Source organism: Cnephaeus nilssonii, assembly GCF_951640355.1.
Source record: "Cnephaeus nilssonii genome assembly, chromosome: 1".
In the NCBI taxonomy this organism is placed as follows: Eukaryota; Metazoa; Chordata; class Mammalia; order Chiroptera; family Vespertilionidae; genus Cnephaeus; species Cnephaeus nilssonii.
Window position 1 is genome coordinate 75,226,833 of NC_137072.1, and position 65,615 is coordinate 75,292,447.

Consider the following 65,615-nt stretch of genomic DNA (forward strand, 5'->3'; position numbering starts at 1 on the left):
CTGGCCGTTGTGAGGCACAGGGGGCAGGAGTCCCGCCCCCTGCGCCTCTCAACAGCAGAGTAGCCCCCCTCAGTGGCAGCAGATCCGTGCCTCTCAATGGCCGGATAGGCTACCCCAAGTCCCGCCCCCCAGCCTCCCACCGCCCAATTGTGGGCGTAGCGGAGTGATGGTAATTTATATGTTACTCTATTATTAGATAGGATGTTTATAGATGTGTGGTATGAATAAAGTTGTTGGGGAGCACATGAGACTTGGTTGGAAAGTTTGTAAGGAGGACATTCTGATAAAAGGGAAGTGTGTGGAAGTTGGCCTGTCCTGTTTATTGGAATTCCGACTTAGGGGATACCTAGGGGAGTGTCGAATGTGGCACCTCTAATTATTCCTTAACCTTTCCAAAGAAGTCTGTATGTGCAGACCCCCAGGTGTTTACTGGAATCCCTATGTTTAATCCCTGGATAGCCTTGCTTAGAGGACAATGTAAACACATGTGTCCTCCCAAGGTTACTCCCTACTGATTGTATCTAAAGATAAAAATTCCAATAAAAGCCTAACAAGGCAGGCAATCGAGGCTGCCTGGCTGCCATCCATCAGGTCATCCCTTAGCCCCCTCCAACACATAAGAGATTACGCAGAAGGTGACACCCCCTTTAAGCTCAATTCATAAGATACACACTTCAACCCACTACACAATATTCCTAGACATTTTGTTCAGACTCTGCAGATCCCAAAATAAAACTAAAATTAATATGGAAAATCGTGCCTACAAGAAGTTAATAAGAAATTTTAGAGACTGTCTCTGATCTAAGGAGAGATTCTGAAGCTACTAAATTCCAACACCACATTCCTCTCCCTTCTACATCTACTCCACTATGTCCTTTGCAGAATCTGAGCTACCTTGTCCAAACTTGTTCTCCTCCTCCCTTCTTTCTTCTCCTTCTATCTCCTCTATATATCCTCCACTACCACTCCCTACTGATTTAGGGGAAAGTGAGAATAGAAATTAAGACAAAGATAATACAGGAATTTTTGTAGCTCCCTTCAGGGAAAATCCAGTTTCAGACAGAGGGGAGCCAGCAATTGTATACGTTCCATGGACTAGAACAGAATTAAAGAATATATCTAAAGAATTCCTTGACTTTCTCTGAGACCCTGATGGTTCGTAGAGAAATGTAATCTAATTGTTAGAACATGATCCTGGCTATACTGAACTATTCCAATTAATATACCTACTAGTTTCTGGGAGAAAAACAACAGAATTACTAAATAAGGTTTGCTGAAAAACTCCTATAGGGAAATCTGTTCTTATTATAGAAAGCCAGGTCACCTTAAGAAGGATTATAGAAAACTGAAATGGGTTTTAGAAAGAAAAAAGAAATAGAAGCTGTAGAGGGCCCCCTGGGAAGGCACATGGACATTTCTTTAATTATTGTCAGCTGAACTCAGGAACTCAGGGCAACAGGCAGAGCCTAGCCCTGGGAACACACTTTGCCAAGAAGGCAAGAGTGTTATCAGCATTGATTCACCTTTGCCCAGGTGTCACTTTGATATGTAAATCCAGTCAAGCACCAGGAATGCTCAGGCCTACTCAAGAATGCAAATAAGCTCCTTTGATCCTAAGTTTTGGTGATACTTCCTGGTATTTGGGGGTGTAAAATAAGTGTGGGCTCGGGGTCCCTACTTCTCCATCAGAGAGGATGGAGTCCCATCTGGCTCCCAGCTTTGTTTCTATCTTTCTATCTCGTCTCTTTATTTCTTTTATTTCTCAATCCCTGGCTGCCTCCACTTAGAACCGGTTCATTCATCTCTCTTTCCATGCTGGATGCGGAAAAGGGAGATTCCCAGCCATGTCTGGCCCCCGCCGCATCTGGCCCCCGCAGAAGCAAGCATAAGGTTGCTCTGAGGACTAAGAGAGGGTGTTCTTCCTTGTCTTTCCTAATAGTTTAGGAGAAATTAAAATTACCATAAAAGAGGAAATTGCCCTCATAGTCTTTCCATTCCTTCAGGTCTTTCTTCCTCCTTCTTTATTTTGTAAATATAGACCTTTTCTGGCTACTTCCAGTACCCTTGTCTTATGAAAATGTAGCTGCACCTGGTTTCCTTGTGTTATGGAAATGTACCTGTTGCTGCTCCTTTGTATTATGGAAATGTACCTTCTCCCTGTCTGTAGCCCTATGTTTTGTCCACGGACCCCAATTCTAAAAATTCCCCAAACTTGCCTATGTCCCCCTAAAATTCCCATTTCACTGGGAATTGAACCCAGAACCCTTTGATCCACAGGCTATACTCTATCCACTGGGCCAAAGTGGCAAGGGCTTCCCCCTCTATTCTGACATACTATAACATAAGTGGTAAAACTACCATTTTCTAGGGCATTTTCTCAATGCATTGAGATTTTGCTTCCAGATAATTGTTGTCAGTTTGGCTCAAATAAACTCATCAAATGCAGATTTGGATTTTTCTTATATGAACAGCAGAAAAGTATTATTAGTTTCAATGAAATCAAATATTGGTGCAGTGGTATGTTTTTAATACCTATATTCGTATTATCTGAACATAAACATGAATTTTTTTGAGTAGAAATCAGACTTATTATTACCTACAGTGATAACCATACCAATTCCCCTTTGTTCTTTTGCCTTGCCTTGCTCCTTCTCAAGCAATGTGATAAGATCCAGATGGACAAACCTGCAAGCGTTTTTGCACTACAGGAGAGGAACCACAAAATATGCATTTGGGAGTTTATTTACCTCTTTCCCTCTTCTGGTCTTGAGAAAGAAAGATAAACTTAATCTCCTTACAAATATTATAAATGAGAAATAAAAGTAAGGATTTCAAGATTCTTTTCCTTTGGAATGTAAAGTTACCTCCAACTTTGCAAACCCAGGAAAATTTCTTACATTCCAGATTTTATTCCCTTTTACAATGTAAACACATACTTCTGTGGTAGACAGTTAGACAGACATGAACAGAGCAAGGACGATGGGCTAGGTACAGAAGGTCACCAGGACAGAAAGCAAAGGACACTTGTAGGGTGGGACCTTGTCCCCAGGGTGACCTTTCCTCCCTAGAGATAACATCTAGGCCTCAGTTCTATTTTAGTTCCAGACCTAGAAAAGCAACAAAACTAGACATGCAGCATCATGATCAAGGCTGATCTCAGGATCAGCGGCATTGAATAATGACACTTTGCCCTGGTGCCAACCAGCCAATCTGTGGAGACCACAACCCTGAAAGGACACACCTGGAAAGCTGCTGAATATTCTATGAGATCTTCCCCCTGGGACCTTCCCTAAAATGTCACCCTTAATACCCTTAGGACAGAGGTCCAAGATTGCTCTCCCTTCCCTCCACTACTCCCCATCCTCCCAGGTATGTCACCTTTGCCTTGCTTACTTCTGAGCTCCAAGAGCCCTTCTTTTACCTCTATAACTTGTTCCCTAAGACCACTTCTTCTATGACTTACTTTACCTCAGTGATTTTCCAAATAAGTGTTCTTTTATAGTTTGAGTCTTGGCTCTGAATTCTTTCCTAACTAGGCTCAAGTACCGAGTCTGCTGAACCCAGGTCAGGTCTGACCCCACTGGTCTAACACACCTGGTGCCATTCTCACCACCCCCAACACTTCCAGGGGAGAGTAAGTCTCAATCCAGTCATCTTTTAACTTCCAAACCATGTTTGTTAACCTAGATTCCAGATTTATTTGTTCAGAAAGCCTTAATCATACAAAAACATTTTCTCTACAGCCCTGGCATCTCTTAATCTTTTCATCTATGCTCTTTTCTTCTACTAAATATTTATATTCTTTCTTTTCTGCAAGTTGTTTTTAATATTCCAAATAATAAACACACATACACACAATTCTACACTATGACATCACCCAAGGGGTCCTGGAGTGTGAAAGGGCACTCTGCAAAGTTGCTGTTGTTCAGGGTGTGGAACGCAAAATCAAGTGTGCAGCAAACCAGATTCGGGGCGGACAGTGCCCCAGCAACAACATAACCCATGGCCAAAGGTAGAATCGCATGGCCCCATGAGGAATTGGGTTCCCTCCTCTCTGGTTTCAGGGTGCGTCACCCGAAAACTGCCGCTGCCAAGTCACTGCAGCTCGGCAGCTCCTGCATTGAGCATCTGTCCCCTGGTGGTCAGTGCGTGTCATAGCAACCAGTTGGATGGTAGGAGGGACACTTAGCATATTAGCCTTTTATATATATAGATTACAACCCAAAGATGAGGCATAGTGGTTTACATGAAATCCATTGGTGATAGATTAGGGAGGCAGGAGAAAGCAAAATGGGGTTGGGGGTACCTCTGTGATTGGATAAAAAGTAAAATGATAGATACATAATTCTTTTACAAAGGTGGGTATAGCATAGTTACAGTTAATAATTTACACCATAACAATAACAATGAGGGGGTTTGTAATTTCAGCCCTGTGTTGTGCTTTGAGGAAGTGGGTGGATAAGGAAAGAAATTACTTTGTAATTCTGAAGGCATGTTATCAGGTATGGTATCCTAGATGCAAAGAGACAACAAATAGACTCAGCTAAGGTTAAGATTGGCCTTTGTTAGGGTAACAATACTGGCCTAGGACATAACTACCGGCCATGATCTGCTTTTAGTTAAACAGTTTTAATTTCAGGCCATCCTATGTGGTTACTTTTGGTCTCTGAGTTTGTAAGGCTGCTATGCCATCCTCCTCTGATCTTGTCAAGTTTTGTATGTGGCCCCCTTTCATCCACAGGTTGAAGAACTAGTGGGAATAACATAGTCAATAAAAAATATTTTTGCTTTCCAACAAACTGGTCAACCTGGGAGAAATGGACATATTCCTAGAAAAATATGACCTTCCAAAACTCAATTAGAAAGAATAAAAAAAATCTGAATAGGCTGATAACTATGGAGGAAATTGAAGCAGTAATGAAACAGGAATTTTAGGGGTAAGTAGGACAGGTTTAGAAAATTTTAGAAATTTTGGAAATTAAGGGGACCATGGAGAAAAGCACAGGGCTGCAGAGCAGCAGAAGGTGTATTTCCATAGAATGAGGAAGGTGGGAACAGCAAAAGGTCTATATTTACAAAATAAAGAGAAGGATGCCCTTCATTCAGAAGGAGAAGAAGAAAGCCCAAAGGGAATAGGAAAATAATAAGGAAGGAGGAGGAGGGGGGGAAACCTCACATGTCCCATGTGAGGTTTAACCTTTGAGCCCAGGAGTTACTATAGTAACCAGTCTAAGGGAATAGTGACCAATCAGAGGGGATATCAAGGCACCAGGATCTGCAGCCTTTATAAGCCATAGGGAAAAGGAACCCAGTGGGACCCTTTCCCCCTCCCTACTTGGGAATCCATTCTGTGGGACCCTTTCCTCCTCCTTACTTGGGAATCCATTCTGTGGGACCCTTTCCCTCTCCCTACTTGGGAGTCCATTCTGTGGGACTCTTTCCCTCTCCCCATGTGGGAGTCTATACTTGTTCTTCAATAAATCTCCACCTTTGCTATACCACCTTCTGTCCATGGATTCATTCTTTGATTCCGGCAGACAAAAATCCGGGTTCCAGTCCAAAAATTCAGTTTCAGTAATAAAAAAAAATTCCAGCAAACAAAAGCCCTGGGCCAGATGGCTTCAGAGGGGAGTTTTACCAAACATTCAAAGAAGAACTAAAACCTATCCTCCTCAGACTATTCCAAAAAATTCAAGAGAAAGGCACACTTCCAAGCTCTTTCTATGAAGCCAGAATTACCCTAATCCCATAACCAGATAAAGACACCATAAAGAAAGAGAATTACAAGCCAATATCTCTGATGAACATAGATGCTAAAATCCTCAATAAAATCCCAGCAAATGGGAACCAGCACTACATTAGTAAGATCATACACCATGACCAAGTGGGAATTATTCTGGGGATGCAAGGATGGTACAATATCTGCAAATCAATAAATGTGATACATCACATAAACAAATTGAGAGACAAAAATCACATAATCATATCAATTGATGCAGAAAAGGCATTTGACGAAGTCCAACACCTTTTCTTGAAAAAAAACTCTTAGAAAGAAAAGTGGAAATAGAGGGATCATATCTCAACATAATCAAAGCCTTATATGACAAACCTACAGCCAACATCATACTCAATGGGCAAAATCTAAAACCATTTCCCCTAAAAACAGGAATAAGACAGGGATGCCCATTTTCACCACTCCTGTTCGATATAGTACTGGAAGTGGTAGCCACATAGCAATCAGACAAGAAGAAGAAATAAAAGGCATCCAAATTGGAAAAGAAGCAAAACTGTCATTATTCGCAGATGACATGATATTGTACATAAAAAAACTAATAGATGTAATAAATGAATTCAGCAATGTAGCAGGATACAAAATTAACACCCAGAAATCTATGGCTTTTTTATACACAAGTAATGAACTCACAGAAAGAGAAACAAACAAACAACAACAACAACAAAAAACAATCCCATTTATCATCGCACCAAAAAAATTAAGATACCTAGGAATAAACTTAACTAAGGAGGTAAAAGACCTGTACTCAGAAAACTACAGGACATTGAAAAAAGAGATAGAGGAAGACATAAACAAATGGAAGAATATATCGTGTACATGAATTAGTAGAACCAACATCTTTAAAATGTTTATACTACCCAAAGCAATCTGTAGATTTAATGCAATCCCTATTAAAATACCAACAGCATATTTCACAGACCTAGAACAAACTCTCCAAAAATTAATATGACCTCGAATAGACACGGCAATCTTGAGAAACAAGAGCAAAGTTGGAAGGATCACAATACCAGATATCGAGCTATATTACAAAGCCACTGTTCTCAGAACTGCCTGGTACTGGCACAAGAACAGACATCTAGACCAATGGAACAGAACAGAGAACCCAGAAATCGACCCAAGCCATTATGCTCAATTAATATTTGACAAAGAAGGAAAGAACATACGACTGAGTCAAGAGAGTCTCTTCAATAAATGGTGTTGGGAAAATTGGACAGACACAAAAATAAACTCAAAATGGATAAAGGACTTAAATGTAAGATGGGAAACCATAAAAATCTTACAAGAATCCATAGGCAGCACAATATCAGATATATGTCGTAGCAATATCTTTACTGATACAGCTTCTAGGGCAATGGAAAGTAAGGAGAAAAAGACAAATGGGACTACATCAAAATAAAAAGCTTCTGCACAGCAAAAGAAACCATCAACAAAACAACAAGAAAGCCAACTGCATGGGAGAACATATTTGCCAATGTTATCTCCGATAAGGGCCCAATCTCCAAAATTTATAGGGAACTCATACATCTTAACAAAAGGAAGATAAACAATCCAATCAAAAATTGGGCAAAGGACTTAATTAGACACATTTTGAAAGTGGACACACAGAAGATCAAGAGACATATGAAAACATGCTCAAAGTCACTAATCATCCGAGAGATGCAAATCAAAACCACAATGCAGTACCATCTCACACTTGTCAGAATGGCTATCATCAACAAACCAACAAATGACAAGTGCTGGTGAGGATGTGGAGAAAAAGGAACCCTCATACACTGCTGGTGAGAATGCAGACTGGTGCAGCCACTGTGGAGAACAGTATGACGTTTCCTCAAAAAGTTAAAAATGGAACTCTCATTTGGCCCAATAATCCCACTTCTAGGAATATATCCCAAAAACCAGAAACACCAATCAGAAAGGACATATGCACCCCTATGTTCATAGCAGTACAATTTACAATAGCTAAGATTTGGAAACAGCTTAAGTGCCCCTCAGCAAATGAGTGGATTCAAAAGCTGTGATACATCTACACAATGGAATACTAAGCTGCTGTAAGAAAGAAAGAACTCTTACTATTCACAACAGCATGGATGGATCTGGAGAGTATTATGCTAAGTGAAATAAGTCAGTCGGAGAAAGATAAATATCACATGATCTCACTCATTTGTGAAATATAATGAACAACATAAATTGGTGAACAAAAGTAGATCCAGAAACAGAGAAGCACAGAACAGACCGTCAAACTTCAGAGGGAAAGCGTGAGGGCAGGGGAGGGGTGTAAGAGATCAACCAAAGGACTTGTATGCATGCATATAAGCATAACCAATGGACACAGACACTGGAGGCAGGGGTGGGGGGGGCAGGTTTGGCATGTGCTGGGAGAGGTTGGGATGGCTGGAGAGAGGTCAATGAAGGAAAAAAGAGACATATGTAATACTATATGTAATACTTTAAACAATAAATAATTAAAAAAATATATATATATTTTCACTTGGCCAGTGTGTTCAATAGTTGAGCATAGACCTATGAACCAGGAGGTCACAATTCATTTTCTGGTTGGGGCACATACTTGTTTGGAGGCTTGATCCCTGGTGGGTAGGGAGGCAGATAATCAATGATTCTCTCTCATCATTGATGTTTATATATCTCTCTCCCTCTCCCTTCCTCTCTCTGAAATCATTAAAAACATATTTTAAAAATCTTTTTTTTTTTCTGATAAAATCACCCTGCATTACTCAGTTTATAATTGTGGGAGTTAAAAAAAATTAATACTTTTTCTCCCACCTTCTAAGTTCTACCTGACTAATAATCAAATTAACAGAGACAGATTAACAGGAGAAAATCAAAATCAATGTTTTTAATACATGTGCATGAGGAATTTACATACACATGAATTCCAAAGACAGTGAGGCAATATTGGGTATAATAGAGGCCCGGTGCACAAAATTTGTGCATGGTGTGTGTGTGTGTGTGTGTGTGTGTGTGTGTGTGTGTCCTTCAGCTCAGCCTGCACCCTCTCCAATCTGGGATCCCTCTCACAATTCAGGAATGCTGCTCCCAACCATTCACCTGCGTGCCTGCCTGATTGCCCCTAACCGCTTTTGCCTGCCAGCCTGATCACCCCATAACCACTCCTCTGCCAACATGATCGACACCTAACTGCTCCCTTGCTGGCCTGATCACCCTAACTGACCTCCCCTGCCGGCCTGGTCGCTCCTAACTGTCCTCCCCTGCTGGCCCAGTCACCCCTAACTGTTCTCCCCTGCCGTCCTGGTTACCCTAACTGTCCCCTGCTGGCCCGATTGCCCCCAACTGCCCTCCCCTGCAGGCTTGCCCCCCCCAACTGCCCTCCTCTGCAGGCCTAGTCCCCCCAACTGCCCTCCCCTGTAGGCCTGGTCCCCCCCAAATGCCCTCCCCTGCTGGCCTGGTCACCCCTTACTGCCCTCTACTGCAGGCCTGGTTGCCACTAACTGCCCTCCCCTGCCGGCCTGGTTCCCCCCAACTGCCCTCCCCCATAGGCCTGGTCCCCCCCAACTACCCTCCCCTGCATGCCTAAGGCCCCCCCAACTGTCCTCCCCTGCAGGCCTGGTCGCCTCCAACTGCCCTCCCCTGTAGGCCTGGTCCTCCCCCCGCAATTGCCCTCCCCTGCAGGCCTGGTCCCCCCAACTACCCTCCTCTGCAGACCTGGTCCCCCCCAAATACCCTCCCCTGCAGGCCTGGTCCCCCCCAACTGCCCTCCCCTGCAGGCCTGGTCACCCCTAACTGCCCTCCCCTGCCAACCTGATTGCCCACAACTGCCTTCCCATGGTGGCCATCTTGTGTCCACATGGGGCCAGCCATCTTGTGGGTGTTAGAGTGACAGCCAATTTGCATATCACTCTTTTATTAGATAAGATAAAACATTTTGGGCAAAGAAGAAAAGGCGGTGGAGGGAGTCTTAGATTTTGGAAATGAGAATGGGTATTTACAGCTAGTAAATGAGAGGGGAACATACCTGGGAAAAAAAAGTCTTGCTACGTGACTCAGAAACAATGGGACACAGGGGGTATCTAGCTAACAGGCTTGGAGTCTTCCTTCCTGAAACCTTCTAGTCACAATACTTAATTCAAATTAGGCCAAGGTGACATTGACATTCTAGTATGTCCTTTCTGCAGGAGGTTTCTCTGTCTGAATCACTTGGGCAGGGAAGTGGGGAGGGTCAAAAGTTCTTTCTGAGTCTTTTGTGTTTTTTAATAAACAGCTTAAAATTAATATTGTAAAAGGGCAGCTTCAGGGTAGCAAACTTTGTTTCCTTTAAAACACAGCAAACTGCCCAGCCAGTGTGACTCAGTGGTTGAGCATTGACCTGTGAACCAGGAGGCCACCGTTCGATTCCTGGTCAGGACACATGCCCAGGTTGGGCGCTTGATTCTCAGTGAGGGCATGCAGGAGGCAGTCAATCAATGATTCTTTCTCATCAGTGATGTTTTTGTCTCTTTTTCCCTTACGCTTTCTGAAATTAATAAAACACACACACACACACAAACAGTAGACTTTCTTCTTATCAACTCTATTTTCATTTACTACTCTGTGTAGAGGTTCAGAACAAGTCACACCAAAATGTAATTCTATGGTATTTGGATAATTTTGTGCTAAAGACAACAGAGTCCCTGTGGGCCCAAACAAAACTTCTGACTCCACTCAAATACCCAGAAAAAAATTAAATTAGTGTTAGTGCACATATGAAGAGATGATCAGATATAAACTTTTTTTTTTTTTTTACCTACCTATGTGGCGTGGCAAAGTACTGATTACTGAACATCTGCTCTTCTTTTTATCCTGCAGTGGTCTTCCTTCCCTTTGAAGCTCAAGGTGCCTTACTTCATCCTTAGCTCAGAATGTAATGTAGACTTTGTTTTCCCTTGTTTGTCCCTGCATCTCTAATGTATGGAGGGTCTCTGACTCTTTCATGTATGTGGGGGTTCCCATGTGAACAAAATTGAATTTGATTTTCTCTTGTCAATTTGTCTCATGTCAATTTGATTATTCAACTAGCCAAAAGAACCAGAGGAGGGAAGGGGTAATTTTTCAATTTCCTCACAATATCTAGGGAAGGCACTGTGAACTTCAAGGGGAGCAAACAACACTTGATTCCTCATCTCAATGTAGTTACAATTTTGTGACATTTCTGACAACATTGAACTTTCCCTGAAGCCTGTATTCCTGGAAAACAATAAAGATTAAAGAAATTATTTCACTATTTCGTGTACTGAAAATGAGCTTAGTGCACATAAGCACCCTTCACCATATGACTTATTAAGATTCATGGATGCCTCCTTGTTTACTGGTGACAAGGCCAGATACCGAAGCTCCAGATTCCCATCCTTTGCTATATAAATGATTAGCTGAACTGCCTGCCCCACTGATAAATGGGAACAAAGTGCTTGTTAATTACACTTTGTTTTAAAATTTTCTTTGCCTGGCAAGTGCGGCTCAGTGGTTGAGCGTCAACCTATGAACCAGGAAGTCACTGTTTGATTCCCGGTCAGGGCACATGCCTGGGTTGTGGGCTCCATCCCCAATGTGGAACGTGCAGGAGGCAGCCAATCAATGATTCTCTCTCATCATTGATGTTTCTATCTCTATCTCTCTCCCTCTCCCTTCCTTTCTCTGAAATCAATACAAATATATTTTTTAAAAATAAAGATTTTTTTTCCTACTCAAATGGCCCTGAACTTTGCTTTACCTTCAGCCTGAATCTGTAAACAACCTCTCCTTAGCATACCATCCCTGAGAACGGGCTGTCCTAAGAGTCAAATATTCTCTTACCTTTTCTTTCATCATGTCATTCTTTCAGCTCACTTCTCCAATAAGGTTCTTTCAAACCCTATTGACTTCTTTTTTTAAAAAAAAATAACACTCTTGCCTAATTTCCCCCTCCAACGCTAGCTTTATTGAAGTATAAGTGACAAATAAAAATTGTATATATTTAAGGTGTACAATGTGATAAATTGATAAAAGTATTTATTATGAAAGCTAATAAAAAATGGCTATCACGAAGGTACCTTTTGCTGTTTTTTTGTGATAAGAGCACTAAAGATATACTCTGTTAGCGAATTTTAAATATATAACATAGTATTATTAAGTATAGTCACCATGCTGTACATTAGATCCCCATAATTTACTTATAAGTAAAAGTGTGTACCCTTTGACCAACATCTCCCCCTATTTCTTACCCTATGGCCCATTCTCTGCTTCTACATGTCTGACTTTTAAAATTTTACATGTTTGTAAGATCATGCAGTATTTGTCTTGTTTAACTCTTAAGATACTTGGTGATCTTATGATCAGAATGTTCTTTCTATTGCACTACCCCTATTCTCCACCCTCATCTCCTGCCATTTTACAAATAATTCTTTCTAATAATTTTTAATAAAGTTCTTTCTTAGTAACTCTAGATTTGTCTTTGTTTTTTTGGGGATGACAATATTACAATCTGGAAGGGACATTTTCTATATCACTGCCTGTGTCAATGTTTCTTTAAACCATTAATCTGACTTTGATATTTTCATGTTTTTAGTTCTAGGTATTGGATTAATTGCTATTGCCCATTTCTCGGCAAATATCAGCTCTGAACTTTCACTTTAAGTCTGTAATAGTGTTAAAAAGAAACAACAGGCCCTCAGTGGAGTCACATTTGTTAAGCCCTCCAAGACTTAATACCTAAAAATTGCAGTTTCAAGATCTCTCAGGAATGGAATTTAAGCCAATATTCTGAATGCAGTCAGTTCCAGTCAGGATTCAGTGTCTTCTTTAGATGTGATACATCCAAGAATCTACTCCCTGGAGTTTAGCAACATAAGGTTAGTAAACAAATACCTGGGAAACATGACAGAGTATTGACTGCAGCAGGTGCCTTTAAGAGCAACACTCTTAGCAGAAATGTCATCAAGATGATTTCCTTTAGCTTCTAGAAAGTCAAGTTTAGAATGTCCTAGAATATTAATAAATAGCTAATGTATCAGGTGAAAGTATAGCATCCCAAAACTCCTGAATATATTGGCCATTTTTAATTTTATCTCCATTGGAGATTTAAAAACAAAAAATAACATGCACATTGATTCCATAATATTCCAAAGTCATGAACTACTCCAAAGTCATACCTACTGTCAGTATAAATGTTGATAGTTTTAACCTTTGCTAAATGCAAACAGGAGTTAGGGCATACAATGTAGCCTGCTGTCCTGAAGTAGCCAATGGAAAAGATGCTGCCTTGAGCACTTCAAAGGGGGTTACAATGGCATCATCAGCACAGTACTTACCATATTCATTTTTTAAGGATGAACCATCAGTAAACCATGAGCAGTCAGCTTTACCTAGAGGAGTCTCCTGCAAACTGTCACAAGGAGTCAGGATGTGACCCATCAGTGGCAAGCAGTTGTGAGGTGCTTTATCCGTTTCAGAAGAAGGAAGAATAGCTGGATTAAGGTTATTGCAATGTGAAATATTTAAGTAGGAAGTGTCTAATGGAAGAATTTCATCGGAAAATAAGGCAACTAATTGAAAATGCCAGGTGTGATGAGAATTCAGGAGAGCTTCTACTTTATGAGGTACAAAGATAGTTAGATGAGATCCTATAACAATTTTCTCTGTGACCTTAATAAACTGGGCAGGATCAGCAATGGCTCTAAGGCAGCGATTTTCAACTGATGTGCCGTGGCACATTGGTGTACTGCAAGAGGCACACTCATGTGCTGCAAGAATTTTTAAAACATACAAGACCTGTCTATGTAGTTAAGGGCACTGACTTCTTTTCCCCTATATTGTCAAATAAAAAAGTGACAACAGCAGCATAACAATAGCTGTCTGGTATAAACGAATCAAAATTATACCTATTTTTTTTTTGTTAGTGCAGCAAAAAATATAATATATTGTTTGATGTGCTGCAGAATTTTAGGAATTAGGAAATGTGTGCCATGAGATGAGAAAGTTTGAAAATCACTGCTCTAAGGGAGATATCTCAAGTCACTGGGTTCAATTACTGACTATAGTATTTTAGGGAGTCTGTGGTGATCCCCGTGTTTTTCAGTGAGTACTCCCGGGCATTTCTTTTCTTTTCATGAACAAACAAAATAAAGAGAGAAGCTGATAGTCAAGATGCCCAAGAGCAGGTAGTTTTATTAACTGTCCTTTGAGGCTTTAAAGGTTCTTCCCATCAAATTGTATCAGGACTGTCATTCTGTAGTAAAACATGAGGTTTTGTCATAAGAGAGAAATCTGAGATGCAATAGCAAACTAGCCCAGGAAAACCTTGCAGTTGACACATAGTTTAGGGCTTTGGGAAACTTGGGATACCATGAGCCCATCTGGATCCAGGTATAGTCATTATTCCAATATTAATGTACCAAATATGAAATCTGAGTTTGGACAAATCGTAATTTTTCTTTGGAGGCCTTATGTCTCTTTAAGGCAGTGGTTCTCAACCGTTCTAATGCTGCACCCTTTAATACAGTTCCTCATTTTGTGGTGACCCCAACCATAAAATTATTTTCGTTGCTACTTCATAACTGTAATTTTTCTACTGTTAATGAATCATAATGTAAATATCTGTGTTTTCCGATGGTCTTAGGCGACCCTGCTAGCTGTTCTCAACTGTCGCAACCCACAGGTTGAGAACCGCTGCTATAGAGCCTAAGACCATCGGAAAACACAGATATTTACATACATTATGTTCCATAACTGTTATAGTAATAGTAATAAGAATAATATAGAATAAGTATCAAAGTGTGGAATTACAGTGTGGAATTACAGTGTGATATTAAAAAGTATGGAATGTAATGTAAACAAATTGATAAACACCCTTGAGTGGCCTGTATGTAGAAAATAGATAAAGTGATCTGTTCCCCGTATGTAAAACCAGATTTGCAAGGCTCCTGGGACCCGCTGATAAGACACACTGAAGACGCCCATCTAGGCACATAAAAAGAGGAAGCTCTGGAGGAAGATCAGAGAGGCTTGTTCGGCTCCTCCACAGACGGTCACTCTCCACCCCCCTTCCTGCATCTGCCCAAGCTCTGCCGTGGACTGTGAGTCCGAACAGTGAGCCGGAAACCGAGGCCTCAAACAAGACGCGGAGCCGCAGCTGCAACGTCCAACGTCCAGTGTGTGTGTCTGTCAGCGCGGATCCCCGGGTGGCCTGCCGAGGTCTGGAAACCACCAGGACTCTGGTAAATAAACCGTGTGTGATTTGTGCATTGCATGTCTGTCTCCTGTGTAATTTATGCTCGGCCAATATTAAGTAAGTATCTTGGGTCGTACGTGTCAGTGTCTGTTTAGAGACTGGCTGAGGCACCCTTGGTCACCTGTGCTTACGTCCCTGAAGGAGAAATTGGGACAATAACAGTAGCAAAATTACAGTTATGAAGTAGCAATGAAAATAATTTTATGGTTGGGGGTCACCACAACATGAGGAACTGTATTAAAGGGTCGTGGCATTAGAAAGGTTGAGAACCACTGCTTTAAGGCCAAAATTTCCAACAGATGGTAGCTATATTTCTGTGAGGAGACATGAGAAGAAGAGAAAAAAATTAAATCATTCCCTAGCCAGTTTGGCTCAGTGGATAGAGTGTCGGCCTGTGGACCAGTGGGTCCTGGTTTTATCTTGGTCAAGGGCACGTACCTTGATTGCAGGCTCCTCCCAGGCCCAGGCCCCAGTCGGGGCTGGCTCGTGCAGGAGGTAACCAGTTGATGTGTTTCTCTCACATTAATGTTTCCTCTGTCTTTCCCTATCTCTTCCACTCTCCCTAAAAATCAATGGAAAAATATCCTTAGGTGAGGGTTAATAATAATAGAAAAATGTATATTGCAATAAGGTGGAGCTTTTGGAAAAAAAGTATATCATCCAAATCAGTCTTCAGAATTTGTGAGAAATAAAAACAAATCTTTCGGTAAAACCCTGAGACATTACCGTCCAGGTAAATTGTTTTCCTTCCCAAGTGAAGGAAAATGGTATTGGCTAGCTTTATTAACTGGGACACTAAAGAAGGACTACATACACCAATTACCATAAAGAATTCACTTCCAGTTGGTATAGATGCCAGCAGCATGTGAGGCTTAAGAACAACAGGGTGTCAAGGAATAACTATGTGGTTCAAAAGCTGATGGTGGGTGGCACCTTGGGAGGCCACGGGAAGCCTCAACTTGGTCTGGGTTCTTGTCATGGAACAAGAAAGAATTCAAAAGTGTGGCAGAAAAATTAAGCAAACCACAGTCAACTTATTAGAGCAGTAGAATGTACTCAAGAAATGAAAGCAGGTGACTTTGAGAACGAGATGTCCCCATGGGGTCTAAGTGGAAGGTTTTTATTAAAAGTGGGCAAGGAAGGGGGGAATAAGGTACTTCTCAGCCTTTGATGCTGGTGAGGTGACTGCTGATGTGTGTCCTTGTCTCTCCTTTCCAGATAGTGATTGTTTTGGGTCCTTTCAACTATAGGAAATTGGAGAGTTGGAAGTGGAGGAACAGGTGGTCAGTGAAGGTCACATCTGTGTTATTCCAGCCAAGACAGAAAAAGGGATGGGTAGAGCTTGAAGCCTTTGTTTCTTATTCCAACTTTCCTGCTTCAGATTCAAGGAAAAATGGCCTGAAGGTCAAACCAAAGGTAAAAAATGTGATGTTGTGGGCTAGATCGGAGCTGGAGCTTGAGGCAAAGGAGCTGAGGAGGAAACGTTTGTGCAACTAGAGAAGAATCCTGAGGTAAAGAAGAATTTATAGCAGAATAGCACAGATCTAAAGACTGATCCTGAGACAATGGAATAGAGGGCAAAGGGCAAGAGAACACTGCAGAGAGAAAACCTGTGGTTTCAGAGGCCATTTTATCTCCTTTTTTTTCAGTAGCCTCTGTTAATTTTAAGACTTTGCTTTTTAAAAGGCAACTTCAAAGTCTTTGTACCAGTTGGAAGCCTCAGTATACCATTCAAAATAGGTATTCCATTCAGTTTTACCAATTTCAGTGCTATCATTGTCCAATTCTGTTTTAGGAAAATTAAGTTTGAGAATCTCGAAAGTTCCTAGAGTGGCTACTGATTTTCTGAATTAATTTCAGTGAGACCAGTCCATTTAGTTAAATATGCACATGAAAATTACCTGTGGCTTTTAACAAAGTACTTTGCAGGAGTCCCTGGTGAAGGAGGGATGCTCTTTCAATATTTAGATAGCTGAGATCCCATTGTTTTAGAGGCTTTTCCCTAGAGCCAAAACCCAAGAATATTTACAACAGTTTGAGCAACCTACAGGTCAGATACTAGTCAGCCAGCCTCTTACTCTAGAACAATCTAATCACAGAGGATTAGGCCCAAGGCTAACAGCCAGTTCTAGGAAAATAACCACTCTTGGGGAGTCCAGTTATAGGCTGAACTGAGTGCTAAGTGGAACTTTTCTCAGTGAGACAGCACAGTCTAATACTGGGCCAAATCGACTAATTTTAGTAGAAATAAGCTCTGTCCTCAAAGGGGTCTTTAGGCAAAAGCCAACTTTGTCTTGAAAGACAACCTGTTTCCAAAGAAATCAAGCCAACTTGCAAAATCAAGTACTTATAGACAAATGAGCAAGACCTCTTAACAACAAGTTTGACCAAAAAAATTCTAAATGATTCCCGAATAAAGCCCAGAGTGCTTCAAAATGCAAAAGGCAGACGCTCAATTCCAGAAGACTCACCATAAGCTTCTGAATCAAAAGCCAAGCAGTGAGCCAAAGCAGCTCTATGTGGGCACCAGCACCTGGTTGCTCACCTACCCTGAAGCCCTCGGGTTGTTCTTATCTTGGAATCTCTCATTAGCCCCCACAATCTCAACTGAAAAATAATGTAAACTAGGTATTTCATCACCAAAAGGGGTTTATTCGGGGAAATAGAAAGGATTGCAACCCAGTGCATGCAGATACAACAAGCCTCATGTACACTCTGCCTGGTGCCAGCATGGATGAGTATTTATAATAGGGAAGGGGAAGATCAGGGAAGGGGAAGTTAGAACCACAGACCTTTATTATAAACATAAATTTCTTTCTGAGGGATTCTCACATGTAGGGTTCTTGCACTTAAGGTAAGAATGTGCAGAAGGCCTAGTTTCTCCCATAGACCCTTTTGATTTATTATATTTCCTTAAAGTTCCAGTTAGTCTTTATCAACAGAAACAATGCACAGGGCTTGCTTCTAGCAGAGATAAACCTTTTAATAAAAAAGTTCAATGCCTGGCACATGACTACTCACCATGACCTGCGCAGTTAGGTATTTATGATCAGATTACCCTGTGAGGTTACTTTCCATAGAACCCTTTTTTTCATTCATAGTTATAGACAAATCACTAATCTCCCAACAGTTTTCATTCTTTATCTCTGTTCCTGGCCTTTGAAAAGTATAGACTACACACTTTGCCTGAAATTTGAGGGTGTGGAGGAATAAATTAAGATTCAAGATGAACTCCTTTCCTAGGGCCTGGCTGTAAGGGGCTCAAGATGGATCTCTCCAAAATGTGCCACTTTATCATGTACATTATTTTGAGCTGAGGTTTATTGAGTTCAGCAGACTGATGAGAGACTTTCATATTTATTTTTTGTACAGAATTTAAATTAGAGGGTTTGTGCATAAAAACTTCTTATGACCTTTCTGCTGGACAGGACAAATGACTAATTTCTAAGCATCTGTTCTTCTTATCATCCAGCAATGACCCTTTACGGTCCCACAAAAGACCTCATTTTCAGCTCAGAATGCCATACATACTTCATCTTAACTTTCTGTCCCCTGACCTCTCATGTACGTGAGGTTTCTGACTGTCACATGTACGTAGGGTTCCAATGGATATGCGCGTATTAAATTTGGTTGTTTTGTCTTATCTATCTGTCTCATGTGTGTTTGATTATTAGACCAGACAAAGGAACCTTGAGGGTAAAGGAAAATTTCTTTCTCCCGCACAGTTGGTACTTTGAGCAGGATACATCACTGGCTGGGCACTGCAGTAGAAAGATCCTGGGACCTCTGGTATGCTGGCAAAGATAAGACTTCTTGCTAAGTTGGACAGCCAGATCTCTTCCTTGTAAGTTAAGTGAAAGCAGAGTGGTGAGAACCCTTTTTAAAATTTTCTAATTTTAGATTACCAGGAGAAAATATTTGTGAAACTAGTTTCTTGGACTTAGTGAGTCTTAGTTATTTGGTATACATATTCATGGTTTTGTTAATTCTGTTATTCTCTATCTCTGTCTGGTGTCTCTCCTTTCATCTTGTTATATGGCCTGAGAGCTTGGTCATTATGACCAGTGAGAATATTTTCTCTGGTCTCCACCATCTAGAAGGTGCACTTATAGGTATGCATCTGGTGGCCAGTTGAATAGGTTAGTTCCAAGCCTTGGCTAAGCCATAAAAGGCTTATTGGTCTTCTTCGTTCAGTCATGCCAACTCTTAGGGAAGTTTGTCATATGGGACCTCAGCCCATAAAGGGTCTTTGTAGTTTTAACCTTTTCTTACTTGACAGTACTGGGAAAATTGCATTCCAGTACTGCCTGCCCTGTGCCACGAATTAGTGGGCTGGAGATGCCCCACATTTTTGTGGGAGACCAGAATTATACCATCCTTACCACCTGTGCAAAAAAGTCTTTGCTTTCTCAGACTATTTTCTTGCTTCCTTGGTTAAGCCATAAAAGGTTAATTGCTTTGAGTAGCTATTAAGATACTAATCATCAAGGTCAGATTATGGATCCTTTTCATTCTTTATCTTTGTTTTGATATAACTTCTGAAGTAAAAAAATTTTTTCCTTATGGAGCTCTCATATTGTCATAATGGCTAGTCATTAAGATTCCCTCAATAAGAGAGAAAAACAGAAATTAGAATAAAAATCAAAATCTACTCTGATTCCTTTCTATTTGCCTTCAGACATTTGCAGATATTGTAAAAAATCAGGATACTCCAAGTACAATTGTCCTGCACTTAAAAAGAAAAAAAAAAAACAACACAAAGAATGGCAAAATCTTACTAAAAGAAAGCCTAAAATTTTTATGTCTTAAGAACTTGACTTGGTAACTATCAGGTTAGAAGCTCCAAAATATGACCAGACAGGGCTATACTCCATTTATAGCTAGGGTTCTACCAAACTGCAGCCAGCCCTCAAGGAAATTATAACCTAAAATTACAATGTCTATGATGAGGAATGTGGCAATTAGATTAGGTCATTTAAAAGTTCACTGAAAAAGCAAATCCAAATCAAATAAACAGGATGGGATACATATTTTTAAATATTGATAAGGGTGAACTGAAGAGAAGACAGGAGAGTGACAGGAATCATACCAGCAGGATGGAAATCTTTAGATGATTATTAATAATTTAGATAAGTAAAATGAACATTGAAGGGGTTAACACGAAGGCTTTAATAAAGCATTACTAAAGGCTAAATGGGCCAAAAAACAAAACAAAACAAAACAAAAAACCACACACACACAAAAACAAAACAACCCTTGTCGATCCCCCCAACATTAAAAGGCACCACAAAAGTATGTTCTACTTGTCCCAGTTTGGAAAAACTTATAAAGCTGACAGACAGAGATTTAAAAAAAAAAAAAAAGGAAACCTTCCCATCAATTGCTGGGGAAGCAGTCAGGCTGGTTAAAGTGAAATCAAGTTTAAGATTGATAATAGGACCTAATAACAGTCTAGTTTCTTTTGGCTTGACTTCTCACTGGGACCCAGAACCTTTTTACATAAAATTGGGTAAAATTGTCAGGAGATAGAAAAGAACAAAATTTCCATGATTCCTGATACAGACATTCCATGAACTGTAGTACAAAACCCATTTGTGAAGCCCTGATTCAGGTAGCAGCTAGATTTTTAAAAAGATAAAGAAATGTAAGGATTGATAAAATTATAAAAATTGATATATTTAAAGCTTTTTGTAAAGAAGTTATGTTAATTTTACATGAATGTTTTATGGGATTAGATATTATTATGTCTGCTGGGAACACTTCTCTGTCAGTTCTTTCTTTTGGCCATCAGAGGGAATAACTCTGGAAGGTCATGACCTTTGTACTCCTTTCAGTCTGTGAAATTTTTTAGTACTATCAAATACATTACTGCTTGTCCAGCTGAAACTTGATAAGATATTTGAAGGGATTTAATAACTTAATGATCCGAAATTTGACCAAATAGGAAGCTGAGATTCAGAACATGGTAGATTTTTTATTTTGAGCCTTTTCCCCAAGCTAAAATAAAACTATATACCTAGAGCACTACCTGGTTTGGCTCAGTGGATAGAGTGTCAGCCTGTGGACTGAAGGGTCCCAGGTTCGATTCCAGTCAAGGGCACATGCCATGGTTGCGGCTCCCTCCCCAGTATGGGGTGTGCAGGAGGCAGCTAATCAATGATTCTCATCATTGATGTTTCTATCTCTCTCTCCCTCTCCCTTACTCTCTGAAATCAATAAAAATATATTTAAAACAAAACAACAACAAAAGAATTTTACCTAGAGAAAATACACAAATTAGGAAGATGTAGTTAGATAGGTTAATAGCGCTTAAGTTGGGAGCAATTGTTATTTATTTGTTTTTTTTTCTTCTTTTTATTGTTTTTTAGAGAGTGCAAAAAGGAGAGGGAGAGAGAAAAAAACATCAATGAGAGAGAAACATCAACATCAATTGGCTGCCTCCTGTATGCTGGGCATGTACCCTGACCGGGAATCAACCAATGACCTCTTGGTGCATGGTCAATGCTCAACCACTGAGCGACACTGGCTGGGCAAGAGCAATTGTTCTTATATTACAAATCTTTGTGAAACCAGAAATGCAGCTTGAGAAGTAGTTCAAAGCCCTCCTGTCTTTATTATTCCCAGTTCCTAAGACTAAAGGAAAAAAAATAGGAAAGGAAACCAAGGGGTGTTATTCTGAAAGCAAAGATTTTTCTGAAAATCAAAATTTTCTAAGGCTTCCTGACTAAGGACAAATATAAATCTTAATTGTTTACTCGGCAAATACTAATAAGAAAATCTTTAGCTACCTAAGGAAAAAATTTAATTTATTCCATCTGCCAGAAACATAGCTTTAATTAAACTGTTCTTTTATTTTATCATATCCATCTTATGGAAGTTATTTTAAGGTGAAAGCTAGGAGGTCTCTGTGTCTCTCTGTATGTTCATGTGTATTGTGTGTTATTTTCTACCTAAAAATTGTGTTGTTAATTTATTTTAAAAACTCCATTTAGTTGGCTTAAATAAGCCCTTATATAAGAACTAGGGGCCCGGTGCACGAAATTCGTGCACTGGGGGGGTGTCTCCTCAGCCCAGCCTGCCCCCTCTCACATACTGGGAGCCCTCAGGGGATGTCCTACTGACGGCTTAGGCCCGCTCCCCATAAGGAGCGGGCCTAAGCCGCAGTCTGGCCTCCCTTTGTGAGAGACAACCAGGCTGATCAGGGAAAGGCACCAACCCCATCACCCCACTGCTGGAGCCACTGCAGCCACCAAGGTGTTTTCATCAACACGGACTCCAGTCCCTTCACCAAGAAAAAATGACAACTTTCTTTAGGCATTTTCAAGATGTGTCTTTCATAGAATATGACATTTCTTTCTTTTTTTTTTTTTTTATCCTCACCTGAGTATATGTTGACTTTGACTTTTAGAGCATGTGAAAGAGAAAGGGAAAGACAGAGAGAAACATCAAAGTGAGAGGAATACTTAGAATGCTTGCCTCCTTCATGAGCCCTGACCTGGGCCCCAGCCAGGGAGGAGCCTTCAACTTAGGTACATGCCCTTGATCAGAATCTAACCTGGACTCCACGATTGGCAAACCTAGGCATTATCCACTGAGCCAAACCGGCTAGGGCAGGATATGACATTTCTTAGCCCTCCAGCAGCAGACCTTCGTTTTTTTTTCTCCAGGAGTGTGGTGGAAAAGCCCTAGATCACCTTTTTGAATTCTTATACCCAAGTTACTAAGAATATTACCAGTGGCATACAGGGAGCTTACCCAATGAGCGGTCAGAAAAGGTATTTCCTCTGTAGTTCACACCTATCTCCTGTGATCTCTGGCTCCGCCCCTGCCAAGGCCTAAAGCCTCCAGCCCTTGGCAGGGGACCCCCAGCTGGCTCGATTGCCAGGCTCTGCCCCTGGCCAAGGCCTCAAGCCTCTGTTTGAGGCTCGGGCCCTGGGCAGGGACCCCCAGCTGGCTCCACCCCCAGCCAAGGCTGCAAACCTCTGGCTGAGGCTTGGGCCCTGGGCAGGGACCCCCAGCTGGCTCCAATCGCCTGCAGGGACCCCTAGCTGGCTCCGCTCACGGGCTCCACCCCCCGCCAAGGCCTAAAGCCTCTGGCAGAGGCTTGGGCTCTGGGCAGGGACCCCCAGCTGGCTCTATCGCCCAGCTCCATCCAAGGCCAAGGCCGCAAGCCTCTGGTCGAGGCTTGGGCTCTGGGCAGGGACCCCCAGCTGGCTCCGATCGCCAGCAGGGACCCCCAGCTGGCTCTATCGCCCAGCTCCATCCAAGGCCAAGGCCGCAAGCCTCTGGTCGAGGCTTGGGCTCTGGGCAGGGACCCCCAGCTGGCTCCGATCGCCCTCAGGGGACCCCAACTGGCTCCGATCGCCAGGCTCCGCCCCAATGGCCAAGGCTGCAAGTCTCTGGCCAAGGCTTGGGCTCTGGGCAGGACCCCCAGCTGGCTCTGATAGCCCCACTCCGCCCCCAGCCAATGCCGCAAGCCTCTGTTTGAGGCTCGGGCCCTGGGCAGGGACCCCCAGCTGGCTCCCATGGGGTGGGGAGGCTCCACCCCCAGCCAAGGCTGCAAGCCTGTGGCTGAGGCTCGGGCCCTGGGCAGGGACCCCCAGGTGGCTCTGATCTCCTGTAGGGGACCCCAGCTGGCTCTGATCACCTGTGGGGGACTCCCGCTGGCTCCGATCTTCCCCTCTGATCTTCGGCTCCAATAGCCCTGTTCTAACAACCGGTGATCTCCGAGGCTGCAGCCATCTTGGTTAGGTGTATTTGCATATTTGCTTTCTGATTGGCTGGTGGGCGTGGCTGGTGGGCGTGGCTTGTGAGTGTAGCAGAGTGATGATTTGCATAGTACTGTTTTATTAGATAGGATTCTCAAAAATATAACAGAAAGTAACCTAAATTCTTTTCAGAATTATGTGGTCTGGGAAAATATTTGTCATTAAAGCTTGAGTTTGGTTTAAATGGGCATGTTTTTAGAGTTATCAGAATCCTATCTAATAAAAAAGTAATATGCAAATCAACCATCACTCCAACACACAAGATGGCCACCCCCATATGGTCAAAGATGGACACCACCATGTGGACACAAAATGGCCACCACAAAATGGCCTGCAGGGGAAGACAGTTGGGGGGGGACCCAGGCTTGCAAGGGAGAGCAGTTGGGGGGACCCAGGCCAGCAGGGAAGGGCAGTTGGGGGTGACCAGTACTGCAGTGGAGGACAGTTAAGGGTGACCAGGCCAGCAGGGGAGGACAGTTAGGGGCAATTGGGCCATCTGGGGAGCAGTTAGGCATCGATCAGGCTGGCAGGGGAGTGATTAGGGGGTGATCAGGCTGGCAGGCAGGTGAGCAGTTAGGGGCAATCAGATAGGCAGGCAGGTGACTGGTTGGGAGCCAGCAGTCCTGGATTGTGAGAGGGATGTCCGACTGCCCATTTAGGCCCAATCCCACCGGCAGTCAGATATCCCTCGAAGGGTCCCAGATTGGAGAGGGTACAGGCTGGGCTGAAGGACACCACCGAATTTCGTGCACTGGGCCTCTAGTTAACTATAATACTTTTACTCTACTTGGGTTTATTAGTCAAATAAATACATGTTATGTTGTTGCAAACTTGTTGTTGCAAGAAAAACAACTTGATATGGTAAAATTTTCATAAGTAATCTCAACATAATGTCAAGAACAAGTAAATTAAATGAATGTAAGTAAGATAAAAAGTTAATTTTTAGGTGAACTCTTTAGCAGTAATAATATATGTATTTAAAAATGGTTGCCTAAATTCTTTTGGTAAATTGAAATCTCATAACTTTGTTAGGTTGAATAAGTTAAATTCTTTAAATGTCTAGATTATTTTCAAATAAGATAAAATAATAAAACACTAATTACTTAACATAGATTTATTTACTTTTTGTTTCTTACTATAGACTAGAGGCCCAGTGCATGGAATACGTGCATGGAGCGGGGATAGGGGGGGGGGGGTCCCCTCAGCCTAGCCTGCACCCTCTCCAATCCTGGATCCCTCGGGGGATATCCAACTGCCGGTTTAGGCCCGATTCTGGGATGTACTGGCAGTGGGACATTCCTCTCACAATCAGGGACCACTGGCTCCTAACTGCTCACCTGTCTGCCTGCCTGCCTGATCACCCCTAACTGCCCCCCCCCTACTGGCCTGGTCACTCCCAATTACCCCCCCTCCCGCCGGCCTAGTTGCCCCCAACTGCCCACCTCACCGGCCTGGTCATCCTTAACTGCCCCCCCTGTCAGCCTGGTTGCCCCCAACTGTCTCCCCCTCCGGTCTGGTTGCCCCTAACTGCCCCCTGCCAGCCTGATTGCCCCTTACTGCCCCCCCACTGCTGGCCTGGTCACCCCCAACTGCCCCCCCCCCCCCCCCGGCTAGCCTGGTCATCCTTCACTGGCCCCTTCTGCCAGCCTGGTCACCCCTCACTGCCCCCCCGTGGGTCTGGTCGCTCCACACAGCCTGCTGCTCAGTCATTTGGTCACCCCTCACTAACCCCCCCTGCTGGCCTAGTCACTCCAGCAGCCTGCTGCTCTGTTGTTTGGTCACCCCTTACTAATCCCCCTGCCAGCCTAGTCGCCACACGCAGCCTGTTCGGTCACCCGTTCAGCGATGGTCACTTAAGCTTTTATATATATAGATAAACTAAAGGCATTTGAGTCTATTAGTGACCATGTCTTCTGCCACATTAAAACAATTGTGTTGTGAGAAATAATGAAACATGTTCAGAAATATATCAATCTAAAAGAATACTGGAGTAACAAACAGTTCACAATTGCTTACTTCTTTTTTTATTTTTTTAAAATATATTTTATTGATTTTTTACAGAGAGGAAGGGAGAGGGATAGAGAGCTAGAAACATCGATGAGAGAGAAACATCGACCAGCTGCCTCCTGCACACCCCCTACCGGGGATGTGCTCGCAACCAAAGTACATGCCCTTGACCGGAATCGAACCTGGGACCCTTCAGTCTGCAGGCCGATGCTCTATCCACTGAGCCAAACCGGTTTTGGCTCACAATTGCTTACTTCTTAATTTTTACTAGAAAATAAGTTTTTTAAAGATTAAGAATTCTAACATATCTAATTAAAGCTATAGAAATGGAGAAAACAACTGTCTGTATAAGCAAACTGGAACATGTTTTGACTTAAAAAAAAGGTACGAAGTATGAAGATGTTTCATTAAAGGAAATAAAGCTATTTTGTCCTGATTATTTCTGAATCGGTTAAGAGAACAAGAGACAAACTGAAAGGGTCACAGAAAGTTGTAGAAAGTTTATGAAAAGAAAACTTGAGAAAGGAAATTTTATGTGTGATCAAGCTGGGTAAGATTGAATGAGTTTATTAGAAGTTTTTAATTAAGCTTTAATATCAATAGTGCATTAAACTTAATATTATTTAATCTGTTTTAAAGGGCAAAGTTTTCTTAGACTATTGGTCTGCTACTGACAAGACATTGTGAAAACGTTTTCTGTCTAGCAAGAAAAGGTACTGTGTTTTATCAAAATGAGTTTGAGTTTTATGTTGTTTTAATCAGATTATTTACTACTTAAAAAAAACACACTGAAACTCCTCAATAATTAAATCACATGTTTGCTAACAATTATGTAACCTTCTGTACTGTCTTTGAAATCTTTAAGTGTGAATATGTTCCCCACTTGGGGCATACCTTCCACAATCTCTAGTGATTGAGGCACCCACTTCACTGAACAAATCATACAAGATTTGAAGGACAGCCTTGCATACTTCTTGGAATTATCACCCTCAATTATTAGGCAGGTTTGAGAGAACTACTAGAAAAACTGGATTCAAGCAGAAAAACTGAATGACCTGAGGGGGTGATTACAATTTTCATGACTCTTTGTTTGAAACATCGCTGATTCTTCTTTTTTTCCAGATATAAGCGGGAAAACAATTATTTTTACTAAACCTAGTTATGACTTAGAGCAATTTGGTAAATTATACCTTTGTAAACAAAATTGAAACTTTTTTTTTTTTTTTACTGCCTACTTAATTCCTCCAGAATAGGAAACTCGTAGTGAGTGTTCTCATCTTCACAGCAATATTATTACTTGCATAAATTCAATAAGAATCTGTTCTCCTGGTAACAGGACAAAACTGGAAACTGGTTATTTGCCAAGGCTTTGACTGGAATGTCATATTTGAAGAAGACAATCATAGATTCAGATGTGACCAGACAGATTTAAGGAAGCAGCCTTATCAGATGAGTAAAGAATGTCACTTTATGGCAGGGGCAGAAACCTCAAGGTTTTGGGAGGACATCAAAAAGAGAGGAACTCGTCTAAACCTATAGGTATTGCAGACGATGTCCGATGACAAGTCCTTGCCTTGGCTTTTCTGGCCTCAAGAGTTCTGTTAATGTTCAATCTGAAGATTCACTATGAAAAATTCTAGCAAAACTGATTTAAAAGAGCCTATATTGTTCATTACTATTCTTGCTTGACTTGTACAAATAATCAGACCAAGTTTATCAAAATTAGGCTTATTTTGTAAATAAATCAGTCTTAACTTGGCTATCTCTTAAAAATGGGGGATGATTTTAGAGAAATTATATTTCAATAATATACTTTTTATGGATATTAGATTCTAGTGCTGCTCATTTGTCTTTTAAGGTGTTTGCCTTCTACCCGTAAACTGTACTGGATATTAAATTCTTTTTGTTTTCTCCAATATCAGGTTATGACTCTCCAAACTAACATTTCTAATTTTTCTCCCACCCTTTCTTTGACTTGGTGTCACTGAGAACTAATCTGCCCTTTTCCCAAGGCCATGCAAACTAAAATTGGACAGCTTAATATAGATTTAAGAGAAATCACCACAACATCTTATACAGGAACAACCTTTGTGTCTGCTGCAGTAAGATCACCAGAAACATTCAAACTGATGCCCAGGAGAATCTACGAGATTGTCACTGCCTGCCTTCACGCCATCTAAAGATGCTTTGAGACAGACATCTAGAAATCTTCTTGACTGGCTGCCTTCACAACTCAGAAACTGGGATTTCTGCTCCAATCAATGACCACTGATTTTCTTGGGTTTCCATAGAGACATTTCTCTTTAAATATCTGATTGTTTGACTCATAGGTTAACTTTGAGAGCCCACCTATATTACTGCCTCCTGAAATGAGAGTGGTTTAATGATCTATGAAGCTATCAACCCAACTTCTGAAATGTGAAACTCCTTAGGAAGTTTCAGAGGAGAAAATATAGGGGTTTAGAACAGGTCTCCCTGAAATGTATGACTTTGGCATGTTAATTATTTTGAGCTGAAGGTAAACTCACAAGAAACTTTTATCTCTTACTTCAAGAATTTAAATTAGGAGCTTTCCCACAATAGGAGTTATTACTAGAAATAACTTTTTGTGACCTATCTTACAGGGCAGGAAAATTTTCTAATTTCTTTTCTTTTTTTAAAAAATTCTAATCCTATATAATAAAAGCCTAATATGCTAAGAATCTGGTTGTCCAGTCATCTGTTCAACCAATCAAAGTATAATATGCTAATGATATGCTAAGGCCACTCAACCACTCGCTATGATGTGCACTGACCACCAGAGGGCAGACACTCCAAGTGGTAGGTTAGCTTGCTGCTGGGGTCTGGCCAATTGGGACTGAGCAAGTTGGGCCAGACATGCCCTGGAGGCCTCCCACAGTCCCTCCCCCCCCCGCAACTGGCCAACCTCCCACGTCCCTCCCCAGCCCTGATTGTGCACTGGTGGGTCCCTCAACACCAGTGGGGTCCCTTGGCCTGGCCTGCACCCTTTCACAATCCAGGACCCCTCGGAGGATGTCCAAGAGCCGGTTTCGGCCAGATCCTTCAGTCCAGGCCAAGATACCCCACTGGTGCATGAATTCATGCACCGGGCCTCGTTTCTAAATATCTGCTCTTGTTATCATCTTACAATGACCCTTTGAAACACTCAAGGAAACTTATCTCATCCTTAGCTCAAAATGCTACATATTAGTAGACTTCATTTAACTTTCTGTCCCTGAACTTCTCATGTATGACTCTTATATGGGGTTCCCATGGTTACATATGTATTAAATTTGATTATTTTATCTTATTAATTGGTATCATGTCTATTTAATTATTAGACCAGCCAAGATAAATTTGAGGGTAGAGGAAAGTATCTTTCTCCCCAGAACTGAAATAGTAGAAAGTGAGCTGACTACAGAGTGGTGATCAGAGCAGAAACTCATGACTGCAGTGGACCAGCACAGGTATAACTATTTTCATGGCTTTAGATCAGGGGGTGGGGAACATTTTTTTTTTTTGCCAAGGGCCATGTGAATATTTATAACATTATTAGAGGGCCATACAAAATTATCAGCTTAAAAAGTCACCTGCTATATTTGGTCAAACATTTAATTAATTTGCTCCTAATGCCTTGATAGAGAAGACCAAAAGTATTTCTGGGGCTTTCATTGGCCTGTGGGCCAGACCTTCCCCACCCCTGCGTTAGATCTTTAGAACCTACCCCTAAAGTACCAGTCCCCTCTTCTAGATGGCGCTAAGGAAGATTCCTGGGGTCAGTTTTACATGGGAATTTCATCCCAGTCTCTACAAATGGAGGCAGAAGCCATTAGGTAGGTTGAAATTATTCTTTTCAGAATTGACTCAAATTGAACTAGATGTTCTTATCAGAGACAGAACTATAGGGAGCTAGTGAAGAAAAAGATAAGATCATGATGTAGGAATTCAATTGGGGTTTGTTTCTTTTTCTTTTTACTGTTTGAAAAGGCAGTTTATTTATTTATTTTTTATATATTATTATTATTCTGGTGTGGTGAGATGAAAGACAGGAGATGATGGCACTGGAAAGACAGTTGGTGATATTTGCAGGTCCCAGGAGGAGGGAAATGCCAGGCCATGGGGACCACGGGCAAAGGCTGGGGTGGGTCAGGAGGCAGGGGAAATAAGCACTAGAGCCTATGCCATGGTTTCCACTGGAAGGCCCAGGACTGGCTGGTGGAAATAACTCCAATGGCTGGCTCTGGGCAGAGGGAGGGACCTGGCTGTCTAGTACATACCTTCCTGTGCTCAGTTGTCTGGGAGCTGACTAGCCCTGGGAGAGGCAGTCCCCCCAGGGTCGGAAGGCCCAGATGGCAATGCATAAGAATGCAAATGATAAAAGACATGGTCAACACACACATCCAAACACAGGCCTCAGTTCCCCATCCATGAAGGGAGGGTCCTATGTGGCCTTCCTAGGTCCAGCTCTACACTCTCTGGTCCAGCCAGCTCTGGGCTTTCTCAACTCTGATACCAGTTGACACAGCCAGGCCAAGGCTCAGTCCCCACCCCTGATCCTGTTTTTCAAGGCCAGGCAGCCCCACAGTCCCGCAGTCCTTGCATGGCCTCAGTGCCTGGTGGAGGAGATGGCTGGGGGCTGGCCGAGGTTATAGGATGAAGCAGTCTCTATAAATGGCACAGGAGGATCTGGGTGGAAATAACAGAGAGTTGTTTGCAAAGGGAAGGACAGGAGGTAATCGAGGCAAAGCACAAACTGTCAACCCCCAGAACAAGGACGAGGCTCCCAATGCCCACATGGGGTGGTAATCAGGCGCTCAGATCCTGCAGGATCCGAGAGACGGGCTGGTGATTCATGCTGAAGGTTACACAGCCCAGAACACTTCTGGAAATAAACACACTTTTATAAACACAAGAACATCCTGAGAAGGCAGCAAAACAGGATCGGGAGACAAATCTCACACCCCAGGTAGGGGACCACCCCCATCAGATGGCAGGCAGCCCAGCTCCCACTGCCCTCTTCACCACGGCGGATCCATCCATCTGCAGCCATGCTGAGCAGCCTGGTTTGTGTTCATGGGAGGACAGGCGGTCTGATAGAGATTTACGGGGCCTCCCTGTGTCTAGCCAGAGAAATGGAACCTGCAGGCTGTGCTGATCCTGTCTCCAGGAAGAACAGTGGCTAACTGGCCGTCCCTTTCAGGACTTTCTGATAGAAGTCTTATAACAATACTCCTAAATCCAAGCCCAAAACTTCCTACTTGCCATAGCTGTGGCTTCTCTCCACGCTCTGAGGCCAATTCTGCCAAAAATTAGAAGGAAGGGGGAAGAACTGAGACCAAACTAGGGGTGATGCAGAGAGCTTAAAGGTATTTAGCTGTTACAGACCTTTTCTATGGGGTTGTGTGAATAGGTTCTTGGGTTAGTTAGCTTGGGTTCAAATTTCAAGTCAGCCACTTAGTGGCTGTAAATTATCTAGCCTACTGGGTTTCTATTCTTTTCTTTTAAAATTAAATTATAGTATTAATTCATAGGCTTATTGTGAGAATGAAAAGAGATAATCTATAAAAAGTGCCTAGCATAGCCCTTATTAAACATTAGATAATATTACAAATATTTAGCTATGATTTAGCAGTTTTGCAAATCAAGTGTGGGACTGTTTCTTAGGACCAAAATCCTCATATCCCAGGTTTCTCACTTTTTCCCCCATATCTGAACCTACATCTGGTTATCTTTCCTCTCACGTAGGAATCAGACTTGCTATTTTTCCGTCTGGAAATTAGTCCCGTTTCTGAGCTCCAGGCTTGTAGCAACACCTCTACCACTTGCTTGGCTCTTTCTCACCCTATCTGCCAGCTGTCAATGTAAAGCCTGGCTCTTGGGGTGCCACAAATTCTCCTGCGCTCCAATTCCTGACTCCACACACCCACCTGTCTACTACCCTGTTTCCTCTACTCCATTGTCCTATCACTTTTTGCCTATTTGCTGTGTGATTATTATTCTTTTATTAAAAAAATCAATTCAAGTCTAGATCATTTTAAATATTAAGAATATGCCTTCTGGAAAGGGTTTATGACTAGCCCAAGTTCTATCATGCCTTACCACAGAGCTTCTTCTTATAGCTGGATTCCAACAGGTGTCCTCCCACCTGCTGACCAAGTTTCAGAACACGGTTCTAGGACATATGTCCACATGATAAATATGAAAACCACACATAACTTCACATAAACGGTTTGGCATATAGTAGGTATTCTGTAAGTTTTACCATCTCTCTTCGTATTGTCATTGTTGGTGCTGCAGATGCATCAGGAAAGAAAGAGCCCAGTAACTAGGAACAAATTAATGTGGCACCAGAAACAAGGCTGACTTCTATAAAATAAGTTTGCTATTAATATTTTTTTCAAAATATTCTTTAATTGGCCAAGGTTTTAAAGTAGAGAATTCAGGAAGGGTTAAGTGATGAAACTTGAACCTACATATTGATTTCATCTTGGAGAAGTATACCCACTGAGGAGGAAAGGAATCAAAACAATAAGAGGAAAATGTGATTGAGCAGTCTTCCTGCCAGCTCATACTTGCTTGAATTCAAGGGGGAAATTACCCACAAAGTAAATAAACCCAAAAAGAATAGAGCCATAATGTGAGAATTTTCAAAAGAATTTATAAAATTTTCACCGCCATTTTTTAGAAGTATAGTAATACTACACTAATTTTTGTTGACTCCTGTGGTTAAGAAAATATGAATTATAATCTCTTTTACATGTAGTTTACTACTTTCAAATGTGCAGGATTGTTCAAATATTTGATAAGTCTAATTTGTTATTAACATGATAATTTATAGGCCAACAACTTCTGTTTTGTTTTTAGCTTTAAAGCTAATTCAACAATTGGATAGCAGGAACATATCTACTAATTTGATATTACCAAAGTCTGAATTCAAAAAATTTTCTTTTACTGCTATTAAATAAAGATGTTGAGATTTGTAAACCATTTAAAATTTCTGACATTTCAAAGTACCCTAAAGTAATTGTTACTAAAACATTGTGGTTATGTCTTTCTTTTCTGATAAGACTCTCAGGGACATTTCATGAGTAAGACAAGACTTTATTGAGTTTTATTTTTTAAGACTTGTTAAAGAGAAAACCACAGGCTCAAAATGGAGTCACTTTGTGCTTAAGAACATGACACTGAACCTAGAGTTAATAATACCTGACTGAATTGCAATTTCAACTTCTCCACATCTGTATTTTATTAAATCAGTCTGGAACTTTCTGGTTAGTATTAATGAGGTAATCTGTCTGTGATCCCTCTTCATTCCCCAAAGGAAGCCAGAGGCAATCTGCCTGGTGAGACCCCCCCCCCACACACACACTTTCCCCTAAGGGAAGGTAACCTTGCCAGAAACAATCCTTTCTTTTCTTTTGCCAATAACTTTCTTTTCCTACCCACTTTCTGCCTATAAAAGCCTTCAATATCCCTAGCCAGTTTGGCTCAGTGGATAGAGTACTGACCTGCAGACTGAAGGGTCCTGAGTTTGATTCTGGTCAAGGGCACATATCAAGTCACAGGCTTGAGCCCCTGGTTGGAGTGTGAGTGGGAGGCAACCAATCCATGTATCTCTCTCACATCAATGTTCCCCTCTCTCTGTCTCTCCCCCTTCTCTTCCACTTTCACTAAAAATGAATGAAAAAAATATCCTCGGGTGAGGATTAACAAAAAAAGCCTTCAATATTACAGGGCTTCTAGGAGCAACTTTGTACTTGTTACAAGGAATGCTGCCCTTTTCATGAATCAATTAATAAAGCAAAGTAGATTTCCAAATTTGCTTGGTTGGAGTTTTGTTCTTTAACAATAATCTTACCATACTACCCAGCAATTACACTTCTAAGTATTTATCTAAACTGTGCATCAATGTTAATAATAGCTTTATTTGAAATTTCAGAAATTGGAAGTACCCAAGATGTATTTCAATAAGTGAATGGATAAACTGTGGCCCATTCAGAAAATAGGATATTATTCAACAATAAAAAGAAATGAAATAACCTTAAAAATGGAAGTGTTATCATCATAATTAGCTAATTAATTCAATAAAGGAAAGAAAGCAAAGAGGAGTCTGATATTGTAAGCATGGTCACACAGCATTGCTCTTCCAAGGGGATTAACACTCCTCCCTTCCCCCACCCAGCACTGGATTGTTGGGAGGAGAAGGGGAAGATAGGCGCATTGGAAGTAGAAGTTGGGGTAACACAGGGGAGGTGCTTACTTGTCAGTCTAGCCTGGAAAACAATTGAGTGGCTAGGGAGTAGACCCATCAGAAGCATGCAAAATCTTGGAAAGTTAATTGATTAGTTTGAAGAAGCTCCTGGTTAAAATCTCCAGACAAAGGGTTCTCTCTCTCTTGTTCTCCTCTTGCTTCGTGACACACACTTGCCCATGCTTTTGTGTGTTCTTTCTCCATAGCCATGTGGCCTTAGCAACCTCATGGCCCATGGCCATGTGGACTTCACAAGGTGGATGCTGGACTGGACCGGACTTTAATGTGGAGCAGAAACTATGGACAGTGGCCCTGCTGAAGACAAGATTGGACTTCTTCCATGGCAGGATGGTCAGAGATGGTACCTTGGAGAGGAACCCCTCCTTAATTTTACCTCATCAATAAAGCTTTCCAAGAAACTCATCCCCCTCCATTGGGGCCTCAGAAAATTCATTTCTTCTCACACCCCCAAAACTCCACTCCTGATGATAACAGAAGAACCTTAAATGTGCATTACTAAGTCAAAGAAGCCAGTCTGAAAAGCTTACTTATTGTTTGGCTGCAACCACATGACAGTCTGGAGAAGGCAAAACTATAGAGAAATAAAAAGATCCCTGGCTGTCAGGAGTTCAGGGAAAGAGGGTGGAAGGAGAGTGGATGAAAAAAACAACAGTTCTATGGAAAGTAATCTCACCATGTGATCTGGTCATAAATTGCCGGGGGTGAACAGCAGACCCTGAGTGACGGATGAATGCATCACTCTGACACACTGTTTGCTGTGAAAGAGGGGGCTAAGGAACTGCCTGGCTAAAGCAACCAGACAGCTCAATTGCCTGCTTCCTTAGACTTTTATCGTAACAGCAGTTTAAGGTAAAGTTCATCTTTTAGATACAATCAGTAGGGTAAGTAATTTTGGGAGGACACATGTGTTTGTAATGTCCTTTAAGCAAGGACACCCAAAGATTAAGCATAAGGGTTCCAGTAAACACCCGGGGGTCTGCACGTGCACAGACTCATTTGGAAAGGTCAAGGAATAATTAGGGGCGCCGCCTTCGACACTCCCCTAAGTCGGAATTCCGATAAAGAGGGCAGGCAGCTTTCCACACACTTCCCTTTTCTCCTAATGTCCTCCTTACAAACTTTCCAACCAAGTCTCCTATGCTCCCCAACAATAAATTCCTAACTGGGCAGATCATGGCGGTTTGACAGACCTCAGACACATAACTTCTTGACTAAAAGGCTTACCTTTGCCTTAAGCAAGCCCTGTCCATTCTTTCTGTGCATCCAGGTTAACATACCTTTGAAAAAGCATAGAGGGGATAAATAGTGATGGAAAAAGTAAGATAAAATAAAAAAGAGAGCACGTAGTGTTGTTAACTACACTGTAATTCAATCTCTGACTTGTTTTCTCCCACCTCTATGTAATCTTCCTTAGGTCCCTCTTTCATTTTAAATGCATAAAAAAAGCTGCAAAATGGTTATTCTCCAGAGCATTTGCGATCTTGCTTCCAACATATACTGTCAGTTTGGCTCAAATAAACTGTTATAAAAATTCTCTACAGGTTTGGATGTTTCTTACATCAGCAACAGGTAGATGGATAGGTGGAACACAAGAGATTTTTTAGATGAGTAAAACTATTCTGTATGATACCATAATGGTAGATGCATGACATTACGCATTTGTCAATAATCATAGAACTTTACAATACAAAAACAAACCCTGATGTAAAATATGGACTTTAATACTAATGTGTCAATATTGGTTCTTCAATTCTAGCAAATGTACCACACTAATGCAAGATGTTAATAAATGGGGCAAACAATACAGGAGAGAAAACCTTTTTGTACTATTGGCTCAAATTTTTGTAAACTCAAAACTGTTCTTAAAATAAATAAATTATTTTAATGATAATATTTTAAAGTGCTCGGTCACACTGCCACTTATTTTTTTATTATTAATTTTGAAATCATGTCATTTATAAAACAAAAGCTAGGATCCTCAAACTTGACCCAAAAGAAGTGTGTGGTACAGAAGGAAAAGAAAAAGCTCAATGATCACTATTAAGGAACAACTGTTGTCTTAGAAACATTTTATCACACAGACATATACATTCCACATTGTTTTCAGTGTTTTAGAATATGACAGCAGCAGTATGGTAGGTATGATAGCAGATCTGCTCTAAGAGTCAAGATAAACATTTAAAGATGTAGGTGCTTATCTGGAATTTTTTGTTCTGGGTTGAGTGTACTAGTACAAAGGAGGAAAGGTCAGACCAGGACTCAAACATTTTGTAATTTCTTTTGTACTCACTGCTAATGGAGAAGAGTGGAGGTTAAGCTGGATATTTTGCTTATTTTATTTTATTTTTTTTAGAAGTGAATTCTTTTCAGTTAGAAGATTTTCTAAGGCTAAAGGTGTTTTGGCCTTTGGTGGTTGCCAGCATCACATTATTTAAAGCATTTGTAACATCCCTACAGCCAGTTGCTTATAACTGAAAGATAAGAGAGATGGTCAGAAGGTAATACCTGTTCAGATTAGCTTATGCCCACATGCTAACTTTTTGGATGAAAGATTATTTTTGGTAAACAAAAAAGAAAGCTTCACAAATCCTCATAATTAAAAACTAATAATTAAAAAATATAATTAAGCTATGCAATAGGGTTAAAATTATAGTCCATGTTATATTTTCATATTTGAAGATTAAATGTTGTAATACATTTTATTTCACACAAGTAAATATAAAAATTAAAATGACCAACTACACAAACCAAATAATATAAAATGTAAACTTGAGCCCCTGAGTTCTCATGCTCCACCTTGATTTTTCATCAAGAAATGTTCTATTTCTCAGAAACAACTTAACCGTTCTTTTTTACTTTAGATAGGGCTGGATATTAATGGCTTCAATAAGCAACTACTATAGTTCTCTTAATTTCTTTTTTTATTTTTTAAATATATTTTTTATTGATATCAGAGAGGAAGGCAGAGGGAGAGAAGAAGAGATAGAAACATCAATGATGAGATAAAAATCATCCATTGGCTACCACCTGCACGCACCCTATTGGGAATTGAGCCCACAACCTGGGCATGTGCCCTTGACTGGAATCAAACTCAGGACCCTTCAGTCCTTAGGCCGGCACTCTATCCACTGAACCAAACCAACTAGGGCTTAATTTCTTATCTTTCTTGAACATCAGCCACTTTTATTTAGTTAGTATATATTTAATCCTTAGACTTTAGGTGCCATGCAGTGTGCTAATTATATAGTAGGACCTTTTATTAAGCCATATATAGTCTAATATATTCCCTAATAAGGAAGCTAGATAAGTAAATTTTAACTTCAGCACAGTGAAATAGGGCCAATTAATAGCTAGTAGAAAGCTTGAAGCTCGCTCAAAGGGATATTCAGTCCTACAAGTGTCACTAAAGGCCTTTCAAAGGAAGTGCAATCGAATGAAAACTGAGAGACAAATGAAAACTAATTAGGTTTGGAATTGAGTTGGAGGTATTGATGGAGATGGAGGTATGGTGGCAAGGAAGAATTTTTTCAACTAAAGACAGAGTAGGTATAGAGATGTAAAAAGAAAAGTGTAGGATCCATAGATTTCACAAACCCTTGGCCTTCTATTTTTCTCATCCTTTTATCTAAATTCCAATGGCATTAATGGGTAACTTTAACTGGAAATTCCATACTAAGCTTGGCATTAAGCATGTGATTTAGAGCAGAGAGAGGTGAGATTTTAAAAATAATAATCTAAAGGTGAATGATATTTACATTCTTTCCTTAGCTGTCATCTGTTTTTGATTTTCAGGACTGCTTAAGAGCTGAAAGCAAAGATTTTAGGTAGAAGATGTTTTCCAATTGACTTGTTAAGATACAACCAAGCACTACAAAGCCTTCTTTGACAATTCTTAGTAAGTTGAGCTAGGTCTCTGATTCAGGGTCCTTACCGCCCTCCTATTTCTTCCCTGTCATTTTCTTCTTTCCTCTCACTCCTCCAGCAAGTTTATTCTTTGAAGGTCAACCTTAACCATCTTATTATTCATCAGTGAGTAAGAGGCTTTTTCTTCCCAAGCTGTCGTACATTTTGCTCTAATCTTCTCCCTCATCTTCCCCTTCACTTCCTCTCCCTCCCTCTCCCCAGCCCACTGATTGCTATGGGCAGATCTAGGAATTTGATCCTGAGCCAAGATTGAAAAATAACAGCAGAGGCTTTCCACATCTCTGTATGAATGAGCATGACTGTGTGGGACTGAATGCATTTGCAGGTATGTATTCTATATTTGTGTTACTCCATTGCATCACAGACTCTAGAAAGCCAAGCCCACAAATTAATCTCCACCTCCTTCTCTGGCATTAGGAATAAAAGCTCCTCAGAAACATCCTAGATGCACAACTCATCTTTTTTTTTTTTTGCAGCTTAAAACCTGAATGGGGATTTGAGGAATACTACACTGAATCACTCAGTTTCCTTCACAGGATCATCTGGACAGGTTGTATTTTATTATTATTAACATTTTTATTTAGATTAACATATAGGAAATATAAATGCAAACTGTTTATCACAAAGCCGTTAAAAGGGAAATATAAAATCTTTATCAATACTTTATTCACTTAATAATGTAAAGCATTTACAACCTTTTTAAATCACGTGTGTGTCATTACAAATAACATCTAGCATTTATTGTAATGCTTTTCTGTGTAAAGAGCTTTAACATAAAACTGCAGTATCATAGTTACTTTGTAAATCCTGCTCACTAGACATGTTCTCCATTTTATTGATAAAGAAATACAGCAAGCCAGGTAGAAACAGAGTGAAGACTGACTTTTAACCTGGAGTTCACTTGCATGAAATCTGTCAGAAGCAGTCTATTATGACAATGGGACTTGCAAACCTTGTTACTATTAAGTGAGAGACAACAGATAAATACAGAAGAAATACAGGTCCTTGGTAAAATACTGACAGGTAGATCATTAGCAGTATAATACCTATTTTATCTAGGAGTCTTTAGTAAAACCTAGAAAGCCCAAAGTGACTTGAACTAACAACTTTAATGAATGGTTTTGAGCATTTACTTAATGACACAGTGCTGAGGCCCGGGATAAAATTATGTACAAAAGGATATTCTCAGCTTTTAGCCACTTTACCTAAACCTAGGTAAGTCCAAGATGATGAGGACTAAGTGAGCCTTATGCATATACTCACCATGGTATCCCAGCCCTTGACACTGTGCTTGGGGATGAAGTAGGTGCTCACATAGAGAATGTTTTCTGAATGAAAGGCAGATTGGGAGATGGAGAAAGGGAGGACAAATAAAAAAGGAAGAAAGAAAAAAAGAGACAGAAAAAAAGAAATATAGAAAAAAAATCTTTCTGAATTGAATTTATTAATCAGAGTTTTAACAAGGTTTTTGTTGGTGTCTCTAGACAACAGTAACCTATATACTCAGAAAATAAAATTGACCCTTTCCAACTGAAATATGTCCTTTGAGAAAGAACAGAGCAGATAGACAGTGTGTCCATACATTGTAATATAAGATAATTTACCCAAAAAAAAAAGTTAAACAAAGAAAGAGATGTTATTACATGCCGCTAGTTTAATTCCAAGTCCAAAATTGATCATGAAGGGGCAGCCAAAAGTCAAACAACTCTTCAATGATAAATCAGCTACTCCCAAATGATTATAAGCCAATTCTTTCAAACTTGGCAGAACACCAAGAAAGTTGTTTAGATGAATAAACAAATTAGTACGCAGGGCAAGTGATGCCTTTTATAAACATTTCTTCTAGTGAAAGATCTCATTTCTGAGAGTAAGGGAAGGTTTGGGGAACAAACAGATTTATTAACAAATCTGAATCTACTAAAAATATAATTTTGGTGAGATTACCTCTGATAAACCTGAGAGGGCAGTTTTAAAAGAGTTGAGTTTGCCCTTAAGGACTGGGATTATTTTCCCCGTTTGGTAAGAACAACCATGATTAGTGCTGTTCTGTGGTTTTCAAAACACATGATAAGCCATTCTTTGGTTAAAAACAAACAATAGAAAAACTCTTATATTGTGTCTCTCTTCTGTTGTGCAATCTGGGGCCTAAATGAAATGAATGTCATACTGGATTGTCCCAGAGAACTTTAGATAAGTAAACAGGGACAACATTCACTTTAGACATGCATAGATTGTATCCTCTCCAGGAGAAAACAGATCACTGACTATGAGTTTCTTCAGACAATTTTATATTAATATCCTTGGGAATTTTTAAACAACAAATATTTTCCCTGCTTGGAACAGATATATCATTACTATGTAATGTGTACTGTTACTGAGAGAGTCCAGGGTCTGGTTCTCCTACATTATCATATAGATGTGGCATAATAACAATAAAAGCTCATGCTTATTAAGCATTTATAATTGGCCAGGCTTATTCCCTCACTTAATTCCCAATAACTGTTTCAGGAAAGTACAATTATTATCATCCTCAATTTGTAGATAAAAAAAATGGAGCATAGTCAAATTAATTGGCCAGGGTCATACAATTTCAATTAGCAGAGCTAAGATTTAACCCAAGGTGGTCTACTTTAGAACCCATATTCTTAATAACTATTTTCTCTGCTATCTACACATTAATCATCTAAATTAATGTACATGTATAACCTTTAACACATATGTTTTTCATTATATGAGCATATTTAAGTATTTAAGTAACCATACCAATCATAAGGCAAAAATGTAACACACTTAATTATATAAGCAATAATATCCTATACAGCAATATTTAAAAAAGGGGAAATACAATAGATTTCTTTATCAACAATAAATTACTAGCTGTAAATCAGGAAAAGGCAATAGTTCTCATTGGCAAAATGGATCAAAATAATTAAGATAACCAATCTATACTAATAAGAGCCTAGTGCCATCACGACCTAAACGACCAGAAGGACAACCAGTCACCAGGAAGTGCATGGAGCACCTCTGGGTCCCTCCCTCGCGGCCCACAAGCCCCTATCACAGCAAGGTTGGCAGCAGGCAGGTGGGCATGGTGGCAGGGGGGTGGCGGGGCGAGGCGGGCGCAGCAAGGTCATTAGCCTCCGGGCCGGAGGCCTAACGACCTTGCTGCTGCCGTGGAGGCCCAGAGAGAGGCCCGGAGAGAGAGAGAGAGAAGGGCAGAGCCTGATCTGCAGCTGCTGTGGAGGTTGTGGATTAGGCCTGGAGATAGGCTCAGAGAGAAAGGCAGCTGTCAGTGGTGCCATTCTGGATTTCCCAGAAGAGCCAATGGCTGCCTAGGAGGCAGAGCTTTTGACGCTGACTGACATAGAAACCAATCAGAACCAAATCTGGGTAAACTTTGAGGAGCCAATGGTTGCCTAAGAGGCGGAGCTTGTGACACTGACTGGCATAGAAACTGACCAATCAGAACCTAATCTGGGTGAACTGCAAAGGCAGAACATAAGGTGGGGGCTGAGGAGGGGTTTTAAGGGCAACAGCTGTTTGGTGTAAGGTGTAAGAAAGCGGTTCAATTTTTTAATAACCAGTTTGGCAGCATAGTGCATATGGCTGGCTATCAGTCCAGATATAGGGATTATGTATTTTTGTCTGCCAAGAGCATCTCCTCCTGCTGAAAAATGCTCCCCCCGCCATTTAAGCAATCCTATCCTATATAATCTATACTAATAAAAGGGTAATATGCTAATTAGACTGGGTTGACCGTCCATCTTCTGGATATCCGACTTCCTTCCGGACAAAGCCATGGTGGTGGGGGCAGAGGCAGAGGTAGTTAGGGGCGATCAGACTGGCAGAGGAGGGCAGTTAGGGGCGATCAGGCAGGCAGGGGAGAGTAGTCAGGAATGATCAGGTTGGCAAGGGAGAGCAGTTGGGAGCAATCAGGCTGTCAGGGGAGCAGTTAGGGGTGACCAGGCAGGCAGGCAGAGAGGTTAGGGGCAATCAGGCAGGCAGGCAGGCAGGTGAGCGGTTAGGAGCCAGTAGTCCCAGATTGTGAGAGGGATGTCCGATTGGAGAGGGTGCAGGCTGGGCTGAGGGAATCCCCCTTCTGTGCACAAATTTCGTGCACCAGGCCTCTAGTAAATATATAAAATGTGAATATGGAAATTATAAAATATCTATGAAATACAAATTTAGAAAAAAATATATATATTCTTAGAAAAAATTGTAAGTAACTTCCAGTACTGGTGAGGATGTGAGAAAATAAGCAATTCCATATGTTGTGCAAATGTGTACAATATTTCAGTGATTTGTTAAAAAATATCAATATCTTACACATGCATAACTTTTATTTTGACAATTCCATTATTACTGCAAAGATAAGTGTGAAAATACATATGCTCAAAGACAGTCATTAAAATACTACTTATTTCAAAATAATTGGTAAACACAGGAATTTCCATCAGTAAATAATTATATCATCTATATTATATCCATACTATGGACTACTATGTTTCATTTATAAGACTAAAAACAGAATTTACATATTAACACAAAAATATGTTCACATTATGTAGTTCAGTGAGAAAATAGATTACAAATAAATGTAAAATGTGATATAAAATCTAGATTTTAATATATATTTAAATATTTGGAAGCATAAATACAATGCTATTAGGAATGGTTATCTCTTAATAGTATAATAAAGAGGGTACTTTTCTCTATGTTGTTTAATTTTTTTCAAAAATTGTGCCCAAAATTATACATTTATATGCACTTGTTTATATGTGTGCATAAATGTGTGTATATTTATTCTTTCTTGTGTAAGACAAATATGGTTGCACCTTCAATAAGTATCATGCAGGACAAACCTAACCTAATTGATAATGATGTCTGCTATTTCATAGAAACGTATGACTTACAAATAAGATTTTAAAATAAAACCTTTTAAGTCTGGCACAACATAAGTAAATAGCATTCATTTTCCTTCCTCTGGTGATTATAGAAAGAGGATATATGAACTTTTTACAGGAAGGCCAATGGGAAGGCTATTTTTGTATATTCAGTCAACATTTGGAGAGGTTCTTAACTAGGGCAGTGACCTTAACTATAGAAAATAGAGGAAAATGAGAGAGATAGAATCAATGGGATTTAATGTCAGGTGCTGGTAAGGAAGAGTTAGGAGGCAACATTTGAAAGTTTACATCTGTAATGTGTAGCTAGAAATTTAGTGAGGAAGACAGTACAAGAAGAAGACTTCAGTAATAAGTCAATGTTCTAATTATTTGCTTTCATTTGTAGGACACTTATCTTTCTAAAATTTTACCATCAGCTATTTCTTCCTTAGGGTTAATCCATTGTTATAGTATCTACTAATTTCATTTCCTCTCTCATGGATTAGAATTCTCTATGACTGGAAACACATTAGGAGGCTAAAAGAACAACTGCCTTCAAGAGCCTCCTGTTATAATACAAACTCTCTGAAAAACACAATAAAAGCTACAGCTGTCACGAATCTCTGAGTGTATAACTATCAGGCAGTTTTGGGCAAGGATGAATAAAAGAGAGGTCTAGAAGGACAAAATTAGTTGAGGTAGTTGAGGTACTATATAAAAAACTCAAAATGGGGTAATTTGGGGGCGAAATGGTAATGAAAGAAATGGAAAGTCAATGAAAGAAAATGTGCTTAATTAACAACTCTGTGATTAACTTTGAACATGAAATGGGTTGTAATGGGACCGGGAGATGAATTATCAACTGATAACCATTTGGTTTAACCTGATAATTTTTAGACAAGGCACTCAATAGGAGTGTTAACTACTATACTAATGATTAACTGAGAAAAGTAAAGGTAATATCTGTAGGAACCTTCTATACCCTGAAGAATCATGCCTTAAATATCAATTACAGTGTCATTAATTTCATCTCTTTTAAATATACTCACCAAGCATTTGAATTTTTCTATTAAATAAAAAATATTCAGGAACTAAGGAAACTGACTTTGAGATCTGGCAATAGATATCAAACGTGACCATCCACTTTATTGTTATTTAATGTAGACAAAGTTAATCAATTCTTTGCCAAAATATTGTTGTATTTCTGAACCTCTTAGTCTTTTTATATGCCCAGCAATTTTGACAGAAAAATTGAAGGCTCTATTATTTTCATTCATTGTGGAATTTATTATATACAAATATAATGTATAAGTATGATAATATCAATGTATCACATATTTCTACATAGTTTTAAACATTTTACTTTATAATGCTTTGTATTTTACTATTCTTTTATATGTTAGACCTATCTTCTTAAGAGGATTAGAAACTCTTAAAGCACCAAGATGTTGTTATATATTTATTAAATGCACATTTGCCCCATATGCTCAACAGCTAAGAAATGCTAGATAGACAAGGAAATTTCAATATACAGAGCTACTATTAATGTTAAAACATTATAAAACACTTACAAAGTAAAAAAGATACCTCTTTTTATTTTCTTTCAGTGTACCATTCTGTGATGGCTTCTTCCAAAGGTGATGATTCCGAATTCTTTAGCAGAGTCCATGGAATTCTAATGTATAAAGATTTTGTCAAATATTGGGATGATGTGGAGACATTTCAGGCAAGATCAGATGACACTGTCATTATCACCTTTCCCAAATCTGGTGAGTCTCCCTATGTCTAACTTGTTCTTGTCTCCTAATAATGACAGACTCAGCTTGAATGGTAAGTATTAAGCTGTTTACTTCCTTCACACTCATTCTCCATATTAAATAAGGTCAGATATAGTAGTTTCTATAGACATAGAAAAAGGGCCATATAATATATATATTCTAAGACCGTAATTTATACCTAGAACTTGAGCAGTACTGTTGAAAAATGGGTATTATGGGCTTCTGGTCAAGATGACAGTGTAGATAAAAGTAGTACTTGAAACTTCCCACAATCATATCAAAATTACAACTAAACTACAAAATGGCCATCATTCAGAACCACCTGAAATCTAGCCGAGCAGAAGTTATATAACTAAGGATATAAAGAAAAAGCCACATCGAGACTGATAGGAGTGGTGGTGACACAGAACGGGCTAATCTCACTCCATTGTTTTATTTACTCTGCCACTAGAGGACTTCTAAAACTCAACCCTCATAAACTTGCTCTCTTATTTAATGTATGTCAATGCCTTTCTATACTTCAGTATGAATTATTAGGTATTTTATGCTTGCTGTCTGATTGCCACTATGGCTTTATGCCCACTCATCTCTTCAGGTGGACTCTTTGATCTAGGTTTCACAATCTATTTCCAATTCTTTCCCTCACCACTATAATATTCTTAAGTATCTGACCTTGAATTAAAAAAATAAATAAATAAAAAAAGGACAGTTCTCCTGACTGGTAAAATCCTTCCCTACCTCACAAAACTGGTGAATTTGTTAAATCTAAGCTCAATTATTGAAGGCATTTCTTGTCTAAATATCACAGCAGCAGAGTCATACTGAATTAAATGTTCCCCTTTTGCAGTCCTTTAAATAAATCCCTGTGTTCACTGGTATTATAACATCTTAAGAAAAAAATTACTATTGTAGTTATTGAACATTGTTTCTAACTCTTCAAAGGGCCTTTGATCACCATTGAATCAAGGGCCAGATTTATTTTTTTCAATATCCTCTGAACTAAGACAATTTGAAGCATAAAAAACTATCAGTAAGTTTGTGTTTGAAAGCATACTTGGGTGTATCATCTGTCATTCAAGCCTTCTTAGTTTTTAAATGTAAAAATTTAGATCCTAACTGTTATCAGTGTGCACAAAATCCCGATTCATCATGGACAAATTGGGAATCCTACAACAGGTATGTTTTACTATAATATTCATCTTTATTTATTGAGTATTGTGGCTATTCTGGCACCTTTAAAATAATATTGCATTGGTACCATCCTACTTTATCCAGCTATAAATTCATCACTTCCATCACCAGCCCAGCATGGTCAGTGGAAGACTCAGGTTTGTTTAATTTTTACAGGTACAACCTGGCTGAGTGAAATTGTAGACATGATCTTTAAAGATGGTGATGTGGAAAAGTGCAAGAGAGATGCCATTTTTAATCGAATACCTTTCTTGGAATGCAGAAAAGAAGAGATGATGAATGGTAATGTTTAAGTTGATTTTAAAACCTATACTATACATATCTTTTAAAGTGTGGATGTAGATGATATATGAAAGGAGACTGTAAGCAACAATGGCAATTAATAGTATGTCTTCTACATAGCAAAACATGTAAATTTAAATGAAAATCTTGACAGAGTTTATGCTGTAGCATGTATCTAGAAAAGAGTGAATAGCTCTTATATGTCTCAGTAGAGCCTAGTAATATGTATTTATGTCTCTAAGGGCTAAATGTGGCAATACTTTAAACACTAGAAACATATACATTTTAAAAGATCTATGAAAAAATATATTTATCGAAGATTGTAAAAAAAATCCTTAACCATGTTAGTTAAGAAAAGAATACTCAGAAGTGATATAATCCTATCTAATAAAAGGGTAATATGCAAATTAACCATCACTAGGTCACAAAGATGGTGGCGCCCATAGCCACAGATGGCAGCACCCAGTCCCCTCAACCCTGTCGGAGTCCCCAGTCCTGGGGGGCAGCTTCTGAGAGCGGGCAGCATGAGCGGCCTGGTGGAATGCTTGCTTCGTTGCCGCAGCGATGAGGCAAGCATCCCGCCCTGGTGGTGGAGGGCCTCTGGGGGACAGGGGTCCAGCCCGCAGCCTCCATGGCCAAGCGCAGGCCCAGAGAGGAGACGGCGGGCCTGCCTCCTGCGGAAGCAGCGGGTAGCCTGCTGTGCGTGATATCTCGCAATGGGCTACTAGTAACACTATAAAATCATTAAAAATGTTAGGCTATCATAGGTTTCTTGACATTGCAGTATCAGTGTAATATATTGAGGAAAAAGGAGAATTAGAAAATATTAAAAAAAATTTATGTATGTATGTGATATTTGGATGGCTGTGAGTCTGGGCATATAGGTAGATATCCGATCTAATAAAGAGGGAATATACTAATTGACCCTCATGCCATCGCAAAGATGGTGGTGCCCACAGCCAATAAGGAGGAAATATGCTAATTGACTGTCATGCCCTCAAAGATAGTGGCACCCACAGCCACAAGATGGTGGCGTCCAGTCTCCTCAGCCTGCCTCTGGAGTATCCCAGGCTCCTCAGTCCACCAGCCACCCAGGATTGGCCTGAGGCACAGGCAAGCCTTGGATGGCGGCTGCCCAGCTGCCCAGGGCTGTTCGAGGTGCAGGCAAGCCTTGGATGGCAGCTGCCCAGCCGCCCAGGGCCAGCCTGAGATGCAGGAAAGCCTCGGATGGTGGCTTCCCAGCCGCCCAGGGCTGCCTGAGGCTCAGGTAACCAGGGTCAGCTGAGGCTTGCGCTGCCAGCAATGGCAGCAGCAGAGGTGTGATGGGGTGTCGCCTTCCCCTGATCGCCAGATTGCCTCCTGCCCCTGAGGGCTCCCGGACTGTGAGAGGGGGCAGGCCAGGATGAGGGACCCCCCCATCCAGTGCATGAATTTTCATGCACTGGGCCTCTAGTATTTGTATAGAAAGCTACTGACCCAAATGTTAAGAATGATTTTCCCAAAGTGATGAGATTTTATTTGATCTTATTTTTTTCTCTATTATTTTCTCTAAAATTCTGTCATAGTTAGTATATACCTCGTATATAATATTATCATTAATAAAAGATAAAATCTTAAAGTTATTTCTAGTTTTTAACTATCTATAAAACCAGATAAATATTTATAGTTTTTGAAGTTATCTAACCTTTAATTTTTTTTTATGATACAGGGGTAAAACAATTAAAAGAGATGGCATCTCCTAGAATCGTGAAGACTCATTTGCCAGCGCAGCTTCTTCCGGCCTCATTTTGGGAAAAGAACTGTAAGGTAACCAGAGTCAAGTATTCTTAAAACTTTATCCAATTCCAGGAAACTTTAGAATATTCCAGTCAGAACTGTGTTGTATACACACTTGTTTCTTTATTCTTTCATTGAATCTATAAACATTTAATAAATGTTCAACAGGGTTAATAATAGCTTTGATGAGAAAAGACAATTCACTTTCTGTAATAATTAGAGGTTTTATGGTAGGATCTTAACATTGAGATCCATTTTTTCTTAGAATAAAATAGAAGTTTTCCTTACAATTGTTTGAAAATGTGAAGACTTGAATACGATAAGTTAGTGAGCCTAATCATATCTCATAAACCAGGGGTTGGGAACATCTGGCCCAAGGGCCATATAAAGCCCACAAAATCATTTGGTCTGGCCCTACAAAGGCATTAAGGGTAAGTTCATTAAATGTTTGACCAGGCTAATTTTTAAGTTGACAATTTTACACGATGCATTAAATATCCAAATGGTCCTTGGCAGAAAGAAGGTTCCCCATCCCTGCAGGTAGATACATCAAGAAGAGCCTTTCTTCCCTGATGGCATTGCTCAGGAGCCTGAGGGCGGAAGTGGACACCACAGGGATATGCAGTTTACTTTTGCAGAACGTTTCCAGCAGCATTGTGTATCAGACCTGCCAGAAAGAGACCACGCAGACCTGACCCAATTGACTTATTTAGGGGATAGAAATTTAGGTCCAAAATGTTGGTACTTTGTACAAGATGATAGAAATTTTTAGTGCCAGAACTAGCAATTAAAACCGAGGGGCCTGCTGGTTAATTTGCTACTGTTTCCTCTTTATGTAAAACAGAAACTCAACAAGATGTTGGTGAAGATTACATTTTCGCTGAGGTGAATGTGCATATTGACCCACATGAACATGATTTTTTTTTAAAGAGCGTGAGTGAATAAAAATAGGACTTTTTTTTTTCTTTACTATACAGAATGGTGTACAGTGGTCGTCAAACTGCGGCTCGCCAGCCGCAGTTTGCCGCTCTGTTTACTAATGAGTTTGCCGACCAAAGATCAGAGGACTTTATTGATGACTGAGTGATTTATCAAATCATTTACTCTCATTGATTTATTCTCAGTGTTGTATTGTGACTTAGCTTCAGTTTAGTTTCTTCACTTATAAATTAAGGATAATAATCTATCTGGTCCAATTTATAACAATGGAATTGTGACACTTAAATGAGGTGTTATATGTAAAAATAGCATAAAAGTGAAAAAGTGAGAATTAACATTGAACAACACTGTAAAAGATGCTGTCACTTCAGGCTATTAAAGGACTTTTAAATAACTGTATATACTTTCTAAGTTGAGTATATAATTTGTTATAGTTGAAAACACAAATGCCTTCTTTTTAAATCTTGATGAAACTATATTTAAAAATTTTAGGTATTTTAATATTTGATTTTGCCCTCTTAGATGATCTATCTTTGCCGGAATGCCAAGGACGTGGCTGTTTCTTTTTATTATTTCTTTCAAATGGTAGCTGGTCATCCAAATCCTGGAACTTTTCCAGAGTTTGTGGAAAAATTCATGGATGGAGACGGTAAAAACAGCTTCCTTTCTTTGAATTCTTTCAAAGTAAATGATACAAGACAAATGGCGTCTCTGAGCTAAAATGTTTGTTGTTTTTCCTGGTCTGTTACTTTCCCTGATCCTTAATTAAAACACAGACGTTCTAGATGCCCTTGAACTTTAGAGCAAATTTTTAGATGTGGATGGCAAATTGTAGAATATAGAAAGTTCAGTTTAATGCCTAAAAATAAATATATAGGGGGTGGAGGTAACAATTTTTTTCTCTAAGATTGAGACTCAGTGTCCAATTTTTTCTCTTGTTCTTTTTTATTAGAAAAGTATTTCACAGAATGTTAGTAGCACTCTGTTGAACAAGAGGAGAAGAGAATAGAGGAGAGAGAGTGCCCATTTGTTTCCAAGGAAAATTTCAGGTGTTACATGAGCCACAATTTATAAAGAAGTCTGAATATCTACAGAGTTTTTACGCATTCACTCAGTGTACAGTCTGAATGATTCAACTAGATTTCTCGGAACAGTACAAGAATTACTTGAGCAGTAATTCTGAAAAATGTTGCCTTTTTATTTAACTAGAGACTAAAGTGACTAAGTATTTAGATTTGAGGAAGAAAGTGGTCAAGAGATTCTAGTGTTAACTGAAGAAGGCCATTCTGATTCTGTAGTAATAAGTTGTAAGGAAATGATAACAATGCCACTTTTATACCCATAAAAGCTAATATTGACTCACTAAAAGTAGGATATTTGTGCTTTATTTTTATTATTGTAGTTGAGAAATTTTATGCTAATGCATAATGAATAAAATATTTGCCTCAAGATCATTAAAACTAACATTGTAAGGTAGAGAAACATAAAGTTGTATCTCCACAAAAGAGATGAATAAGATAATTATAAATAACATCATATAACTTTTCCTGTAAAGAAAAATTGCCAATAGAGTCAAAGAATAGAAGATATATGCAATGATTTAGTGCAAAGCAGAATACTTGGACTCACACATTATTAAATCATTTTGTGAGCTTTTATCGGCTGAAACACTTGTATATATGTGAGAAAAAGATAAGGAAAGAGAAAGGAAGAGATAACATTTGGTCCTATCACATCCTCTCCCAAATCTAATTCTTTTAGAGTGAGAATGACACTAAAGTTTCCCAAGAGAATAGCTCTTATCATAGAAACTGCAAGTACTGTAATAAACTATTACATAGTTACTAGCTTCAGTTGCCAAAGCCAGATTGTAAATGGCAAATTTGAGAACTGGGCTGACTTCTTATTATAAGAACGTTGATAGTTTCACTAACTCAACTCCCTTTACTAACAATCTGATTTTACACACACACACACATGCACACACACGTTTCAAAAATGATCTCATAAAGTATGAATCAAATTGATGAGAGGGGGACTTCCTTCACTTGTTCTCTGTGCCATAAACCATGTCACAATGATGGAAGTTGAGAATATGTTTGCATATATAAATTATTCAACATATTTTGCCTCCTTGTTGCAGGGAAATGTGCTTAAGATGTGAGGCTGGTCTCTAGTTTTCATTTCATGATCATTTATTTATATTTATTTATTGCTACTGTTGTTTAAACACTCATTTTTTAAGCTGTATAGAGATGATACTGTGCTCATATGTTGTCTTTATCTCTAATTTTAGTTCCTTATGGTTCCTGGTATGAACATGTAAAATCTTGGTGGGAACTGAGAAAGAATCCACATTTGCTATTTCTTTTCTATGAAGACATGAAGGAGGTGAGAAACTTAAAACAAATGGACAACTTAGTAATTTCTAAAATGTTAGCATTTGGCAATACTCTAGATACAAAGGTATACCTCTAAATAAATGATGCTGTAACCTCCAAAAGTGACAATTATCCAGGTACATTAACACAGATTTAAAGTTAGTAAATACAGTAGGTCCTCAGGTTACGCCGGAGATCCGCACGATTTTCGCCATAAGTCGGAACCCACCTGCATAAGCATCTACATCACTCACATGGAGCACATACACAGCAGTAATGAAGTGAGACAGTAAAAATATTTAAAAGAAAGATAACAATTCCTGACCTTTACTTGTGGTAAATAAATAATAAAAAACATAAAGCACATATGTACATACATCAAAATGACGGAACTTTATTTTAATAAATACTGTAAATAGGAGATGGCGACCTAACCATGAAATGATGTACATTGAGTCCAATGTAACCCGAGGACTTCCTGTACAAATTTCCTGTAAATGAATGCATATGAGAGAGTTAAGAGAATGCTTAGAACAGCAATTTACAAAAATCTGATGACCTCAAAATTTCCTTATAACCTAGTTTTTCTCTAGCTTCATTAGTAATCAGGATAATTCCAAATAAAAATCACTATGAGATATTATCCCATACCCACCAGACTGACAACAATGAAAAAGTCTAATAATAATAAATTTAGTCAGGATATGGATCAGTGAGAAGTAACATACTGCTGATGGTAGTGTAAAAGATACACAACAGAAACAACTTGTCACTATCTACAAAGGGCAAAACATGAATGGAACTGAAGACCCAGGAATTCCACTAGTAGGTATATATTCTTGAGGAACTGTATATGTACAATCCTCATAGCAGCAGTCTCTATACCATAAACATTGGAAACAACCTAAATACACATATAAGTAATAACTAATACATGTCATTTAATTCAAATTGGAAGGGTCAAGGACCTCATCCTAAAGAAGGTGATACATAAGCTGGTTTAATAGGCAGGCTATAATTTGTAGAACAGAGAATCTGAGAACAGCATTCTATGTACAGAAAATCACATGCCAGAATAAATATTATGGTTTATATTGAAAATAGTTGCATTGAGTGATGTAGCTGGATTAAATAAGGTACACAATAGTAGTGACATACATAGAGATGGGGATGTTTTAAGTTATGGTTCAGATATAACATCTAATGTTCCATGTTGAATATTTGACTTTTTACACATTTTCTTAACCTGTCTGGTTCCTTTGCTTTTCACTAGTTACACCAATAAATTAGGAGAAAAATGAAAGTTTTCTTTTTGCACATTTTCAACCCAAAGCTTTATCTGTCACAGTAGACTGTACTATTTTATAGTGTATGTTAATATTAATAGATATTTATTGAGTGCATTGAGGACTACAAAAAGTATTGTACAACATCATCTCACTTAGTGTTCTAACAATCTTTAAATTATCTATTTTTAATTTATATTTATTGATTTCTGAGACGAAGGGAGAGGGAGAGAGAGATAGAAACATCAGTAATGAGAGAGAACCATTGATCAGCTGCCTCCCACATGCTTCCCACTGGGGATCAAGCCTGCAACCCAGGCATATGCCCTGACTTGGAATCGAACCTTGATCTCCTGGTTCATAGGTCAAAGTTCAACTACTGAGCCACCCTGGTTGGACAAAGTATCTATTTTTTAAAAAATACGTTATTAAAGTATAGTTGGCATACTAGATGATATTAGTTTCAGGTATACAACACAGTGATTTGACATTTATATAATTTACTAGAGGCCCAGTGCATGATTGAATCATGCACGTGTAGGGTCCCCTACACGCTTTCGCTTTTCGCGGTGGAGCCTGGTGCTGGAGCAGACAGGAACCCAGCTCCCACGCTTTTGATGGTTGGCGGCCGCTGAGGGGGGCTGCCGCGGACACCTGGCTACCCTGCCGTTGAGAGGCGCAGCTGGGTGTCCGTGGCAGGCCCCCTCAGCGGCCCGCCCCCTGCGCCTCTCAACAGCAGGGTAGCTCCCCTCAGTGGCAGCAGATCTGTGCCTCTCAATGGCCGGATAGGCCCCCCCGAGTCCCGCCCCCCCAGCCTCCCGCCGTCCAATCGTGGGCGTAGCGCAGTGATGGTAATTTACATGTTACTCTATTATTAGATAGGATGATGTGATCACCACAATAAGTCTAATAACCATCTGTTACCATGGAACATTATAATGGTACTAGGGGCCCAGTGTATGAATTCATGCACCTTGAAAGGAACTGTGGGCCTTGAGGCTGCAGTGGGCACAGGGGTGGGTCTTGGCCCATCCTCTGCACCCCCACCCAGCCCCTCCTGCTGTGGCCTCCAGTCCCCTCTCTGCTGGCAGCTCCACTCCCGCTGCCGCTGCTCCCATGTGCTGATGGCGCCAGCCCTGCTCGCACTCGCTGATGGTGCGGAGCAATTGAGGCCAGTGCCAGCAGCAGGTGCAAGTGTGGCCAGCACCGTCAGTGGGTGTGAGTGGCAGCTGCTGCCCCGATCACCCCTCAGGAGCAGGGGGAGGTGGAGAAGCCCTCAGGGGCAATCAGGGCTGGCAGCTGCTGCTTGCACCCACTGACGGTGCCAAGCGATTGGGACCAGAACCAGGTTCTGGCAGCAGGTGTGAGTGGTGGCTCCGGCACTGGAAGTGGGTGTGAGCAGCAGCTCCAGCACTGGCAGTGAGTGTGAGTGGGGCCAGCACTGGCAGCAGGTGCGAGCACCCATGGGATCGCGGCGCGGGAGCAAAGAATTTTCAGTAACCACCAGAGGCTCACCCTGATGATAGAGACTGGTGCCTCACCTTGGTCTGGCGTCCCCACTCACCTGCTCCACCATCCTGCCACGCCTGACACCCACCATGTTCTGCTCTCTGCCACCTGCTGCCGATGCCCACCATGTTCTGCACATGCCCCCTGGTGGTCAATGCATGTCATAGTGACCAGTTGTTCGGTTGTTCGGTTGTTCCAGTTGTTCCACTGTTTGGTCTATTGGCATATTAGCCTTTTATTATATAGGATTATTGGCTATTTTCTCTGTGCTGTACATTACATGCCCATGGCTTATTTACTTTATAACTGGAAGTTTGTACCTCTTATTCCTCTTCACCTTTTTTACCTGTCCCCCCACTCTCCTCACCTCTGGCATCCATTAGTTTGCTCTCTGTATCTATGAGTCTATTTCTGTTTTGTTTTGTTTGCTCATTTGTCCTGCTTTTTTTTTAGATACCACATATAAGTGAAATCATACAGTATTTGTCTTTCTCTGACTTATTTCACTTAGCATAATACCCTCTAGGTCCATTCATGTTGTTGCCAATGGTGAAATTTATTTCTTTTTTTTAATTTTTATTGCTGAGTAATATATAAATCACATCTTTTTAATCCATTTGTCTGTCCGTGAACTCTTAGGTTGCTTCCATATCTTGGCTATTGTAAATAATGCTGCAATGAACATAGGAGTGCATACATTTTTTTTTGAGTTAGTGCTTTTATATTCTTCAGATAAATATACAGAAGTGGTCATATGGTAGTTTTTTTCTAAAATTTTTGAGGACCCTCATAGTGATTGCATCAATTTATATTCCCACCAGCAATGCACAAGGGTTCCCTTTTCTCCACATCCTTGCCAAACTTATTTGTTGACTTTTTCATAATGGCCATTCTGACAGGTAGAAGGTGATATCTCACTGTGTCATTGTGGTTTTTATTTGCATTTTTTCTGACAATTAATGATGTTTAGCATCTTTTCATGTCTGTTTGCCATCAATATGTCTTCTTTGAGGAAATTTCTATTCATCCTTTGCCCAGGTTTAATCGTGTGTTTTTTTATATTAAGTTGTCTGAGTTTCTTATATATTTTTGATATTAACCCCTATTGGATATATTATTCACAAATATGTCCTCCCATTCAGTAGGTTGTCTTTTAATTTTGTTCATGGTTTCCTTTACTGTGCAGAAGCTTTTAAGTTTGATGTAGTACCACTTGTTTATTTTTGCTTTTGTTGCCCTTGCCTGAGATAATATATCAAATATTATATTGCTAAGATGAATGTCAAAAAAGCTTACTAACTGTATTTCCTCCTAGAAGTTTTATGGTTTCAGATCATACAGTTAAGTAAATCATAAATTTGAGTTTATTTTTGTAGATGGTGTAATAAAGTGCTATTTTGAATGTGGTATGTAAGAATGTACATGGTATAAAGTACCTTTTATGTACATTTTATGGCTGAGGAAAATTGTGTTTAGAGAAGTTTAAAATACTGCTACAGGAAGCATTTTTCCTCATTAGAAGTCCAATTCCAATATCAGTGGGGAGAGGGGATTTTTCTCTCTCTCTCTTTTTATTCCAAATAGTAATGCATTCAAATTTTAGTAATTGAGTCTTCAAAATATTTTTTTTCTTCCTAGGATATCAGAAGAGAGGTGATAAAAGTGATACAATTTCTGGGAAGGGAGTCATCAAAGGAGCTTGTGGACAAGATTGTTCAACACACTTCATTCCAAGAGATGAAAAACAATCCATCTACCAATTACACTTTACTACCAGATGAAATCATGAACCAAAAAATATCTCCCTTCATGAGAAAGGGTGAGATGGTCTATTACCTCTATTACTTTAGGAGGTCACAAGTTGAAATAGTTATAGGCAAAAACCTATGAAGGCCTATTCATATCTGTGGACTCAGCTTGTTTTCTGCAGAGATGTTTCACATATGAAAACTCTCTTTATTGTGTTACCAGTGTTTAGAGACATAAAACACTAGTTCTACTACTACTACAAATAAATTGCTATTACTTATTGGTTATTCAGTACTAGATGCCCAGTGTACGAAATTTGTGCACTTGGCAGGGAGGGGGGGTGTCCCTCAGCCCAGCCTGCCCCCTCTCGCAGTCCAGGTGGTCAGTGCGCATCATAGCGACCGGTCGTTCCATTATTCGGTCGATTTGCATATTAGCCTTTCATTATATAGGATATGCAGCATAATATAATAAGAATTCCCAGCACTCAGTACAGCCTCAGCCCCAGCACTAATACCCTCTACTACCTACCGTTTACAAGGCCTGGGAGTCTTGGTGCTATACCATGTAATTTATGTAAACACATATAAATTTAAAATTCTAATTATCTTTAAATTTTTACTAGAGACTCTGGAGAGAGCTTCTGTTATTATCTCATTTTAAGATGATGAAGCAAGCTTAGAATAATTAGTCAGCTTTTCCTTGACCAAGCGGCAGACATTTTCAAAACTAAGTGGAAAATACCCAAACTCACCAAATTGTATGTACATTATATATGTACAGTTCTTTATATGTATATTAACTAGAAGCCCAGTGCATGAATTCATGCATGGGTGGGGTCCCTTGGCCTGGCAGCAATCCAGCCAATCAGGGCCTTCTGGCCAGGGAGAGGAACCACAGGAGATTGGCCAACCAAGGGTGGTTGGCCGACCAAGGGCGGTTGGCTGCGGAAGCGTCTGCCCCCTGGTGGTCAGTGTGTCGTCATAGTGACTGGTTGACTGGTCATTCATGCTTAGGCTTTTATATATATAGATTATAGCTCAATAACACTGTTTAAAAAAGACTAAGTTTCAAAACCCTTAGTAGCAAATATGGCTCTGTTTGGCAAAAACATCAAAATAACAAAGAAGTGACATTCTATTGAGAGGAGGCATGGTCTGATGAGATACATACCGTTTATAAAGCCAAACACATGTGGGATATGCAGAGTATTGGCACATCTGGACTTACTGGTATATGAAAAAAACATGCAGGTTTTGGCGTTTTGTTTTGTTTTAGAAGCAGAATAGAAAAAAAATCTTGCTTTTTGAACTAAATTGCCAGTGAAAAGGTGAGGACATTTTTTAAATAATAGGAATAATAAACCTGCCACTGGGTGAAAACAGGGAGCCCCAGAAAAAAGATACTTTAACAATCCACTTCTCAGATTATCTCACTCTTTTTTCCCCCAATGTCCATATATTTTTTAAGAAATATATTTTTATTGATTTCGAGAGAAAGGGAAGGGGGAGAGAGATAGAAACATCAATGATGAGAGCGACTCATCAGTTGGCTACCTCCAGCATGTCCCCCACTGGGAATTGAGACCACAACCCGGGAACATGCCCTGACCTGGAATCGAATCCTGGTTCATAGGTCAATGCCCTACCCAGAATACATATATCCTACCTTTTGCTTTTTGGGTTATTTCATTGGGAAAGTTGAGAGCTTCTTGAGCTAAGGTGGAAAGTGAACTGTTGACATTTAAAATACAGGGTGACTTCCTCTTCCAGGAGAGGGCTGGATGTGGTGGATAGCAAAAGAGAAGGGCCTTCTGGACTATTGTGATAACTCAGGTGGGAAACGCTGAGGAGCTCCAATGTCAGGGGCAGCAGAAATGGAGAAAAGGAAATGAGTCTGAAGAAAAGTCTGAATATGAATAAAGAATGAGATAGATGTAAGATTGAGGGGACAAGTTCCAGGTTTATGTTTTGGATAACTGGTGCTGCCATTAATCAGGTTATAAAAAAGAAAAGTCGCCCTAACCGGTTTGGCTCAGTGGATAGAGTGTCGGCCTGCAGACTCAAGGGTCCCAGGTTTGATTCTGGTCAACGGCATGTACCTTGGTTGAGGGCACATACCCAGTAGGGAGTGTGCAGGAGGCAGCTGATTGATGCTTCTCTCTCATCAATATTTCTAATTCTCTATCCTTCTCCCTTCCTCTCTGTAAAAAATCCATAAAATATATTTTAAAAAAACAACCAACTGAATTTGGTGGGGAACAAAATGAATTAATTTGTGAACTAGTTAAATTTGGTATACTTGTATAGAATTCAGGTGGCAATTGGATATGGAAATATAAAGCTGAATTTAAGGTTTATCAGCATGAACATGATATTTAATATATTTAAGGTGACCAGACATCCCGCTATTGGTGGGACAGTCCCGATTTTTAACAATTTGTCCCGCGTCCCACGGCGTTTTAAAAAAGTCCCGATTTTTGGAAAGAATGCACGACAAGCTAAGGAATGGCGGGAGAACGGGAAGGGAATATACGGTTTCGGCGGCCATGTGGCTATTTAGCCAGGATATGAGTTTTATATCATTTTTGTTAATTTTATAATGTTAAACTTTAATAATAACAAGTAATTGTTGAGAACTGATTATCAAGAACTGCTTATCAAAGTTCGCATTGTTGATCAGTTGTTAGAATTCTACCACCATTGTTTGGACTTAATGAACAATGGCATTTTTTGGGATTGGCAACGACGAAAACATTTTGTAACTGTCTCTCAGATGATACACATCGTACTGCGTGCTAGTAAGCTAGTTAAACAAGTGATGTCATTACAAATCAGCTATTCAGATAATTTAGGTAAGTAATTTATTTATTTATTTCATAAATACATAAATTTTCTTGAATTTAGCAGACAGTACTCATATTGTTTATATTTTATAGTGGCGGCAAAAAGTCTAGTGCCGGCCTTGAAAGTGACACTTACGACTTATGTTACGGCAAATTCAGAGGAAAAATAATACAAGTTAGTATTGTTATTATTTAGAAAGAAATATAGGATTAAAATAATTTTTAAAATATAGTTACTTTATAACAATCAAATTAATTTAATTTATAAACTAACAATAAAATATGTTCATGTAATTATGTACCTACTTACTGTGTTTTTAAGCAATATGTATATAATAATTTATAATATAATTTTAAATTATTTTTTTTAGATTTTTAACATGAGTAAGAAAAGAGGATGCAAATTCAACGATGATCTAAGAAGTGAATTTCCTTTTATTAAAAAAAACAAAAGCGATTACAATATAGACCAAATTTTTAATCAAGAACACCCCCCCCCCCCCCCACCGGGCCGAAACCGGTTTGGCTTAGTGGATAGAGCATCGGCCTGAAGACTCAAGGGTCCCAGGTCCCAGGTTCGATTCCGGTCAAGGGCATGTACCTTGGTTGCGGGCACATCCCCAGTAGGGGGTGTGCAAGAGGCAGCTGATCGATGTTTCTCTCTCATAGATGTTTCTAACTCTCTATCCCTCTCTCTTCCTCTCTGTAAAAAATCAATAAAATATATTTAAAAAAAAAAAGACTCCCCCCCCCCCTCCCGGTCAATGGTGTCCCGCCTTACCAATGTTAAAATCTGGTCACCTTAAATATATTGGGCATTTGTAAAACATGGATCTCATATTAAGAGGAAGCCCCAACATTGGAGAGGAAATTAGAGAAAAAATGTTCAATGAGGTAGCATTAGCGGGAAGAGTCAGAGAAATAAATTTGCTGTTTGTTGTTGCTGTTGTTTTAACAATCACAACAAATCCTTTGCAAGCTCAAAAATGTATATTATTTATGGCATATATTTTATTATTGTAATCAAGGTGTTAATGAAAGTGATGAATATTAGAAAACTTCATGATTCCGGCTTGAAGACATAATACTTTTTTTTTTCTTTTGTTACAGGGATTATAGGAGACTGGAAGAATCACTTTCCAGAGGCCCTGAATAAGAAATTTGATATGCACTATGAGCAGCAAATGAAGGGGTCTACACTGAAATTACGAACTGAGATCTAAGAAAGGCTTTTCTAATGTATCAGAGGTTACAGCTTTTCTTATTTTAGATTGGCAGAGAAGGAGCCATGTGAAAGGTTATATGATCAGGTTCATATGGTTATTGAGATCTCAATATACAGAGACAAGAATGGTTTTTTGCCTGATATTATCTTTTTATTTTGTTTTTTATTTTTTTCTCCTCCTCCTTTTTCTTCTTTTTACAAATATTACACAAAGCTAATCTATGGCAGTGATATAGAAACACACAGATAGTTTAACTTAGGAATACATTAAAAATAAACAAGCATTCCAAATTATTTTCATGTGCCCCCCTTTTCTCCCCCCCCCCCCACTTAGTAGTATATTTTGTATTTACATGAACTTTGAAAACCATGGAAGATATAACTAAAATCAACAAATAAAATTGGGGGCGCAATTATACTAGTACCTATTACGTAGTTCCTGATTTTGTTCACTTTCTACAAAATACTTAATTTGGAATTTACTTTAATATAATATAAATTTTGGCTATAACAGAATTATTCAGATGTCTATCAATACTCCCAATGTGTGTTATTTATACTTGAAAGTCATATAAAAAATGTAATGAATTTGCATTCTGTAAACTAAAGTTTTACAAAATGTGATATTTGCCAATAAAACAAAACAAAAACAAAAGGAATCGAAGAAAGGTTACTGTTTTGGCTTGTCTCCTATTTTTCTTCATTCTATTGATGATTGTTTTTCCTATACTACATTGTTCCCTTTATCCAAATCAGAAGACACACAAGATTATAAAAAATTCACTATGGGCCTCTAGTATACTATTACATCCTTAATTCCTAACCTGCAAGGTCAAATCTAAGGAGAGTTAAGTATGGCTTGTTTTCTTACTATTTATAGAAAAGTATAGGGATTTCTGAGCCTGGTATAAAATGAATATCCATAAATACATGCTGCTATAAATAAATGATTGAATAAATAATTAAGTTCATGAGAATAGATAAATATCATACAGAGAAAGTTCCCAACTAATTATGTATGACTCCCATTCCATCCCCTAAGTGTTGGATTCACATAGTGACTTCCTTTTAAAGAGTATGAAAGAGGTTAGTAGTAGGATGGGGAGGGAAGAATATATTTACAGTAGAGAAACCTGGCCAACACTACCTCAGCTGGTTAACATCATTAGTGATAAGACATGTTTACAGTAGAGATCCTTTTTTTAAATATATTTTATTGATTTTTTACAGAGAGGAAGGGGGAGAGATATAGAGTTAAAAACATCGATGGGAGAGAAACATCAATCAGCTGCCTCCTGCACACTCCCCACTGGGGATGTGCCCACAACCATGCCCTTGACTGGAATCAAACCTGGGATCCTTCAGTCTGCTGGCCGAAGCTCTATCCACTGAGCCAAACTGGTTAGGGATACAGTAGAGATCCTTGATATGTGATGAAATTAATTTGCATACCCAGGCACAGAGTGAAGACTGAAGACAGTGTAGAAGGAAGCCAAGCACTGCAGAAGGGAGCGAAGCTGCGGAGAAGCAAGTGGGGCAGCTGAGACAGGAGGGAAGCAAGTGGGGCGGCGGAGATGGGAGGAAAGCAGGCGGGGCAGCAGAGAAGGCCACAGGAAGCCCTATTCTTGCAGGAATCTTCTTGCAACAGGCCTCTAGTCCTATATAATAAAAGCCTAATATGCAAATCGACCAAACAGTGGAACGACTGGTGGAAAGACCGGCTGCTATGATGTACACTGACCATCAGGGGGCAGATGCTCAATGCAGGAGCTGCCCCCAGCCCACAGGTCCCAGGCCAGCCAAGGCAGGTGCCAGTGAGGGCCCCGCGATCACCCCGCCGGTCGCCCCACAAATCGGTCCTGATCGTTGGCCTGGGCCTAGCACACCATTTTCATGCACTGGGTCTCTAGTATTGTAATAACTATGAATGGTGCCAGTTGGGTACTGGAAATATTGAAGGGAACACTTTGTAAAGTATAGGATTGTTTACCTAATAAGTTGTACATCTAAAATGAATATTCAAAATAATATTGAATGTAAAATATAATTAAAAATAAAATTTAAAAAACGTCCTATCTAATAAAAGGGTAATATGCAAGTTAACCATCACACCGACACAAAGATGGTGGCTCCCATACCTACAAGATGGCGGCACCCAGTCCTCTCAGCCCTGCCGAAGTCCCCCAGTCACGGTGGGGAGGGGGGCACGGGGGAGGGGGGCAGCCACTGAGAGCGAGCAGTGTGAGTGGCCTGGCAGAATTCTTGCTTCATCACCGCGGATGGGCCTCTGGGCCATGGAGAGCCTCTGGGCAGTGGGCATGGAGTGGCCAGGCCCCTCAGAGAGAGCTACTGGTGCATGGATTCGTGTGCAGGGCCACTAGTTTATTTATAAAAGCAAATGGAAATGCAGATTTGGCTTAAAGGTTGCAGTTTTCCAGAACCTTCTCTAGATAATCATTTTTCTTCTATTTTTAGAAAGCCTAGGAATGTACCAAAAGCTATACACTGAGTGGCCAGATTATTATGATCTCTGAACGCATAATAATCTGGCCACTCAGTGTATATATATTAGAGGCCCGGTGCATGAGTTTGTGCATGGGTGGGGTCCGGCCATCCTGGCCAGGGGGAGGGGACATGGGCGGTTGGCCGGCCTGCCTGCTGGTCGAACTCTTGGTTGAGGGAACAATTTGCATATTAGCCTTTTATTATATAGGATATACATTGAGTAGCCAGATTATGCGTTCAGAGATCATAATAATCTGGCCATTCAGTGTATATTACCCAGAACTGAGTTGCTCTGTTTTTTATTAACTTTCAGAATATTGAGACAGCCACATTGCTGGAAACCAGGGTCTTATAGTTGATATCAAACATCTCCTGTGGGAGACAAGTGTTAGAAGTCAAATCTTCAACCAGGGTTAACCTGCACCAGAGAGTAAACACCCCATTTTAAAGTACAACTGTTAGAATTAAAATGGGTACTACAGGAATTTGCTATCCCCTTCAGTCACAAATGATAGAAAATAGCTCCTTCAAGACCAACAATAAATATGTATCTCTTCCCTTGAAATCAGACTTTTTCTTATTATGGGGAATCCTATATAATAAAGAGGTGATATGCAAATTGACCCTCACGCCCCAGTACATCATATCAGAGGGCATGCAATATTGGCCTGTTCCACTGGTTTGGTGTTGTCAAATTTAATCATTTGGCTAAATTGGTGTCTGCCCTTGTTCTCTACTACAATGTCACAATTTCTATCTTTATAATTAATTAGTATTTTGTGGTGAGATAATCTGAAAATATTATCTATATCTCTGTATTTAGCATCCATTGACCATTTAGCCTGAATTGTTCACTACTAAAATGGTTGCAGATTCTATGAATGCTTTCCATTTCTATCATCCTTAACTTATTAAGTGGCATTACATTTATAGAACTTTTTTCTCCCACGCATTTATTCATTCTTATCAATATGAATTTATAGATTTCTACTTAATTTAAAAGCCACAATATATCATATCATAATTTATTTTGATACTCAAATTATCTCAAATCTGGCCAGTAGGAGTCCCTTCAAACAGGCCCTTTGTATTTTTTATATCCCCTTATCATCTTTGGGGAACTTCTTTATTTTAGGGCTCCTCATGTATTTTCCTTGCCTCAGCCCTGGTACCAACTATTTTTTCCAAGAAATTAGTTTCTTTTAGTGGAGGATAACATTAGAAAATAATATCTGGGTACTTTGTGTGCTCATTGTCATTGCTTCTAAGCCTTCCTAATGGACAGCTACCCTTCCTCTGTTTCTCAATAAGTATTCCGTTACTCATAAATATTTGATAAATGAAGGAATGAATGTCTACTCACATACATATGCACATTTCTGCTATTATCAAGAGCTTAAAAAATAAATTTTTTACTTATCAATGAAAATGTTATTTTTTTTTCATTTATATCAATTCTTGAAATCATTTAGAACTAATTTTAACTAAATTATTCAGTAGTTTTGTCTAAATCTCAAAAAATCAAGGCAAAAGTTGTATATAAAAGGGAAGATGTATTGCACACATTTTAGAACTACTCAAGAAAAATATTAAACTAGTGATTATTTAGGGAGGTCTATGAAAAGGAATTCCTTATTCATGTTACTTTTAAACTACAATTCCAGGCTTTAGAGATGCTGATATTATGATTCATGTTTTTAATTCTGGGATGCAGGCTTAAGGAGCAGTCTCTTTGTGGGACCTGTTTGTTCTCAACATAGACAAATAAAATAAAATAATATAAAATACATAAAAAGATCTATTGTAAAATGCAATGTTTTTTAAAGCATCATTGGTATGTTCTCACTTCTGCTACAATTAATGGGACAAAGATGTCAAGGCCCAAGTCATTGGGCAGAAAAATATACATTTTTAATAGGCAAAGTGGCAGATGGTGAATATTTGCAACATTCATATAATCAACTTCCATGGTCTTCTTTTACCTTCTACAGTATCTCATAATCAGGACTGATGAAAATTTTCAGGAAAAAAATGCATTATCAAGAGTTCAAGCACTTCCCAGTTTTACCTATTCTTAACCCCCTGTCACACCTGAAACTCAGTAAATTATTTATTTTTTTCTTTTAAATATTATGAATTCATCGCATAGTACTGATGTGATTAAGTCCTGTGGGATTCCCGTTGTTTGTCCAAAGTATCAGAACATTTGAGACTCCTGGGTCATGGAGAAAACATTATGTTTATCCATATCTTTAAGATCATTCACAGTACATACTGCCAAAGCTAGTATAGCTATGAGAAATTAGAAATCTATACTTTGAATTATCTTATCCTTAGGTTCAGTCTTGTCAGAGCCATGATAGTGTTGATGAAATATACTGATGTGATACCCTTCCTCAGAAACTCATAGTCATGTGCTATGTATAATTCATTTTTAGACTAAAGCATGTCTTTCTATTTATTTCAATTGTGATTTGTCTCTATATTCTATACAGATAGTCAAACTTACGTAATATATATGTATATGCCTACATATACAAGTTCTGCAAAATTTGTAAAATCTATTCTAAGAAAATATCTATATATATAAAAGCCTAATCAACTGTTATGATGGAATGACCAGAACGACTGGTTGCTATGACGTGCACTGACCACCAGGGGGCAGATGCTCAATGCAGGAGCTGCCTGCTGGTGGTCAGTGTGCTCACAGCGGAAGTGCCGCTCAGCCAGAAGCCGGGCTCATGGCTGGTGAGTGTAACGGTGGTGGTGGGAGCCTCTCCTGCCTCCACTGCAGCAGTAAGGAGCGAGTGGCGAGCAGTTAGGAACACTGAGCACCGAGTGCTGAGCCCAGCTTGGGCTCCTCCATGGCCACTTGCCACTTCACGCACTGCTACATCCCCTGAGGGCTCCCAGATTGAGAGAGGGCACAGTCCAGGCTGAGGGACCCCAACCGGTGCACAAATCCGTCATTGGGCCTCTAGTTCATTTATAAATATATCTCTACATAAAAATATTTAAAATGTTTTATTAATTATATTAACAATTATTTTAATAAATAATAATTAATGTTTCTTAGGGTGATCCCTCCAAAACATGGGACAAGTGTTGGATATCACTAGTTACCCCTCCAGACTCCTCCTCCAACTTTTTCCATACTGTTCTGTGCCCAGGGGGCTAATGTGTATGGATCATATTAGCGGGATTCTAAGTCATGCCGTAGTCTCTGGCAGGAGACCTGAGGAAGGGGAAAATGAAGTCAAGTTGATTATTTCCCTGGCTCT

At 39.7% G+C, this 65,615-nt stretch overlaps 1 protein-coding gene across 11 annotated transcripts; it reads left to right on the forward strand.

Moving 5' to 3' along the window:
- Positions 1 to 14,797: 14,797 nt before the first annotated feature.
- Positions 14,798 to 60,390, forward strand: LOC307097927 (sulfotransferase 1E1-like). 11 transcript variants are annotated; one of them, XM_079768228.1, is made up of 13 exons: positions 14,798 to 14,997; positions 18,737 to 18,855; positions 26,426 to 26,499; positions 27,890 to 29,253; positions 29,538 to 29,619; positions 38,459 to 38,532; positions 44,476 to 44,637; positions 45,994 to 46,119; positions 47,828 to 47,925; positions 49,357 to 49,483; positions 51,131 to 51,225; positions 55,649 to 55,829; positions 59,715 to 60,390. In XM_079768228.1, the coding sequence occupies exons 5-13, from the start codon at positions 29,573 to 29,575 to the stop codon at positions 59,825 to 59,827; spliced, it is 1,023 nt and encodes a 340-aa protein (XP_079624354.1). In that variant the 5' UTR covers positions 14,798 to 14,997; positions 18,737 to 18,855; positions 26,426 to 26,499; positions 27,890 to 29,253; positions 29,538 to 29,572; the 3' UTR covers positions 59,828 to 60,390. The 11 variants fall into 11 exon arrangements, with proteins under 11 accessions (XP_079624354.1, XP_079624351.1, XP_079624353.1 ...); XM_079768225.1 differs by having other exon boundaries at positions 26,426 to 29,253; XM_079768227.1 differs by lacking the exon at positions 18,737 to 18,855 and having other exon boundaries at positions 27,866 to 29,253.
- Positions 60,391 to 65,615: the final 5,225 nt, after the last annotated feature.

Excerpts from the sequence above, each read along its gene's own strand:
- LOC307097927 (XM_079768225.1), top strand. The coding sequence starts at position 29,573 with ATGGGAATTTCATCCCAGTCTCTACAAATGGAGGCAGAAGCCATTAG. Across the intron at positions 44,638-45,993 it reads TATCACCTTTCCCAAATCTG|GTACAACCTGGCTGAGTGAA; the intron begins GTGAGTCTCCCT and ends TAATTTTTACAG. Across the intron at positions 47,926-49,356 it reads TTTGGGAAAAGAACTGTAAG|ATGATCTATCTTTGCCGGAA; the intron begins GTAACCAGAGTC and ends TTGCCCTCTTAG.